The sequence below is a fragment of the Sesamum indicum genome, linkage group LG6 (genome assembly GCF_000512975.1).
Source record: "Sesamum indicum cultivar Zhongzhi No. 13 linkage group LG6, S_indicum_v1.0, whole genome shotgun sequence".
In the NCBI taxonomy this organism is placed as follows: Eukaryota; Viridiplantae; Streptophyta; class Magnoliopsida; order Lamiales; family Pedaliaceae; genus Sesamum; species Sesamum indicum.
Window position 1 is genome coordinate 4100217 of NC_026150.1, and position 71587 is coordinate 4171803.

Here is a 71587-nt window from a genome sequence, read left to right on the forward strand (position 1 = left end):
CAAAATTTGTGTTGCTTGTGTTTGAGTTTCCTTTTTGTTATTGCACAATCCGTCTTGCTATTTTCTAACACAAATAGCTAGTTGTCAGTAAGGTTTTTAAGTGCTTCAACAGATTTACAAGGATAATGCAGCAGAACCGTTGCTCACTCCTGGGTAGATTCCCCCTGTTGTTATTGCCGGAACATTCGCATCCAGTGCTTGGTTCATGTATGATTTTGCATGCCACGCGTAGCTTGTGTCATCGCACACATCAAGATACGCAGTCTGCTCAACAGAAACAATTAAGATCAACTCTCATCTTGATATGAGCCCAGCAATCAACGACAATAAGTCCACAAGATCACATTCATTTCCCGAAACTTAAAAACGCATGCTCATTACCTTTCTCTCACCTGGTTCCGAATTGCAGCTTCAAGCACAGTGCACTTCTCAGCCTGCTGAAACGGCCCGGCAGTATGAATGACAAGATCCACATCTACACATAGCTAAACATAAGAGTACTCACAAGTAGTTGAAACTATCAAAGCATTACTACTCCTGAAATGTCATGCATCTTAGTATTATCGGTCTAATCTAACAAATAAAGGACCAGTACAAATTACTACTTATGTAGATTGAACACAACTTGGAAACAATTACAAGAATCACAAACCCTTCAAAGCTTCTTGCAGTGATTTGCTATCATTGATGTCAACTTCGGAGAACTCTGCGCTGTTGCCTAATTTAGTCACCATTGCAGCGCCTTTATCCCTGTTAATCAAAAGAAACAACCAAGTTTGTAGAAATCAACCATCAAACATATTTCTCTACACTAACATTCTTTTTTAGGTAAATATAATTTTCATTAAATAAATAGTAAAATGGTACAGCACAATAGTGCTCAATGTGTGAAGTCTCCCTCGACACGCCAAGATAAGCCAAAATCTATATAATGCACAACAACTAATGGAGCGAGTTAAAGAAGCACTAAGAATTCTCTACGCTAACTTTTCACTTGAATATCTTAAATTTTGCCAAAAAGAATATTTCAAGACAGACAGATTCCTTAATTGGGTAGCATCAATTGATTTAACCCGATTCACTCTATTCCAAAACAAGAATTTGGACAGTATCAAAGACATAAAATTACCTGTTCCGACCACCCACGGTTATGCGAAGATCGGGGCAGAATTTGGACAGGGCTAGGGCAGTAGAGCCTCCCACTCTTCCGGTGCCCCCTAATATCAGAACTCTAGAATTCCTGACTTTCTCCGGAAGCTCGACTCTCTCAATTTTCCTGCTATTCTTCCTTTCGCCGGTATCAGCCGCGAAGGCCGTGGCAAGATTTCTGCCTATGCCGGCGTTCAGCTGCAAGCAGAATTTCGCCATGTTTCTCTCTACACACACAACACACAGTGGAGACTGCGTGTTTTCCTTTTCCTATGCCTCTGCAGTTATCAGTTTATCGTTAGTGATGATGTGGGCGTCCGTGGAGACGCGCTACGTGGGCAAACCTTAGTGGAGACTCCACCAGCTGCTGGAGGCGGGTCTGGTAATATTTCAGCCCGGTCTTGATTGCTACCCGGATCCGAATAATTAAAATCTTATTTTTCCCCATGCTATTACATCTTTTATTTACATTAAAATTAACTAATTTTTTTTAAAAGTTATACACATGACTACGTGTATTTTTGTAAAAATACAATAAAAATTGCAATAGAAAATCCAATCTATTTTCTTTTTTCGATGTGAATGAAAAATTGATTTTTCACATAATTGTCCAATTATTAGACAATTACAAGAGTGTCTAAGTGATTCTTATGATATTTATATGAACTGATTTTAAATTAATTTCATTCGTTTTCATTATTGATATATACAATTCACCTGTATAAATAAGTAATTATTATAACTTTATATTAATAGAAAATAACTTAAATTAACTTTTTGACATCTATAACCATGTAAATTATCGTATTTTATCTCTCTTTACTCATCTAAATTTTTGGCATAATTTTATTCAAATATCTTTGTTCTAAAGCTAATTATTTCATAATAATTAATTATACAACCGTAGTGCTACCACATATCCTAGTTTTTTCATGAATATAATTATGTCAATAAAAATATTATATAAGTTTGATGCGTTTAAAAAAAGCATTGGTCCAATTAATATGTACTATGCTCAAAGTTTGGATCGAAGTAAATGCTAATTCTGAAGGGGGACCTGCAAAAAAGGCATTAGCACTCCGTAGCCCAAGTTAGTATTGGATTTAAGATGGATAAAGTCAAAAATTAAATAAATGTAATTTGAAATTGAGATATGGTGAATAAAATCGGTAAAAAGTGCAAGAATACATGATAATGTACTTGTAGAGTGCTTAGAGAATTTTTAAACAATATCTAAAAAGTGTTTAGAGAGTGAGAGAGATGATTTAGAGAGTAAGAGATGTGTGAGATACATTAGAGGGTCTCATGAAGGTGTGTGTAAGTGCCCTGAGCATGGAAGAGTAGACCTGTATTTATAGGGAGGTGCCCTCTTCTGATAGGACTGTACATGTTTCCTCTATTTTCAAAAAAATTGGATGAAGGCCGTTTTGATAAGCCATAATTTGATTTTATCTTCTGTTAGAAGTGCTTTTGACTCATATCTTTGAATTTGGGGAGACTCTTCATGAGCAAGGACTCCTAACCATTTGGGAGTCCAAGCTGCCAAGGCGTCCAGGGCTTTAGGTGCACCTTCCTCGTCTGTGAGGAGTCTCAGCCGCCAGGGAGGATCCTCCTAGGGCTGATCTTCAGGGGCACCTTCCTCGTCTGTGAGGAGTCTCAGCCGCCAGGGAGGATCCTCCTAGGGCTGATGTGGTCCAATATGGCTGTTGACGAGATGTCACGTAGGAAAGATGGCTGCCATATGTGTAGGCTTTTTGGGCCGAATATTTGTCGGGCTTTGATCATGGTCCGAGTAGGGGATGCCTTCAGCCTCCTCCCTTTCTCGATCTGTTTTCTGGAGGGCACCCGCCAAGGCTGCCGGCCTATTTACTTTCTAGGGGCACCTACCGAGGCCGCCTATCAAGTGCTTTTGGGCCTCTCATGATTTGGGTTTCTCATGACTTGGGCCCCCTAGGATGTCACGGGCCTCTCATTTCTTTCTTTTTTTTAGGATCGTTGGGGCCTCTTTGGTCAATCTATTTTTATGCACATTAAAATTGTATAATTAAATAAAATAAAAGATTCTTTTAGAGAGAGAGAGAGAAAGAAAAGTGGAAGGTTTGTGTTTCATATTTTGTTTGTTTTGATCTCTCGCATCTCTTATATTAATTTTTTTTTATGTGCATAAAAATATATTGGCCCAAAGAGCCCAAACGATCCAAAAAAAAAAAGATAAGAGACTCGGAACATCGTAGGAGGCCCACATTATGAGGCCGGCCCGTTGAGAAATTACTAGGTTCAACTCAAGAGGGAAGCCCAGTACGCCAAGCTCAGCCCAAGAGGGAAGCCCAGTTCAGCCCAAGCAGCAGGCTTGGTACAAGGCCTATAGGACCTCAAACCCACCTTCCAAGCTGCTTCCCTTTTCCTAGGAATTCTCGTTAAAAGGAGTCCTCCCCCAACTAAAGCCTTGTTGCTCAAGTCAAAGAGGAGATAAGATCGTGCCATATTCCCAAATTTTTGCCTTCTTTTTCAAAAATGCAACTCACAAATAGAGTTCCTACGAAGATGGACTCCTTCTCTATAAATACAGGCAGCATCCCCCCAACAGACATACCTTCAAGAAGCTGAAAATTATCTTGCTATTTCGCTGCAACTCTCAACTTATGCTTTTGCCATATTTTACTCATACAATTGTTATTTTTATTTCAAATTCTCATTTCAGCACCTCTCAACAGAGACGCCTTCTTCAGTCCTCCAACAGGGACACCTTTAGTCTTCCAACAGGGACGCCTTTAGTCCACCAACAGGGACACCTTCAATCCCTCTACGGGGACTCCCTCCAAAATCAGAAAAACCACTCTCTCTTCTTGCTTTAGCATTCGAATTGCACTCGTAGCGCGATTTCTATCACGAAATTGCTTACTCTATCACGATTTCTCATTACATTTTATCTCCTACGATTATTTTCTCCTAAATTCGATACTAACTTCGGCATAAGAGTAAAAGTGTAAATATATTAAATATGTGTGCAATTCATCAATTTATAATATTAATTTATCATTAGATATACAAATATATATATTAGTGTAGGTGAGGCGGTGGGGGTGATGGTCTCCCCGCCCCACTTATCATTAGACTATAATTGCTCTTAAAAAGCTGTGCAGGTAAAATCGTTCGTAATTGGATTAAATGACTAAAATTAAATAATTTTAAAAGTTACCAGATTAAAACTAAAACGGGTAAATTTAAAAGATTAAAATTAATAGCAGTCAATCTTAAAGGGCTAAACAAATAATTTTTTCCTCTTAAAAACAACAAAAGCACAACCAAAAGGTTGAGACAACTCGTTGGCAAGGTCGAGGTTTATGTTTAATTTTGTAATAGTCATTTTTTTTTATCTTATTTGAATATATATGTTGGTTTGAATTATTGATGTATTGAACGGCCTACTTCTCATTTATCCGAACGGCCTACTTCTCATTTCTCTATTATCATACATGGCCTGCGAGTTTCTTATGTTTTTTTCTCCATAGTAAGTGGCTCGTATTTCTCTCTCAGAGTGCGTATTTTCTGTCATAGATTAATACATTTCAACATCTCTAGTCTTTGTGACTGAATTTTGACTTGCGTATCAAAGGATTTCCATTGATAAAAAATAAATTGGCACTTGGTAAAATCGCATCCACTGGATGCGTATGTAGATGTCTACGTATACAGATCTCCAATCTGGCCTATGTATATACTGTGATGTGGAGTTTCTGACAACGACTTCTCCTGATAAATCACAATTATTTCGTTCCACAACACGACTTTACTGGTAAGAAATCTTGGTTGTGGAGGCTCACATAGGACATCAACTCTTGATTATGTATGACTGGTATAGTGATATTAATCACGCTTTTCATTGTCTTAATCCACCCTCATTTTTAAAAATATAAAATTACTATTTAAATTTACAAATATCCAATCCGTGGGGTTCGATTCTTGAATAATTGTAAAAAAGCGACATCAACCTTATCATCGAGACAAAAACGTGGTTGTTGGTGGGGGTACTGCAAATGCATGCTTGCCAAACGGATCCTCTGACCAAACTTTATTAAGGAAGGTGCATGGAATTAGGCCTAAACCTAGAGCGCACTACATGCATGCATGTTCTTTCTCAGACCATTCTTTGACAATTCGTAGAATGCTCTCTTTTGTCTGTCTTTTATTCCCTGTTTGGTCGTTCGCATATCCATCTTTCTCTAATTTAATCTGTTTAGGGTGGACTAATCTTTATACCTTTTAGGATAAATTAGTACGGAATTCTTTGAGATTTATCATAATTATAAATACACTTTTGTTATTTGAAAAATTATAAATACTCATATAAAATTAATGGTTGTCCGACAAATATCCCTCATAACAGCTCATTAAGGTACTTGTTAGACGACTATTAATTCCAGAAGGTATTTGTAATTTTGTTAGCAATATCAACTATATAATTTGCCTACTAATTAAGGTGTAAGATGCAATTTACCTCTATGATATGAAAAAAGAGTAAAAAGACTTCCTGTAAAAAAAACAAAAAACAAAATATCCATTGTATTTTGAAAAATAAAGCAAAAAAGATTTCTATCTAAACGGGATAATTTGCTTTATTTTTTAAAACACATAAAGTGTAATTGTCTATTTTTTATACATAATTTTTTTTGCTCATTTCTTACATCACAATCAGGTAAATTCCATTTAACTCACTAATTAAGGGTATGCATGCAGATTGTCAGCCTCCACGTTAATTTATTGAGCTCGCGAGCAATTACTCAAGCTTTTGAGTACAAAATTCAGACATCAAATGCTTGTTGGCCTACCTACTGTTGGTACAATAAAACTATCAACAACTAAAGAAAGGGTAAATAAAAGCTATTTTTTTAAGGTGTGGTATAATTATAAATATTTTTTTATTATTTAAAAAATTATTAATACTCTCTCAAATGAAAAAAAAAAATATTTTGTATTCCTTAGATGATAATGTAAAACTCACTGCTTTATTTTTATTTTTATTTTTTAAAAAAATAAAATATTTAAAAAATTAGAGATGGGCAAAGTAAATAATCAATTGAAATATTAATTTATGAAATTATTTAATAAAATTATAAGGTACTCTGGGCATGTCATCATAAAAACTGATTAAAAACTTAATGAAATAAATTAAATTCGAGAGGTATTTATAATTATGCCAAATTTTAGAAAAAATAGCTATAATTTATTCAGGTGAAAAGACACCCTAAATTGATTGTACTCATAGTCACACAGACAAAATCTAACACATTTTCATGCATTTATTTCGAAATAATTAATAATGTCCACTCCACCTACCAATTATTAATTAACTGCAATTACCAACTAATTAAACCCCAAATGCACTCTTTATGAGCAACAATCCCTTTTTAGCAGTCACAGTTGGTACACCGAAATGACAAGATATAGGCAGGTTACACTCCGGTCCAAGTCGTAGATGATGTGATTATTCAAGCTGGAGATGGGGTCCATATCAGACGTCCGATCAGGTGGGGTCCATTTTTACTCCTCGAATTGAAAATAGGATGACCTCCAATATAATTGAATTAAGTTTGTAGATGAGACTCTTAACTAAAACCTTCTGATATTTAAGTTAGAGTTCGCTAAGGATAACAAATGTACAGATCATAAAGTTAGATCTCATGTATAGTTAATGCATACATTCTCAACTTTTGTATTTACATAGGGGCAATTATCAGGGATTGTGTAGAGCCATCCACGGTTTCAACTAGGAGCCTTGGGTGGTGGAAGCATCAACGGCTATTATTTCAAATTATCAGGGCTCGATTAAAAATACGTAAATTCTTGTCTTATTTTGTTGTTTCTCAATTTTTGAAGGGTACAACTATCCTTCGTGGAGTTTAAGTTTATTTTAACCTGTGCAATAATATATTTTATGTACTGGATTAAGTTATAAAATATAAATAATTGTCATGCGCTCAATCATCTAACTACCCAACATATTAAACATTATACACTCATAATTATCAGAAATCAAGAATTTCAAGTGGCATCATGTGAACTTCCTATTGGTTGCATTCATGGATCCAGACAATGATCAACAAAATTATATATATATATATATAGAATTTAAAAAGAAAAAAAAAATGAAGGGGGTTCTTGTTAGGTTTGGAATATTCGGATTGCTTATCTGTGTATATGCGCTGGTTCTTGAGTCAAAACCACAGAAAATTTGATGCATAAAACAAAACCTTTTTCTTGTGTGTGTGTGTGTGCGTGTCTGTTTGTGTAATTGTTTGGATTTGAGGTTTGGACCAAAGCAGCACATGCGCTTTTCTTGGTCAAGTCTCGAATTCGATACTTCTTTATTATTTATTAAAATATAAATTAAAATAAATTATATTGACATCCTCTTATGTTAAACTAAAACATATAAGTATTTTTATTTTTTGCAAAATTATGGTTATACCTTTTTGAGAGAAAAAAATGCAAGCAACCTCCTTATGATATTGCAAATGAGCAAATTATTTTCTTATGAAAAAATAAATAACGATTTACCTCCCTATATTTTTTAAAATACAGCAATTTACCTTCCCCTGTACAGGGGGTAAATTGCTATAATTTTTTCATAGGGAGGTTATGTACTCATTTTCAATATTACAGGGGGATAAATTGCTATTCACCCCTTTTTGAGGTTATAGTTGTAATTGTAACTTCGTTAGTTTCCATTAAGTTTCTGTCCAAATTTTATGGTGAACCGGCCAAATATCCTTTTAAATTATAAATTATTATTTTATATACCTTTTTAAAAAATTAAAATATTTTACAGACTAATATGCCTTTATGAAATCATTTACTTTCACGCACTCTCAATTTTTTTTTACATTTTCCATACATTTTTTTCAAAAAAGTAATCAATCAGGGTAAAGTAGTAATTTTCAAATCACCATATAGACGCTGCATAATTATTTTTCATTTTAGAGGAGTATTTATAATTTTTTAAATAATAAAAAAATATTTATAATTATATTAAATCTCTAGTTATATTTACCCTATTCTTGATGATGTCAATTTTTCATTGAAGTAATTACATAAACATGTAAAAGCCAAGTGAGAATATGAATTGCTTAAGGATAATTACACTCCTTTTTTTTAAATTTTAATATAATTACACATAAACTCGTACATTATAAAAAAATATAATATTTAATTATAATTAATTATTATAATTAAAGTTAAATAACAGTAGTAAATAATCATTAATTATGACCATGCAATATTTATTAATCGTAATTTTTTCGAGTGTGGCTAACAAATATTTTTTACCATGGTTGGAAAAATATTTATTAATTAAGTTTCAGAATCTTGATATACAAAAGAAATAGAATAAATATTAATTCTATCCAAAGAATCGAAAACTATTTATTCTTTTTTCTTATAAAAATTCAAAATTAAGAGTTTTGCTAATTAATAAGTAGATAAATAAATAACAGAAATTTGTGCACGTGCTTAAAGCGGAGCGAACGGAATGAAACTCTTTTTTAAAAAAAAAGAAAATACAAAGACAATAATTTACACATACAATACGAAAAATATAATATGTAATCATAATTAATTATTATAATATAAAATTAAATTATTATTATAAGTAATCATTAATTATAATCACGTAACAAAAAAAAAAATATCCTACTTTATTGGTGCACAGAGTTAACGATTTGGTCTTTTTGCAATAAAATATCCACCAATCGCATGGCTCTCCTATTCCCACGGAAAGTGCGGTCGCTGTTCTCACTGTAGACAACCCGGGCCCCTCTTGCTCGTTCAGACTTACATATACCAGGCAAAGATTGCATGAATGCGTCCTCACTTTTCTTGCGTTGGGACTCCAATATGTTATTCTTTTATATTTCTAAAAAATACATATAATTTTATTTATAATTCTATAATTTTAATAAAATTTTATTTTTAAAATAAGTACTTTATTTTTCAAATTATTTTATCGTCTATACTCTCTTATTATTGCAGAGACGACTGTAATATAAAATTCTGTACTGAGTTAAAAAAATAATTTAATTAAAATGTAGAGGTTATATTAATTAAATAATATTTTGGAATAAGTAAATAATTTCCATTTGCATGGGAAATATATTAAAATAATAGTTATTATATTGTTCCAAAAATAATAAATTAAAAAAGAAAAAGGGAAAATTATTAGTAGTGGTGACAGGAAATGTACGATTTTATGCAATTGCTTTTTCGATGCACAGCTGGAATTGGCGGATCACAGCTGGCGCAGTGTACGGGAATGCAGCGGAATATGCAGCTACTCCGTCGCCGTTTTGCCTCTTCTGCATTTCCATTTTCCACCTCTACCATATAAATATATCTGATACTTTAAAATTTACTTACATATAATAAATAGATTTTATGTTGGTTAATTTTATCGAATTTATTGTTATTAATAAAAATGATTAATAAAAAAATTATATTTACCATTAATTGTATTATTATATATTAAATAATTTTTTTATAATTAAATTATCCTTATATATCTTCATGTGTTAATACATGTGGTGTAATTATGCTAGTTTAAAGATTACTTTTAATATTCTCGATGTTTGTTTTCATTTAGCAAGTAGATATTTCCGTTCGTCAAAACTCACTGAAATTACTGCTATTAGCAAAAGATTGAAAAAATATCCATTTGATTGACTTATTGTGCGCCAAATGAGTACTCTTTGATCAAACTAATGATAAAAATATACCACCTCATATGCACTAATATGTAAAGATATATTAAAGGGACTTTGATCAGAAAAATTATTTTTTTGACTTACAATAAATCAATAATAAGTCAATTGGATAATTATGAATTTTCTTTCGATTTTATTGTTGATATCTGCAAATTCAATGAGTTTTATTAATTAGGTGATTTATTTATCAGATAGAAATATTATTATGAGTATAAAAAATATTAGATGTAATTTTTCAAACTATACTAAATCATTCGCAGGTATATTAAATTTTAGAAAAAGGCCATGTAATTTTCTAATATTCATTTTTTCCCTTTATGAAAAAAAAAATTAAAAAGGTGGAATAAATTTGTTCGGGGTCGAGGCTGAAAGCAAAAAGTGTTCACATGATGAATGTCGGTTTTGGCCTTCTCTTTTTCTTTTATGCCTCATGGGTCCCTGTTGAGTTTTTTTCTGTTCTTTGGGGGTAGGGTGTTAAAACGTTCTATTTGATAGATTTTGTGCTTCAAGGAAATGGAAATTTTTGTCAAATTTACAGAAACGTCCCTGGGTTCAAATTTACATTTCATTTTGGGACAGGTGAGTTTTTTTATTTAAATTTTTAACGCTTTGAATTTATTACTTATATATGGAAAGTCATCAAAACATTCGAATATTATGGAGGATTATAAAAAATAGGGATAATTACACTCCTTTTTTATAAAGTTTAGTATAATTACACATAAATCTTTTGTGGTTTTGGAAGTTACATTTAACACTCCTGAAGTTTGCTTCTATCTAATAATAAATCACCTCGTTAGTCAAAATTCACTGAATTTGCTAATATTAACAAAAATTAAAGAATGAAAATTAATATATACCCTCGATATACTTATTACTAACTTATAGCAGGTCAAGCATTTTTTTCGACTAAACTATTCTTATAATGGTGAGATATACCTCCTCACATGCATCAACGCGTGAAGACATATAAGGGCAATTTAGTTATAAAAAAATTTATTTGACCTGCAATAAAAATTAGTAATAAGTTAATCGTGGGTAATATAGATTATTTTTTTAATTTTTTATTAATATAAGTAAATTCGGTGAATTTTTTACTAATAGTGGGATTTATTTATTAGATAAAAGCAAACCTCATAGGTGCTAGATGTAATTTTTCAAACTATTGGGGGTCTATTTATAATTACACCAAACTTTATGAGAGGAGAATGTAATTATCCCTAAAAAATAATACATTAAAAAACATAAAAGATAAAATACGATATTCAATTTATGATTTTATTCAAGTAAAAATAAAACGTTATTTCAATACAATAGATGCAAAATTTTACTAATAAAGATAAATTATAATACTCTTATGAAATTTATCACAATTAGAATTATTCCTGCATTGTTTAAAAAACTACAAATACATTCATAGGATCAACGAATTTATAACAAATACTCCCTATAATGGGCTGGCACAAGGAGTTTTTTTAAACAATTTTTAATTTTTTAAAAATTTAAATTTTAAAATAATAAAAAAAATATTTATTGATTACGATAAATTTCAAGGAGCCTGTTTATAATTTATCTTTATTTTAAATTAAAGGAATAATTACAATCTTTATCTTGAAGTTTGATGTAATTACACGTAAATCTCTGTGATTTGAAAAATTACATCTAATACCTATGAAGTTTGCTCCCGCCTAATAAATAAGTCCCTTCTGTTAGTTAAAATTTACTGAATTTATTGAAATTAACAAAAAAAATAAGAAAATATCAAGCTTTACCCTCGATTGACTTATTGTAGATCATATAATTTTTTTATGACTAAATTACCCTCACACATCTGCATTCACTAATGCATATATATTCATTGTTATAAGGATAGTTTAGTTCGAAAAAAATTATTTGACCTGTAATAAGTCGATATAAGTCAATAATGGGTAAATAGCAATTTTCATTCAATTTTTTTTAATATCAACAAGTTATAGATTTATTTGTTAAAAGAAAATAAATATTAGAAATACTATATATAATTTTTTCAATTATAAAAAATTTATGTATAATTATACAAAAAATTTAAAAAGAAGGGATTGTAATTGTGTCCAAATTAAAAGCATGGTACAGTCTTTCTTTGTCAATTGCTTTCTACGAGACGGGAAAAGGTCAGCATCACCAGTTGAACACTGGTCAACTCACTAAAACTGCAAAATTTCAAACCAGTGGCAAAATCGTCATTTGGCTTTTCCCATATTGCGAAAATTTCTCCAATTCCCAAGTGGTCAAACCAGAGTCCACCTCGCCATGTCGAAAAGGTTAGCAAATCAGGAATTCCCCAATTCTTCAGGGTTATATTCGTCATTTCCTCTCTCCTTATAAGTACCCAACACTTCGCTTTCCGGGGCACTCCCACCATCACCCCCGTCCCTCTCTCTCTCTAAAAACTTTTTTCGAGCAACTCTTCTGCGTTTCTCCACACTCGCAAAAAGCGAGAATTTCGAAAGGGGAAGAATCGAAGGACGGCGCTGCTTGGAAGCTCGGGCGGCCGTTTCGGGTTGCTTTCACTTGGAAACGGGGAATCATAGTTTAGGTGCCTAAACGGGAGTTTGCGGGAAAGTTTGATTTTTGAAACCGCCGCCTTGTTTTGATCACTGGGAGCGAAGGCTTTCTCTTTGGTTTCTGGAGGAGATGGTTGATTGAATTTGGGTTCCGGTTACTCGAAAAGGCAGTAACAGGAAAAAGGTTTGTGAAAGGAAAGGCGTTTGTTTATGGGGAAGGTGGGGGTAGCCTTGGCGGCGGGGTGTGCGGCGGCGGCGTGCGTGGTGGCGGCCGTGATGGTAGGGAGGAGTGTGAGACGGAGGAGAGGCTGGAGGAGGGTGGTGAGGGTGCTTGAGGAGCTGGAGGAGGGATGCGCCACCACTGTGGGGCGGCTGCGCCAGGTTGTTGATGCTATGGCGGTTGAGATGCACGCGGGCCTGGCCTCTGAGGGCGGGTCTAAGCTTAAGATGCTTCTCACCTATGTTCACGACCTTCCTACTGGGTAAAGCTCAGATGCTCAAGTGTTTATTATGTATGTGTGTGTAGCTGTGTATGCGTATGCATCTGCGGCGTATGTCTTAATTGAATTGTGGTTGGTTTTGTACTTGAGTGTGCTGCAGTGGAGTTTAAGTATGCGTTTCTTGGTTGGCATTGAACTTATTTTGGAAATGGTGAATGAAAAATTCAATTTTTAAATATTTCTGTTATATTCAATATTTTCCGTTTCTTCTGATAGTTTAATTTCCGGGCAGACTTAGTTTCAAGCAAATTTCAGGAATGCTAAATGGCTTGTGGCGTTCTTGAATATCTTTTATGTTTTATGCGGACCAACATTTGGAATGTGCTTTCCGTCTGTGTTACTTTTTCTTTTACTTTCATCGGAAGTTCATTATCCGCTGCTTCGGAGGTCTGTTCCTTTTCTTCTCTTGTAGAGTTGCCATTTTAGTTAAATAGTCTATGAGTAGAGAATCATGTGCATACGCTGATCTGTATCATCCCATAGACCGAATAATCCGTGTGACAGGGTTCACTAGGGTTGTATTTTTCTGTTTTAGATTAGTCTATTCCAAAGGCAAATTGATTCTCTGAAAACAAATAATTTCCATTAATGTGCTAGTGCAATCTATCTGTTCGCTTGTTGTTACTTGCCAACAGGGGCGTGTAATATTAATGAGAGTTGAGACACGTTAGTCGACATGTTTTTCCTTTCGATCTTTTGCGTTCCTAATCCTTTCCTACGTGGAGAATAACCATTGAGATTACGGAAAGATTTTTAGTTGGAAACTTCTTTCTTATTGTTTAAGTGAGTTGCTTTATGAATCTCCTATCATACTGAAAGTTTCTGGTTGGAAGATCACATACTTTCTACTTATATTGTAATGTAAAGTCATTAAGCCTTCTTTTATTCTCGAGATGAGGATAATTTAATTGTTCTTGCCTTATCTGTTGCTCTAAATTGTAATAGTTTAGTTTGAGATTCTGATTGGTCATATTGTCATGATTGCTTCAGTTCAGCTTTGATATTGGTAATTCAATGCCAAACATTTGCTTTCATATCTGGGATTCCATTGTACTTGATTTTATGAGCTTTTTATTTCACTGTTGAAAATTCAAACAGCTCCTCTTTTGTAATAGGTGTTATTTGCTGACCAAACTTCTGCTTTTTCCTTCCAGCAATGAAAAAGGGATTTATTACGCCCTAGATCTTGGTGGTACCAATTTCAGGGTTCTGCGGGTTAAGTTGGGAGGCCAAAGGTGCATCATTGAGCATGATGTTGATCTGCAACCTATTCCGCAACATTTGATGACAAGCAGTAGCGTGGTAGCTGAATTTTCATATTGTTGCCTTTTGAGTTCTGGAAATTAATACGTTTTGGGATTTGAAACATCTGATGTTATTCTCTTCAATCCTACTTTCAGGAGCTTTTTGATTTTATAGCGACATCATTAAAGGATTTTGTTGAAAGGGAAGAAAATATTTCTGAACCTTCACAAAGGGAAAGAAGAGAACTTGGCTTCACATTTTCATTTCCAGTGAAACAAACTTCTTCTTCTTCAGGAACTCTGATGAAGTGGACGAAAGGATTCTCTATCGAAGACGCGGTTTGTTGCTTTTTTTTCCCTTTCCTTTGTCCCTCACAAATCATCCGCATTCGTCATTGCAACAATTTGTAGGTTTGGTAAAACTGTTTTCCATTTCGATATCCTAAAGTATGTGTGAAAGAGTTTAGTATATTCTTTGTAATACGTATATCTTTCTTATTTACAATTAAGGAACTTGTCTTAAAGAGTCACAAGTTCCTATTGCGGTTGGTTTTATTGCTGCCCCCCTCAAGTCTAGATTGCTTGTTTTAACTGATGCCTTTTAAGGAGTTGCATGTGACTAAGTATTTAAGGATCATGAAAGATATTTTTGCTTAGATTAAATGATTATCTGATTCACTGATTTATCAGTCCTTGTGGTGGGTGAGATGAGAACTCATGTGTGCAATTTATTGCAGGTTGGTAGAGACGTTTCTCAGTGCCTTCAGGAGGCCTTGTCCCGAAAAGGATTGGATATGCAAGTGACTGTCCTTGTAAGCCCTCTACTTTGTCTGTACCTACGCATACTAATTTTCATGTTGTATTTAAGGAGAAGGCATTGGGAAAAGGCTGTGAAATCCCAATTGCAGCGTGAGTGTTAGTCGAGGGAAAGATAGAGGCTACATGAATTTCTTTTCTGTTGTGGCTTAGCCTGAAGGAGATGCAATGGAACTTGCATATGTGTCAGATTATGTTTGTTGAATTATTCTAAGTATGGATTCAAGATTTTTCTTTTACCATGATTCAACTTGATTTTTTTCCATTTGTCACCAAGTTAATGTTGACCTATCTGTTACTGACGAGGAAGAGCAAGTAATATGCCTGGTAACCATTAGACAACTATTGTTTTTTATGTTTAAGTTGTCAACTTTCTTCATGATTATCTTTCAGCTTCTAGCAATTTAGCATGTTCTTTATTTCATCAAGTTTGTCCACGTTTCTGTTGCCTGACAGAAAGGACAAAGAGTTAGTGTGCTTGAACTTCATGAAGAATAATTTCAGGACATACCATTTGATTTAGGTTGAAAACTTTTTGTCATGATTTTCTTTTCCGAGGGAAATAATTATTTGCTTTCTTTGTGTTTATCTATGATGTCAACTATCTTTAATATGGTGTTGTCTGCTTCATGATCTGAGTTTTATTTCTGGAAGCTGATGAAGGAAATTTTCTTTTGTCAGTTTTTATGTATTTCTCTGGTGTTACTTTATGGAGTGCAGTGCTTATAGTAATATGATCACATGATTCAAAGTTTACTCTTGTTTAAGCAGATTAATGATACTGTGGGAACCTTGGCTCTTGGTCATTATCATGATGAAGATACTGTAGCTGCTGTGATTATTGGAACAGGTACTAATGCCTGTTATTTGGAGCGTGCAGATGCGATCATTAAATGCCAAGGTCTTCTTACAACTTCGGCGGGCATGGTATTTTTTCTAGCGTGTTTGATTGGGCTGTATTTATTTTTGATATTGCAGATTTGCTTAAGTTTTCTTGTTTGTTTTACATTGTTCAATGGTTTTCTTAATTTAAATAGGTAATCAACATGGAATGGGGAAATTTTTGGTCATCTCATTTGCCGAGAACACCATACGATGCAGAATTGGATGCTGATAGTCCTAACCCAAATGATCAGGTGCTGTTACCTAATTCAACAATTTATCATGTAAATTTTGGCTTGATTCTTTATATTGGTGTGCGGCTGATGAGAATCATGCTGCAGGGTTTTGAGAAAATGATATCAGGAATGTATCTAGGAGACATTGTGCGAAGAGTAATTCTTCGGATGTCTCAGGAATCAGATGTTTTTGGACCTGTATCTTCGAAATTACACGAGCCTTTCATCTTGAGGTGATAATTTCATTTGTAGTCTTCATATCTTGTTGTCACCATTATAATGCTGTGTGAAGAAGCACAAGTACAACCACACTAGCTTATCATGCTGATGAATGCTCTTCCACTGGTTAATGTTTGAATGCTCTAAGGAAAACAATCATGAAAAGTTACATGCATCCTCCTTGTGCATGATTTCTAGATGAGTGATATAGGGTGTCTTTTGGCAAATTGAAGAAAGAATACCAACAGACTGGTTGATGAATTGAACTTTAGATATGGGTTTCGGTGTTCTTTTGCCTGGAGTTTGCCTGAAACTCAATTAAATCTGGTCACCGGTAAAGCTTTAAAATCCATGCTAACTTGAGGGGTTTAAGAAAATCTTTGTACATAATAAGAGTTAGAAGTGACAGTTGGAAGCTATACTTAATTTAGGATAGTTATAAGTTTGTGGCTCAGTCAGACTAGTCTTGTGCTATTGGTGCCTGCAAAGATGAAAGATGGATTTGGTAAAGCAAATTGGTGACTCTTCTATCTTTTATTTTCCTATCACTTCTAGTCTCTCAATTATACATGTATTACTGTGCGAATAAGTGACCTCTCTGTCTTTTCTTTTGTCACCACTTTTATTCTATTACATATGTGTCGTGAGAGCTCTAAGATTACAACCAATACCTACTTGACTGCATTCGGTTTATGAGTAAGTATATGCTTAGCGGATAACTGTGGAATCTGAGTGGAGAAGAAAGAGATAAATGGTTAAGTATATTGTTCTTGCAATCTGATTTACATGGATGGCAGTAGGGTAGGTTTCACCGTACTTAGACCCATCCATCCACTAGGGTTCAGATTCTTTCTGCACTTTTTGTTATTGAAGAAAGGAAACTGAGCCAATTTTGCGGAAAATTTTCATAACCTGCAAAACTATAAAGGTAATGCATTCCTCACAGTGTTGCATGCTTCAGTTTTGCATAATTGTTGATGTACCCTCAATATACCTTTTTATTTTACGTTTTTGTTGAAATTATAAGACACTTTAACTTGGTTTTATATTATGCTATGTATGTGAATTTATGGATTGGTAAATGGACAAGCGTTTTGCATATATATGCATATCGAAGGTACACACATTGACCCAGATATATGTCTAGATTATTATATACCTATTACTACATTGGCGGACTGGGCAATCCATGCCTAGACCCAGTCTGTCCAAAATATTTGAACTTGTAAATTTACTAGGCAGCCAATTGTTATCCCTATCTAGACCCATGGGGGCCACTTTATACATTAGACAAGCCCCATGACTTACCTATCTTCATATTTTTGGTCGAGAGATATCTTGACTGTAAGTTATGTTAAGTGTGACCTAACAAGTAACATTATAGTGAAATCTGATGCCGATAAGTTTTATATCGTCCTAAAAATGTATAGCAGCCTGAATGTCTGCTAATAAATCAGTTCCCCCATTGGTCCTTATTGGGCAGGTGTATGTTTCTTTTTGTTGATGTCTTTGACATGTGGAATTATTTTCTCATCAGTTCCAAACTTTTCAGGACACCTATGGTTGCTGCTATGCATGAGGATGATTCCTCCAACTTGAATGAGGTTGCGCAAATATTGAAAGACACTCTGGAGGTGGAACTTTGTTCATTCCAGTTTCTCTCCCATGCACTCAAAATACTCTAAAGATCCATATCCCTGGTTAAGCACTTATTCTTGTTAGATTGATTTCCTTGCCTTTCAGATCCCTGATGTTCCTCTTAATGTTCGGAAGCTTGTCGTGAAGGTATGCGATGTGGTAACCCGCAGAGCAGCCAGATTGGCAGCGGCTGGTATTGTGGGAATATTAAAGAAGATTGGCAGGGATGGGAATAGTGGAATGACAGGTGGTAAAACCAAAGGTGGAAGCCGAATTAAGATGAGAAGAACGGTAGTAGCAGTGGAGGGAGGCTTATACGCAAACTATACAATGTTCAGGGAGTATCTGAATGAAGCGATGAGGCAAATATTAGGCGAGGATGTGGCTCCTTATGTCATACTTAACGTGACAAATGACGGATCAGGTATTGGAGCAGCACTCTTAGCTGCCTCTCATTCAGCATCAACCATTACGGAAAACACAAATTTTATAGTTATATGAATATACATAATACATATAGCCCCTGTAAATTTGTAGAAAATATATCTTACCATAAAGCGGCTTGCCGGAGGGAGGGAGGGTTTGTGCATATATGTCATAGTAGGTTGATATCATAGGTTACAATTTCTCAATGATATTTGGGAATTCATTTAGAATATAAGAAGGCTAAGGAATTGTCAAATCTCATTTTGTGTCTTCCAGTTTGTGTAATAGGTACAGGTTAACTATGGTCTGAAGTATTGAGTTCAATTCCATTTATTCATTTATTTATTTCATTTTGACATTATTGATACATTTGTTTAGCTGTGCTCTTTCATCTTCCACTAATAAGGGTGCCTACTTAGGCTGGCTCATGTACAAGGTAAGTAACGCATGGCTTTAACTATAACTAACCCGGAACTTTTAATTGCTTATCCAGCAAAATCTGTGTCAACTTTGAATGCTGTGATGTGGTCTGCCAACAATGTTTTCAAACAGGGACTGATGATCATATTAACACGATCACCAGTCTCGAATGGATGATTTCTGAGTTGAGATCTAGTTAGTTGAACTGACTGAGATTGATGGAGTCTAAGAGTGTTGTTGCTCGTAGTGAATGGGTGGAGACTTGGGAGGTTATGTATTTATAGGGTGATGCCTGGTGATAGAGATTGGGAGCACAGGGCTGAGGGCTGGCTCACTGCTGTGGCTGTGGCTGTAAAGAGACTGATTTTTTTTTTTTCTTCTCAAGTATGTTTAACAAGTTTCTTAGTTTTTTTTTTTTTTTTTTAATTTGCGGACGAGATTTAAGTATCTGAAAAATCAAAATCAATCAATTTTAATTTTAGATGTGTCCTATCTATATAGCCAATTCAAGTTTAAATATTAAGAAGTCCTTCCGGTCATTAGTGGGTGGATTACATCTATAAAATATATAAAAAAAGAAGAATCAATAAATTAATGGATTACGTATACTAATGATAATTGTTGCTTATATATATTTTATAATACATCGATTCAATTAATAAATTAATACGATTAATCTCAGTAAAAAAATTACATCAATTTAATAAATAATTAAGAACAAATAAAATAAATAATTATATGAAACGGGATAAATACTTTACATATTCAATTGAATTCGAATCTATGAAGTTAGCATTCTAGGTTAAGACATTGTTGGATTGCCGCTCATTTTGGATGCCATAATCCGAGTGATTCATTTTCACTTGAGGAATAATTTGTAATCAACGCTGAAAATTAATGAAGGATTAATATGATTGAGACCAATTTAAAGATTTTGAAAATTGAGTCAATTCTGGACAACACATATATAGGATATAGAGATATATGGTACATCCAAAATTTATCTACCATACTTGAATATGATTGAGAAATTTTCCCAAATATCTATCAATTTCAACTATAAGTGAAATTGTATGCTACAAACATCTTGAGAATATAGCAATACTAGAGTTTGTGAGACAGGACGGATTTAACTCCAAAAGATATTCAAACAATTCAGTCTCTGTACCTTAATTAATTAGCCATATATATTTGAAACATTGCTATTATTAACAAAAATAGAGTTGAATAATTTTTTTGTTATTTCGTTTATGATTCTGCATAAGCTGATTTTAGGTGTAATAAAATAGGAATATTGATGCTGTTAGTAGGCGTTACGTATGCATATATTTGGTTATCCTCTTTTTATTCTATTTCACTGATTTTTTTCTCAGTAAATTATATGTTATTTTTATTTAGATTTTGACAAGTGTATATAAAACTATTTTATCTTAGATAAATTATTCATGACATAACTTATATTTTTTCTATTGTTAATACTGTCGTATTAAATTTTATATTATCTACAATTACTCATTTTCATATAATAATATTTGAATTAGTTATAATATTTATTTGTTATAAAGGATATAAATTTTTGACGAAAATTCTCTCCGTCTCAGAGTTCGAGTTGTAACCCGTCTCTTTTTTTGGTTTAGTAAATTGAGACGAAATATTAAATCCTTAGATAACCTATCTTCAGTTTATGATTTTATTTTAGAAATTCAAACAAATTTTAATCCAATTCTTTTCCTCCCTAACTTGTGAAAATATGGGACAGGTTTGTTTCTGTCTCTACGGGACAGGCACTAAACCTTCAAGTAAATATCTGATCTTCAAAATCTAATACGGACAATAAATTTCATTATGACACTAATAATCAGTTGCAATCTCCAAAATCTAATAGAGTTAACGATTGTTTCTAAATTATACAGCAATTTTAGATTTTCAAGATACATAATAGACAGAAATATAACTTCTTTCAGAAATCAATTACATAAAACCAGAATTTCATTACAGGTTTCCGGCAACCAAACAAGAGGGGAGAGAGAATGTAGTTAATCATCAACATACTTACTTAATTAGAACAGTAATTCTAGTCATAAGGGCTAACAAGAATTGCTCAAAACAACCATCAAAACTCTATAAAAAGGGGTTAATTAGCTCTTGAAACAAAACCAATTCTCCCAAAATAAGTGATTTCTTGATAATTATGGAGCCAAAATCCCTTTACATGCTCTCATGCATTCTCCTCATTTTTCTTCTCAACCCTTTCTCATTGATCACTCGTGCAGATCCACCTCATCATCTCGATGCACAAAAACCGTCAGCTATGGATTTCCTGAAAACCCTAATCGGAGCCCGGAAAGGAACAACATCTAAGGGCATCCCTCAACTCAAAAAATATCTTTCACGCCTTGGATACATGAACGATAACAATCATACAACACCAGCAAATCAGACAAATGATTTCTTTGACGATAAATTAGAGTTGGCTATAAAACGTTACCAGACATTCTTCAAACTCACAGTAAATAGGATTATGGATGACAATACTGTCACACAAATGTCACGCCCCCGATGTGGGGTGCCTGATTTCAACCTCAACACAAGCAACGAGCTCTTCCTCCAAATCCCAACCTCAGCCTCACACTATACTTTCCTTCCTAATAAGCCCACATGGCCTCGCACAAAGAGAAACCTCACCTATTCATTCCCGGTGATTGCACGGCGGGATGTATATCCCGCCATTGAGCATGCAACCGAACTATGGGCCTTTTTTTCGTCCTTTAAATTCTCGTACACACAAAATTATGATCGGGCTGACATTAAGATCAGTTTTCAGTATGGGAATCATGGGGATGGATATCCTTTTGATGGGCGTGGAGGAATTTTGGGGCATGCTCTTCCACCGACTATTGGTATACTTCACTATGATGCAGATGAGAACTGGGTGAATGGTGAAACACCGGGTGCATTTGATTTGCAGACTATAGGGTTGCATGAATTAGGACATATTCTTGGACTTGGGCATACTAATGATGTTAGGGCCATCATGTATCCTAATATGGACCCGGGTGTCAGAAAAGTTTTGGGACAAGATGATATGGACGGAATTAAGGCATTGTATCCAAACTAGCCCTCAAACAAAATTAAGAAAAAGAATAAAATCTTCTTGTTACGACAACATATTGAAAATTAAATAGTTTCATTATTTAATTTGGATAATTGGCAATGTTCTAGTGTTGGTTCCTCATTTAATTTAAATTTTATGACGTTGTAAATAAGGATTAAATGTATTTTTGATTCCGTAATTTAATTTATTTGACGGTTTTTTAACTACAAGAAAATAATTCAATAGCTACGAAAATTTGTAATGCTAAAATTTCAGCCAATCACAATACAAGCCCCAATTTGAAAAGTCGCATGCCTGGTATGTGACTTTTTCCGACGAGTGACTCAACTTTTCGACCAAATTTGTACCAAAATTGAGATTTTTTCAGTTTTATGGGACGAAAATAGAACCCTAGTAACTTAAGAGACTAAAACGAGAATGACCTGAAGTCAGGGGACGGAAATTACCTTTAATCCACTATGTAAAATTTAGCAAATTTAAAATTATATTATCTTATCAAATATTATTTTTTTCATAGATTCCAGAACCCATAACGAAGTTAACGACTTTATAAGAAAGTTGGCTCATGGCCTGTCGACATGTTTATTGCTATAAAGGGTATTTTCTAAATGAATTCAAATTCCATACTTTGGAGTATGGGCATTCTAAAGCAATATCAAACTATGGTGTATGTGTTTTGGGGAGTATCTATAATAAATATGAAGTGGATTATTATGGAATTTTGGAAGAAGTTATAGAATTGGAGTATTACGGTATAAGACGTGGGGTTGTCTTACTTAAGTGTCATTGGTATGATACTTTTCATAAAGGACTTAAATGACACACATCGGGTCTTGTGAAAATTAACCATAAATTGACATGACCTTTTTATATTGGCTTTCCAAGCTCAACAAGTCTATTTCATAAATTCTCCGAGCACCAAAGAGAGGCATTATTGGTGGGAGTGTGCAAAGAAAAGGCTACTGGTAAATCTGACGTTCAGTAAGTTGAAGGACAAGACGAGAATATTGAGCAAAGAGCCGATATTGCTTTTCAAGAGGTGAGGCATCCGATCCACACAGAATTGATTGAGATGAGATCAATATTGTTTTGGATGGTGTGGTAGAAGAAGTAGATGCAAAAGAACTTTAGGGACTTCAACATGGCATAAATTTCAGTGAAGTCACAATAAAGGCTGAAGATCATTGGTAAGGAGAAGAAGAATTCGAACTAGAATATGAACAAAAAAAAATATGATTCAAATGAAATTGATGAGGATATGGACACTAATAACTGAATAACTCTAGTATTGAATATTAGAACTCCATAAGGTGTGTGATTATAGTCAGCCTACAATAATATGTCCTGCCCAAATTAAGAACTTAATTAACCTAAATATGAATTTAATGATAGGAAATTCCTGTATAACCCTTGCTGTTGAAGGACATACGTAATTAATGTGCAAGTCACATGTGATTTTCTGATTAAATTTGATGGGGTTTAATTATTAAAAGACGAAAAAACCCTTCATTAAGGGCAAAAAAGATATTTTGCAAAGATCCGTGCATGAGATCGCAGATCGGGTCGCTGGGACCCACCCCACGGGTTGACCCGGACTCTGGAAGTAGCTACACACCGCATGGTTGGAGTTAGGAACGCCCAGATCAGGACACGTGGATACATCTACAGTGTTCAGTTGGATCCTATAAATACTTCAGATCTGACTCAATTGAGGTAACTGGCATTTATTACCCATTGACTCTTTGACTACAGATCACATATTTCTATCTCGACACCAATAACTAATTTGGGCGTCAGAGGATTTTCGTTGGGAACGAACCTGACTAGTCTAACATACCTGTTTCATTTCTCAGGACCCATCACATATTGAATTAATCAAAATTTTAAAATTATATGACTAAATTACAAAAATTAACTTATGCAGAACTAAAAATACTATCTGTAAAATAACTAAAATTGTATTTTTTTCCCTTAAGGATGGACACGGAAATAATTGCAATTAAGAGATATAAATAAGTTAGTTGATGAACAAGAAACTAGACAAACATATAGATAACTAGCCCATACTTAAATTTTATCCTAGAAAATTTAGCCGATTTAATTAGTAGTAATAATCTATCATGAAGTTAATCAATAAAATAATTTATAAATGATAAAAAGATTCAAAATTAAGAAAATTAATAATCATTTTGTCAACACTAATTGGGTGTTTGGCTAAGCATATTTAAAAAATCGGATAGGCTCAGTCACGTACATTTTATAAGATATTTTTAGAGCTTATAAAAGAAGTTAAAATTTATTTTAAATTAAACATAAATTCGTTAAATGTTTGGAAAATATAAAATCATGGAAGCTATAAGATGTACTTAGTTATGAAAAATATATAATTAATTTGAAGAAAGTTGTTAATATCATAATTAGAAATAAATTGGCAATTCTTCTTCTTTTTTTTTGTTTTTTGGAAATTCTTACGTATAATCTCATAATATTTTAATTTTATAATTTATTGTATCTTTTCTTAAAAAATTTACCAAACACTAAAAAATACGCTCTTGTGCTATTAACACACAATATGATTTATACACATACATATATGTAAAACAAAGACTTAATTATATTTAGACCCTATCTAAAAATACGAAATAATACTTTTCTCCTAAAAAAATTTAAAATTACATTTACATCATCTTTGAAAATTCTCCATTTATACATGACCACATTCTGTTAGGGTTTGGACGTAAAATATTGAGTTAGAAAAAAAAATACGTAGATTTTCAATTTGTCTCTCATTTATTATATTCTCATGTATATTTTTGTACTTATAATAAATGGATAAATAATATATATATATATATATATGAAATGGGGTTAATATCATTATATTTTTATCCTTATAAATACAAAATTATCACATGGGAATATAAATGAGGGCTAAAATTTAAAATATGTAATATTTTTGCAAATCGTCAATATTTTTCATTCAAACCCTAATAAAAAATAATTAAGTATAAACAATGAATTATTTAGAAGGAGTATAAGTGTAGTTTTAAAACTTGTATGTGGCAAAATATAATGTTAGCATGTTTAGACAGGGTCTCACTGTAATATACTCAAACTTTGCTGATTCGTGACCTTATTTAGGAGCTGAATCATGGGAGTCCAATAACTATATAAATTGAGGAGCTACTTTGTAGCAAAATTGGAGTGAATTTCGTATCAATTATTCCTAATTAATTGATCTATTACCATCTCATTTCCTCCTTCCTCTCTCTCTCAAACTCAGCAATTAAACAGAATTAAGCACCCCTGGACAAGTATAAAAGCACATCAATCTTTTCCAAAGACCACAACAAATTCTACAAATTATCAACACTTTGCAATCACTGTCACACAAGGAAAACATCATGGCCCCCAAAGTTTCTTACACTTGTTCATCCATGTTCTTTCTCCTTCTCTCCCTCTCTTCTCTCTACATTTCCCATGCACATTACCCACAAAGTAGTGAAGAAAACAGACCTTCACCCCTCAGTTTCTTGACCAAACTGATCGACACAACCCACAAAGGGCACGAGGCCGACGGCCTAAGTGAGCTGAAGAAGTACCTCGCCAATCTTGGCTACATAGACCACACCAACCCCACAATTCAAACACACTTGAATGATGATGTCTTTGACGATACGTTAGAGACGGCCGTCAGGAAGTATCAAGAATTCTACAACCTTCAAATCACGGGACGTCTCGATAAAGAAACCGTGAAACAATTGCAAGAACCACGTTGCGGGTTACCTGATTTCCACCCCAACGCAAACCTCACGTCGTTTGTCCATAACTGGACCGGCGCTCTCTACACGTATCTTGGGACGACATGGCCGCCTGGCAAACGAAACCTCACGTTTTCATACCCGGAGAGTTTTAGAGACGATGCTAAGCTCCCAATGGCGCTTGCATTCGGCAGATGGATAACTGTTTCGCCATTCAACTTTGAGTATAGGTCTGACTTCGGTTCAGCTGATGTAAAAGTGAGCTTCGAGACAAGGGATCATGGAGACGGGTCCCCTTTCGATGGGCCTAACGGGATTCTGGCTCACGCGTTCTGGCCGACGGACGGGAGGATGCACTTTGATGCGGAGGAGAACTGGACGCCATACGTTGCCAAAGGGTCGTACGATCTGCAGACTGTTGGGTTGCATGAGTTAGGACACATTCTGGGGCTGGGGCATAGCCAGGATCCGAAGGCATCTATGTTTGCTTATTTTCAACCTGGGGAAAGAAGGGATTTGAATGAGGATGATATTCGAGGAATCCAGACTTTGTACCCCAACTAATCTCTTGTTTTTTTATTTCAAAATTTTACTATAGTGGATCGAAAATAATTAAACTTTGTTCTGTTTAGTTTATCTTTCTTTCTTTGGTTGTCTTAAATAATACATGCATTGCAGGATAAAATCGTGTTTTAGTACCATTAAAAAATGTTAGTTTTGTTTTTGGTATCACAAATTTTGCAAGTTTGGGTTTTGGTACATTAAACAAAAAAAATAAGTATTTTTAGTACCAATTTAACGGTAGAGCCCATATGCTGTACACATGGGTCTTAACGGCCGTCAACCCCACAATTTTGGTGGGAAAAGTCACATGAGTTTGAGAAAATGGAGGAAATTTTAGTCTTCCAATATTTTATAGTGTTATGGTACTATTAAATCATTTCACCTTTCAAAAGTCAAACTCAGGATACATTTTCACCGCAAAATGGTTAGAGGGACAAAAAAAGTTTAGGAATACTAAAATTAAGAAATGAATATGAGGGACTAAAATTTAAAGGACACAAATATAATATTTATCCTAAGATTAAATTGTAAAATTTAATTTGAGCAATAAGACTAAAATTGCATCTTATGTTAGAATAGGTCACAATGTCCAAGATGGAAAAGTACTAAAAAGTCGCATGTTGGGAAATGAATAAAACTTAGTTACGGAATTTGCAACGAAAATAATCACTTTTTCAATTCCAAACAGTATTAGCAACGAATTTTTAATGGAAGGAAGACTACCACAAAAAGTGTACTTGGAAAAGAGTTCCGACAACAAAAGTTCCGTTCCAATTTTATCGGATTTCCCCGAAGGGACGACAACAAAAGTTATTGCTTGGAATTTTTGCACTTAGATATGATATTGTTCTTTTGAAATAAAAGCTAAACAAAAAGAATATTGGATTAGTTTGTTTTAAGTCTAATTCTGCTCATGTATAGTCTCGATCCAACAGGTCAACTGCACTGAGAGATAGTAAGAACTAAATTTAATTAATAAGACATTTAAATCAGTCGGAAAATCCAATTAATTGATACAATTCATGAATATTTCAGTCTATCGTCATAAAAATATTAAAATCATTATATATTAAAGTCCAAAAATCATTACAAGAACTAAATAAAGTAGAATGATGATACATATTACATGCAGTCCAAGGACTAGATATTGTAAAGGATATGATTATCAGACATAGAGCTCAGTATTATTGTATAGGGAATGCGCATCATCAAAACTGATCCAAATTTCATGATCAAGAATCACAAACTTTTCTCCACATTTCAACTACAAATCTGAAGTATGCAACTCTCCATGACTTCTTGAAGATCAAAGTCCCACATGACCCCCAGAACCCCACAATGAATCCCAAAGCCACAGACACATAAAACCAGTTGATTTCAGGTCCAGAACCTGATCCATCTTCTTCTTCACTACTCTTCGGACCTGGATTTCCACCATCGGCAGTACAATTCGTTGGGAGTGGAAGGCCGCAGAGCTCGTTTCCGGTAAAACTGGACGAGCTAAAGCTCTGGAGTTGGGTGCTGACAGGTATTCTTCCCGACAAGTTATTGAACGATAAGTTCAAATAATTCAAAAAGTTGAGATGGGTGATGCTGAGTGGAATCTCACCAGAAAGCCGATTTCTTGACAGATCAAGGGATTCCAGAAGTTCCATTTTACCGATACTAGTTGGGATCACTCCAGTTAAATCATTTCCTGACAGGTTTAACGATCTCAATCCAGCAAGGCTAGTTAGTTCCTCAGGAACTTGTCCTGATAATTGATTGTTTGAAAGATCGATGCTGCTGAACAGTGAAAGAATCGTATCGTATTGGAATTCACTTCCTTTCGTTGCCAAAAGAGCACTCTCCATGAACACACCCATAAAATAAGAATAGTAAGTTTCGCCACTGAAATTTGCCAACTTGCTTTCTGAACTCATCGCTGTCAAATTGCCGACACATGTAGGTATACCACCAGAAAAATCATTTTCTGCCAGGTCCAGGATATGAAGAAAGCTGAGGCTGCAAATTTCTTGAGCAATTTTTCCACTTAACATGTTAGACCGCAGAATGAGAATCCTCAAGCTGGACAGGCTTGTCCCTATCCATGCAGGAACATTTCCAACTAACTTATTTCCAGACAGGTCAAGTTTTATCAACCTTGTGCAGTTCTGTAGAGAATAAGGTATCATTCCGGACAGAGCATTGTCGTATAAGTTCAAAGACAGCAGATTTCCCAAGAGTCCCATGGATCCTGGAATGGTTCCAGATAAATTATTGTTTCCAAGATTTATCACTTGTAATGACGGCCAACTTATCCAGCAGTCGGGAATTTCTCCCGATAATTGGTTTCTGCCGAGATGAAGAATAGTCAAAGAATTCGTCTTATTGCTGCATAAAATACGAGAAATGCCTCCTGAAAATGAGTTGTTCGAGAGATCTAGCTCACTGACACTGTATGATACACGGGGTAACGGACCACTGAACATGTTAGAACTCAAGTACACCCAATTTGGACCATTTATGTCAGGAAGTTCGCCAGAAAGTTGGTTGTGGGATAGATTCATAGAACTTATCATAGATAAGTTCCAGAACCATTTAGGAATCTCTCCAGAGATTCCAGTGCAAGATAAGTCGAGCACAGAAACGCTTTTCTGGGTTTGGAGCCACAAGGGAAGCTGAGTGCCCAAATTCCATAAATTCAGAAAGATAGTGGTCAGTTGGAAGGGTGGAGTCCAATCTTCAGACACTTTTAATGTCAAGGGATTTCCAGAGGCTGAGATTATAGTTAGTTTAGTAAGATTGACAAAGTGATTTTCAGTCACAACACCTTCCAGCATGTTGTTTTCCATTACAAGAACTTCCAAGTTGGAAAGCTGTCCAAAACTCAGAGGAAATGTTCCCGTCAATTTGTTGTTATCTAGTCTCAGTATTGTCAAGGATGACAACCTTCCTAAAGTAACAGGAATTGGACCAGTAAATGAGTTGTTACCAAGATCAAGTGTCTGAATATTCTCAAATTCTCCAAGTTGTTCTGTCAGTTGACCAGACAGACGATTCCCTCTAAGGCCTAATGTCTCCAAAGAAGCTAAAAAGCATTCAGACATACTACTTCCAAAAACTTCGGACAACTCTCCTTGCAATTCGTTGAAAGAAAGTTCAAGAATTTGCAAGTTGCAAAGATTTCCAACTTGCCAAGGAATCTTCCCTGAAAGCTGGTTAGAGGAGAGATCAAGGACTCTCAAAGAGCTCAGATTCGCAATTGAATCAGAAATGCTTCCATAGAGGAAATTGATACTCAAAGAGACAGACTCCAGGTTTCGACAATTGAACAGCCAGTAAGGCAAAGTAGAATTGAACCTATTCTGGGAGAGATCAAGAAACCGGAGATTGGTCATGTTTGTTTCAGCACTTGGAATTGGACCCTCAAAGTTGTTTCTTTGCAGTTGAAGAGATACTAAATTGGTAAGAGTAAAAATCCAGTTTGGAACGAGAGATTGGAATTCGTTACTCGACAAATCCAGGACAGCTAGGGACGAAAAATTAGTAATATCAAGAGGAGCAATACCGTCAAGACCACAACTAGACAGATGCAACTCTATTAAGTTAGGCAACTTGTTTACCACCTGCAACCAGTTGGGCACTTTGCTGAGGTTCACATAGTTAAAGTTCAAGAACTCCAAATGAGAAAGGCCCGACAACCATTCAAGGCTGTCAACCTCTAACGATCCACTCAAATCTAAAGTACGTAAATTTGACAGGTTTCCGAGATGATGAGGAATGATCCCTCGGAATCCAGCATACGATAAGTTGACATACTCTAGACTTACCAATGAACCAAAGAAGCCTGGAATCTGTGTCCCTGTGAAATCATTTTGACTTAAGTCGAGGAACCTCAGATGCTTCAGACTGAGCAGAGAAGGGGCTATTTTGCCTCCCAATCCTGAACCAGAATCAGGGCTCTGGAGGTGGAGCTCAGACACATGGCCGGTCAAGTTGTCGCAGAGGACACCGTCCCATTCACAGCAATCAACCGTTGCGTCCCAAGAGGACAGGAGATTGGAGGGATCGTCTAACTCTTGCTTGAAGCTCAAAAGAGCTTGTTTCTCTCTTTCTCCGCACAATGCAGAGTTGATCAAGCTGATGCTTGCTGTAAAAGTGAGTACGAAAAGCAAGACTGCAGTTGTTCTTTTTGAGGCCTTCATGATGTTCAATTACGGCTGATATTTTGGAAGTAGGAACACATATGTATTGTTCCATGTTTCTAAGTTCAACCTTTCTCCTTTGTCTATTCTGGAAAACTCCATTCAGACAACATAGACCAAGAGGTTGATTGCATTGCAAGAATATAAAAAGATCATGTGCATTTTGTCAAGGTATTATTAGTCTTCTGCATCAGATAAAACAGTAGTCTAAGAATTTATTAGTTTCTTTTTCTATGTTACATTCATGTTCTCTTTAAAATATTTGCATTCACTTATCATGATAGAATCATTTACCTACTTCAGGTGGACTTTTAGTGGAACCAAGAATTTGACACACGGTTTCTATTATTGTTTTATCTCCGTCTTATGCTTGATACATGAGAACAAGTTGTCGTCAACACATACTAAGTAGAACTAAATACATTGACAAATAACCTTGTATATTCACAGAAATTTCGTCGAAGCAGACATACAAGATAAGAACCATGAGAAAGAGAAGTGGTTTGCCAGATGGAGGCCGAGAGAGGAATGTCTGCTCAAATTCTTCGATTCAGATTTTCAAATTATAGTTTATGAATATTGATTGACTTAATTTTTTTTTGTTTTTTTAACATGAAATTGTTTTAAATCAATTTCTTCAAATTATTTGTTGAGTGAAAACGAAAAATTGCTAAAGGAAAGAAGTTGGTGTATGTGACAAGGTGTCACTGGCCGCATCTTAGCCAAGAATGTTGCAGTGGCTCAAAGGGAAGTGCGGGCGGCAAGGATCCATGCCAACACGCATGCATGTGCACAAACGGTAAGTGAGCGGAGACTCTTACAAACTAGAGATTGCAATCTTATTTATATGGAAACTTCTTTGAGGTATGAGATGCTATTCGTCAAGTATGAAGTCATTTCTCAAAGGTTTGGTGTAATCCAAGACATTTCGCTGCAATACAAAAGAGTCTGCCCGTGACATAAGGTAAGTGAGTGGGTGGGGTGGGGTGGGGGAAGGAGATATCTAGGGATGGCAATCGGGTCGAGGAAATTCGTAGCCTAGCTCAGTTGGATTGGATTTGGTATAATTTTTGACGTGTTAGGGGTGGGTCCGAGTCCAATGATTTGGAACTTGGTTGGGTTCAAGGAGGGTTTCGGGTTTTATTCCAGGCTCATCCTACACTAGCCCCGTTTTATATCTACTTATGCATATACTAGGTGCTAGGACATAATGGTATTAAATATAAATTTTTAAATAATTTTGCATATATTCAATTTTATATAAAAATATAAAAAACAAATAATTAGTCGAATGTATTTTTTGTATTATTTAATTTAATTATTTAATAACCTACCTCAAATTTATTAATATTATTTTATTATAAGATACAAAATTTATAATAAAAACAAAAATTTTGAAATCAAACCAAATCAAGGACGGTATGGGTTGGCGGGTTTCGGGGCAGGGTTATTCTTATTAGGTGGGTTTCTGATCCAGACAAACCCACTTCAAATCTATCTAGCTACCATCCATAGATATCTCGGATAAAATTCATTTTCATCCTTCTTTTCAATTTAATTTCAAATTGATCCCTATCTTGTTAATTAACTTCAAATAGTCCCTCCAATAATTTTTCAGCATTAATTTTTGGTAAAATTATATAATTTTCCTAAATTGCCCTTCATAAGTTTTACTTTATTAATATAATCGTCCCTCACATTTAATTTATAGTGCATTTTACTCCCTTGTACATAGATTTATATATAAAAAAGCCTAATATTTTTTTTGTCAAAATAGTGTTGCATAAAAGAATTCAATATTTTTCAAGGAAAAAATTATTTTATCAAAAATATTTTTGTCAAAATACTTTTATATATAAGAAATTATATTTGTCAAGATATACTTTTGTACAGAAAAAAAACTGACAGTTTTGTCAAGATATATATTCAGTTTTTATTACATATTTATTTATAGAATAATTTATTCTTGTAACATGTTTATATATTGTTTTTTATAACTTTTGTAACTCAATAAAGAATATTTATTTTTAATCATATTTCAAAAAAAAATATTGTAATCTTTTTTTTCAAAATTAACTCTTGACAACATATGTTAGGTGCACAAATCACACTTTCATAAATGAGAAATCCTGCATTTTGTTATATAAAATAGTTAACTAAAAACTAAATAAATACATAATATAGAATGATATATAGAACTCATAAATAAATTAAATTCAATTTAAAATTAAATAGGCATATAATTCTCACTTGCTAATAACGAATTATCAATATTATATTCATGCATACAATATAGTTTTTTTGAACTTGAGGACTTGTTATAGTAAAATATAAATATGCCTAATAATTTAAATAATTTACTAACTTGAAACTAAAGAAACACTTATATTTACTAATATTTGACAAAAATATTACTTTTTACATGCAAATTGGTGTGTAATGAATTATATTAAAAATGATAATGTGAAGGACCAAATGATTTAAGGTAAAAATTTTAGAAGAATAATTTAGAAAAATTAATATAATTTGGTCATAAATTAATGCCTGAAATCAAAGGAGGGACTAATTTGAAGTTAATTGAAATGATAGGGATGATTTTGAAATTAATTTGAAAAGTCAGGGATGAAAAATGAATTTTAGCCTAAATATCTCTGAGTGATGGGCCGGGTAAGGATCCATGCCCGAACCCGATCTGTAAGAAAAGACCTAAAGAATATTGAAAAACTAGCCGTTAGACCCCGAAAAAAATGCATACTATGCGGCGTGCAAGTAACGGTCGGAAATGATTTTGAAAAGTTGAACAGAGCGCTCCCTTTTATAAGCATCTGCTATTAGCTTCTGTTCCCGTCTACTCTCTTTCTCTCTCTCTAAACTCTCTCTTTCTCTCTCTCTCTCGCATCGCTGGTCGAAGAAGAAGAGACCCCTTTCAGTTGTTACTCTAAACTGTCTCTTCTTCTTCGATTTTGCGCAGATTCTTGAATTCTTAGAGCTGTATTTTTCATTCTCTTGGAATCTGTTATCTGAATTAAACAGAGATCGAAAAGAAGAGGAAAAGATGGCGACAATCAACGATCACCACCAAGACAGCAACCCCAACACTCCCGCCGCCACGGCGCCGGCGGTGCCCACGGCAAAGCAGGCTGTTCCCACTGCCAAAACCGTTGATACTCAGTCTGTGCTGAAAAGGTATAGCTCTATAAATTTCCTTGATCTCTCTTTTCTCTATTAAGATTCTGATGTATTTGCCATAGGAAATTAAGATTCTGTAATTAGTGTTTAAGTGAACAATATGTTCATATATATGGGTCAAATGTGCTAAGCCGATAAACTATAGGATCAAAAGTGGAGCACCCTCTTTCATGTGGGGCCAAAAGTGCAATTTTCTGTGAATCATGTAATGTTTTTGTATGGTATTTACGTCTCCATCTATGGTTATCTGACGGTACTTTGAATGATTTATCCAATTAAACAGGTTGCAGTCTGAGCTAATGGCCTTAATGGTGAGAACTATGGATCCTGACTCCATTCTTTTTAAATCCACGAACCTTGCTTCTGAATAAGCAAGATTGATCCCTTTCAAGAAATCATTAGCTGACTCTTATTTTCTTTGCAATCCGCTTTATGCGTAAAATCCATAGATGGGTGGCGATTCCGGGGTATCAGCCTTCCCTGAGGAGGACAACATATTCTGCTGGAAAGGAACGATCACTGGCAGCAAAGATACCGTCTTTGAGGGAACTGAATACAAGTTATCCCTTTCTTTTCCCTCCGACTATCCTTTCAAGCCCCCTAAGGTTAAATTCGAGACGGCTTGCTTCCATCCCAATGTCGATGTATATGGGAATATATGCTTGGACATATTACAGGTTGCTTATGATGAACTTTGCCTTTGAAACTATCCTAATTTTCTCACATGATGTATCTGACTGTTCTTTTTCTGATCTTTCACAGGATAAGTGGTCATCTGCCTATGATGTTAGGACAATCTTGCTGTCAATCCAGAGTTTACTTGGAGGTAACTTTTATGCCCTTTGTTTCATCCTTACCATTTGATTGTCCTACTTTAGTTGTTTACTGAATTTGTCTATTATGTCTTATGTAGAGCCAAACATCAGTTCACCTCTCAACACTCAGGCAGCATCACTTTGGGGCAACCAAGAAGGTAATAATACTACACTACTTAAAACATGTGTTTCTTGGAAATTGTTTTACCCAAATCAAATTTGGTCGAACCAAACCGATCACAAAGTGCAAGTGTACCATGTAATTGATCATTTTTCTTGAATTATACACCAATCATATTGGAAGTGTATTGTGCTTACCATATAATTGGTTCAAATTTAACTAAATCCGATTTGAGTTGGAATATTCCCTGTTACATGAGGTCGTACCTCTAAGTATAGTTTTTCCTATCAACTGCAGAGTATAGGAAGATGCTGGAGAAATTATACAAGCCAAGTGCATAGAAATTTCTCACAGGAGCTAATTAGACAGATGGAAGCTTGGTTGAGATTGATTCTTTCTGCAGCATGATGTTCACTTCATTCTCTAATGTCAAGAGATTAGTCTTTTGACGTGAAACGAAAATTGTACTTTCGATGATTATAGTAAAGTTTCTCGTGCCAAGAAAATGTGGAACTTTTAGCCTATGTTTGGATTTGTGTTTTGGGCCATTTTTAAGATGGGCCAAAACCAAATCCATGTTTTGTTTAGAATTTTGCACATAATTAGGTCTGAGAGTGTTTTGCTTGGGTTTTTTATGCCCAAGCAAAATACTTTGCAGATTTTTTTTAAAAATATTTTTTTTTTCTTTTTTCTTCTTTTATTTTTTTTCTTCTTTTCTCTTTTTTTAAAAATTATTTGTATTATATGTATTATATATTATTTAATATATAATATATGTCAAATGTAATCAATTAGTACTATTAAAAATTAATTATTAACTTATGAAACCATTAATATTAAAGATATTTACTATCAATGCTACTTAGTTTATATTTAAACTTTTCTACCTAACAAAAATACTGTAGCAGTTGCGTATACTAAGGACAGTATATTAGTACTATATACTTAATTCGTATTTTTATTACTTCAATTATCTATTAAAATTTATCAGTTCGAATATGAAAGTCTAATGAATGTATTTTCAACATGTTAGTATAGTGCATTTAACTCTTAATTATAAATTTTTTCAACTTAAACTATTTAAATCTTTTGTACTCAAAATTTTTCCTATTTCAATGAAATATTTGAGAAATTTGAAAATTGAGGACAATATACCAACTCTTTATTCTAAAATTTTTATTTGAATTTTATATCTTATGTTTTTTCATTCTAAAGATTCTCATTTTGGAGACAATACTACAATGTATTTAATTATGCATTAAATTTGTAATTATAATTTAAAATGTAAAATGAAATTCCTCAACAAAGAAAATTACTTACCATACATGCGTACACATATATTTCACTAACAAACAAAATATATGAATACACATATCCCAATGAAAAGTAATTCATGTCTCCCAAATCCCAATTTCAAACCTACACCCCTTATTTTACTCTATTTTATATATATCAAAGTACAAATCCAAACATACCATCTATCTCAAACACATACTTATTTATCTCTATTTTTTTCTCTCTCTATCTCCAAAAACACTCAAAATACTAATTGAAACATAATGTTAATTTCTATCAAAGAGGTTGATTTCGTCATCAAGAAACAATTTGTGTGTTTACTATAAGATATAAAGTAAATTATAACGAGCTACCATGGGATTAATTATTTAAATATTTTTTAAAAAATTATAAATACATAATTTTTATAATAATATAACAAATTTATAACGAGTTGTGGATCACATCTACGATCTGAACTAAAAAAAGGTTTGAAAAAAAGCACCATATTGTGGATAGCATTCACGACTTGGTATCGTGGTTGAAGTCGTGGATGTCAGCCACGACATCCTCTTTTCATTTTTTTGTTTAGTTTTATTTTTTATAAAATAATTATATTTAATTAATTGTTAACAACTTATTAAAATTTAAAAAATTATAATATTAAAATTGTATTAATTTAAAAAATTGACCAAGTATTTTGCAACTTAGAGTTCGAAGGTCAAGTGGAAAGTGAATATGTAGACAGCGCAACCCATATATTCGCTTAAGCATACATCATTAGTTGATTGATTGATATTTACTTTTTTTAGATATGTTTTGTAAATAGGAGCTGTGAGGGATTTTAAAATAAAAGATTGGACGTTGGATAATAACCAAATATGAAGAGGACCATACATATATTTTGAATTATATGTCCCTTGAACATGATAATCTAGATAGTGATTATATTGCTTTTTTGAATTTACGACAGGTAAAATACAACCTTGCATACGGAATAAAACATGTCATTCAAATTATGAAAAATCATATAGGGTACGACATATACCAAAAGGCATGGTACAGTTTGAAGATGGCACGTGAATTTGTTTACGGCACATGGGAGAGCTCAATTCGAAAGCTACCAAAATACGTGGGAGCTCTCCAAAAATTTAATACAAGAACTATTATTGAATGAGAACACAAAGCCTTCCAACCATCAACTGATGCATATGTGTTAGGATACATCTTCTAGACGTTCAAACCGTATATTGAAGGGTTCCAATACTATCGCAAACTTATCAGTATAGATGAAACTCATTTATACACAAAGTACAAACACAAAATGTTGATTGCTGCTGCCACAAATGGAAATCAACAGTTTGCAATTGTCAATGAAAAATCATATTCATCTTGAAAGTGGTTCTTAGATATTTGAACAGACATATTATACGGGAGCGACGTGGGATGTGCTTAGCCATCACCCCGGTATAATTAAAACAGTAGGTGAAAGTTCGAATTTTGTGCCACCTCACTGCATGCAACAATATTTCAACAATCGTTACAAAAATATCGTGTTGAAAGATCTTTATTGGAGAGCTGACTCTGAATATTAAATCAGAAAATTCAATCGAATTATGCAAGAGATAATGAACCAAAAACTAGGTGCATTTGAATTCTTAGACCAGATTAACATAAAAAATGGACAGTTTCACATGAAGGTGGATGGTAATGTGGTATTTTGACGACCGACATGTCAAACTGCGTCAATGGGTTTTGAAAGGGGCTCGCCGACTACCGCTGACAGCAATAGCTGAGATGACGCTTCAACGTACTGTCCATTATTTTTGTGAGAGGTCTGCGAAGAGTACTGTAATGTTGACCAACAACCAACTGTGGACAGATTTTGCATACAAGATGTTTACACCGTTGGCAACAAACTTGTTACAAAACGTCAGTTTCAAACACCATCAGTTTCAATAGTCCGTCTCGATTGTTACAAAACGTCAGAATGAACATGGATTCAATACACATGTTGTCAAATTTGCGAACCGAATGTTCGTGGGTAAGTGGACTCAATTTGGTATACATGATTAATGTTGGATCAATAGTGAATGATTATTATGATTTAGTGACTTATAGGAATACATATTCTAAATCATTTGAACCTGTGCATTCCGAAAATTATTAGGATGTCTCGGAATTTGAGTTGGTCTGACACTACTATTTGTATCTTTACACGCCCTAGTCGAAACTAAACATCACGTATTCACAACAAGATGGATCGCCCGCAAATGAATGAAAGGCAACAAACCCAACAAAGAGATTATTCTACAAAAATGTGCAGGTGTGGGGTTCTCAATAATAATTGACTTTTTTAATTGTGTTTTTTTAAAATAGTATAAAAAAAATATACTTTATTACATTTGTATAGTTAAAAATAATTATAAAAATTTATAAAAAAATAAATTGTTAAAAATAATTGTCTATTATAATTTTTTAAATTTTAATATATTGTTAAAAATTAATTAAATATAATAAATTTATAAAAAATAAAACTAAACAAAAAATAAAAAACATCCACGACCTCCCTATTTTTATAAAAAAAAATTTAGGTCGAGTCGAGGACGACCTAAATTTGTTATACAATTTATATAAGTTATATTTATATAATTTTTTTAATAATATTAAAATAATTAACCCAGCTACCATGAGGGTTTGCAAATACTTCTCTCTTATAATTTGAAAAATTATCAATACTTTTCTAATTTTAACAGCCGTCGTCTATCAACTAGATCGATCTATTAGTCTCCATTAATTTTTTGTCCATTTTTTATGGTGAACTAACCAAATGTTCTTGTGAACTATGCATTATAATATATTTATTTTTTTAAAAGAAAATACTTTTTTATGGACTAAGTGTATAATTTAGTTACAATTTTTCATTCACCTTATTCGTTTTTTTTAATAAAAAAATACAATAAAAATAAAATTGACAATTTCAAACATCTATATAAAAATTACATAATTTCACAAACATTAAAAAATATTAACAATTTTTTTAAATAATACAAAAAATATTTATAATTATACTGAACATCATTGTAGTTCATAGTAATTTATTGTAATATGCATAAAGTTAAAATAAATAAAAGGAATAGGGGTTGGGACCATCTCCGAACTCAAAACCCAGCAAATTAAATCTAAATTCACCCTCAAGTGACGAGCAACATCATACTCTATTAAAGTTGAGTGGATGCAGGCAGGTGTGATCAGGTGCTGATCCCCAGAATCTCTACTTTTATGACTAACCAACTACATCCTCTAAAAGCTTCATGGACTCCAATATTTGGATCCTTGAACTTGCCCATATTAGTCACCACCCAATCTGTCCCATCTCCACCTCACCATACATATATATTTATATATGCATATATGCAACCCTCAGTCCCATGCTATATCCTATTTGTAACTATGGGAGGGTCCCTTTCCTCCTCCTTGTGCATGCATATGCTTTATGCCAAAACATTTTGAGTGAAAAAAGGAATACATTAAAAGCTTCCTACATATCACATGTAAATTACCATACATTAAATTTTTCATAATTTGAAAAATAACAAATATTTTTATAAAATTAACAGTCGTATAATAAGTACTCTGTTAAAAATGTATTTGTAGTTTTTAAAATAATAAAAAAATAACGAATTTAAAAGAGTCCATTGTAATTTACCAGTAAATTATTATAATTGAGAGTATTTGAAAGAGAACAGACACTGTTGAATCCCTCTTTAAGACAACCCCGTCACTATGGCCCATCTGAGGCTGTCCCCTCATGGATGCATTGAATCTAGCTACTTGGTTTTATTTCTTGGAGAGGAAAATACAATTATATATAAGATGAAGTATCTTTTTTGCAATCATTCATGTAATGAATTGGCAACGTCCATGAGATTTGGTGTGTGCATTATTTGTAGGGTTTGTTTCACTACTTGCTCATGTCGTCGACACGGATTTGTAATGATTTATTAAGTTGGAAAGATATTGTTTTTTGCTCTTTAATTCATGTACAAGATAAATTTAACTTGTGGAGTGTATATTATTTTTTTATTTATCTAATATTATTTATTGACGCTGAGAAATATTTGTGCTGTTGTTTTTCACGTTAATAGTGAAACTTATATTTTATTTTTCTTGTGTCGACTAAATGATAGGTTTGACGAGTTAGATTTGTATTTTATAAATTTGAAAGTATCATTATAATCTTTTAAATTAATTTGGAGGCATAATAATATAATTTGCATCTTCGACTGAGAAATATAATAATTTGAAACGTAGGAATTTAATTAAGATGATTTTTAAATCTTTCTTTCAAATAGAAGATTATTATTGGGGAAATATTATGGGGTCCACTAAGTTTTAATTTGTAAAATTAATTAAAATAGTTCGTCCATCTGAAAAAATTATATCTAATATTTCTAACAGTATTACCAAAACTCAACTGTTGTTTTATGGATTGAATTTGTTGATGTTCATATAATAATAGAATTAAAGTCTAATTAATCACTACAAAAAATACAATATTTAAAACAAAATAGTCATAGCAAATAGTCATTGACCATGGTCATGCAACAGTTGTTGGCCGTGGTATCTGCGAGAGTGGCTAAAATATTTGCCATGGCTTGGTGGAAAATCTACGTTTTGTATCGGTTTTATTTAACTGTGGTCAATAAAATTTATTTATTATAGTTTTAGTTCATAACTATTAAAATTATAGGCAATAGTCATTTTTTTTCTAGTGAATCTTAACCTTTGAGGTGAATAATCAAGGATTATTACATAAAATTCCACTTAAGTATAGATCTTCTAACATTTTTAAAACGAAAAAAAAAATATACAATTTTGTTCCATTAATTATGGGATGGTGGCACTTTTAGTCGTGCCCGATTTGAAAATGTAATTGAGGATCGTAATAAAAAAAATAAAAAATACATTTAATCCAAATTTCATCGAAAGAAGTTAAATTGATTGAAAATTATCACATGTTGTACCTTGCACTCGACCTAGTTAATTTGAGGTTTGAAAAAATTATATTTTTGGTCCCGCACGATAGGGTGTGTTTCATTTTGAGTCCCACAATTTATGTGCTAAGCACATTTAGTCCCATGGAATAAATATTGTAGCATGTTTTTGTCCCATAAACTAAAATTGTAGCACATTTGGTCCAATAGTATATAAAATTGTGGTTCATTTAGTCTGATAGAATATAAATTTATTTATATCTTAAGGGATCAAATGTGTCATAATTTTTATCTTATGGGACCAACTATGCCAAACTTTTATCCTGTGGGACCAAAAATAGTATAATATTTATCATATGAGATTAAATGTGCTAAGCTTGTAAGCTATGAGACCAAAACTACTATACACTTATCGTGTGTGATTAAAAGTGCAATTCCCCGTTAAGATTTGTTAAGTTTTTCAGCCACCTTTGTTGACGTGGCATAAGGAACGTAAGGAAAAACGCAATCGTGGTTCTATAACTATAAAGAACGATATATTTAGTCCAAATGCCACCAGGGTAAATATCCCACATTAGCAAAATTGGTTGGAAAATTAAAAATCACAAATTATATAGGTCACGTGCCAACAATGTGCTAGCTTCCAAGGATTAAGCATTTTTCAGTAATATCTGGATAAATGTGCGAATTTTTTTTATTTTTTATTTTTTTAAAAAATTGAGGAGCAAAATACTATTTTTTTTGCAAAAAGACGAGTTTGCTTTTAAAAATATCACGTGCAGATCATATGACATATTTCCAGTATATTTTTTACAAAAATTAGCCGACGGGGTAATTAACGTGCAATAATTATTAATAGATTTTGGGGAGTAATGTACTACTTTATCATTTTTACGGGGTTATTATGGAAATATAAATTATTGGGGGTTGATGTGCTGAATATTTTTAAAAATAAGTACAGTATTATAAAACTTGAATCTTGGATTTATACTTGTTAACTTAGTTTGTAGTTAAAAAATACCTTTAAATGTTTAAGATATATTTTTTATTTTATTAGAACAAACATTAGATCATTTTGAGGTCTAACAGTGAATTTTAGAAAAACTCAAGGAGCACAATTGTAATTAATTCACAAAGCATTACCACTATTTAACATTAACACATAACCAAAAATAGTGTCAAACTAATTCAACCACCATTGCGTGTTATCATAAAGGGAAAAATGCAATTTTAGGCCGATAATTTATAGCTGTGTTATTTTACGTCCTGTATGAATTTATTTTGTAACTTTATATTTTAGAATTTTCATCCTTTTTTGGTCAATTTAGTCGTATTTGACTCAATCAAATTGCAATTTTAGTAGTACAACTTAAGAGGCGTTAGTATTTCTTGTTTTGCATGAATTGATTTAACCAAAATTACAATTTAATTGAAACTTTTTCGGGCCAACTAAAATTGACAAAATTATAAAGTAATAGAACTAATTTCGAAAACCAATTTGTATGCAACCCAAAATACCACTTTTTAAGTTACAGTACTAAAATTGTAATTTCTACCGTCACAAAAAAGCATGTGAAGACGAAGACGAAGACGAATTTTGTCTATATATAGATTGAATTGTCTTTCAATAATTGACTGCTGTTCATGAACAGATAATTTGTGAGGGGGTGAGGACAAACAAGTGAACACAACCACTTGGGAGAAACAAAAAGACAAGTTCCTCAAATAACAACAACAAAGAAAGGATTAGAATTGATAAAACATGCTGTAAGATCACAAGACATGAGTCTATTCATATCCTTGGGACTAAACCAACCTGTTGACATCATTAAGATGTCTGGAAGTGAAGTACATAGTTAGCTAGCTGCTGTCTCATACTATCAACAGGTGTATGAACCACATCGACTCATGCCTAAAAATCCAATCCAATAACGCGTTGAGCCGTACGTCTGATGGTACTCAAACTCAAACTGACGTTGATAACTATCGACATTTATGGAATCTTGAAAATCGTTTCTTGGACGTCACGCGGAACTGAAATAGATTATACACTTCACTATTATTGGTATTTGGTCAATTGAATTCCAACATATGATAGAGTTGATACAAGTTGAGTATAATCTTTTAACTTCTGCCTTTTTGCCCAATATGGGACCTTTCTTTTTTCTTGTATACAAATTTAACTGAGAAAAAACACTGAAAATTTGTGAAGTTTTCATTTGCTGTGTGGGAGTTGAGGAAAATAGCCAAAATTCAGGCCTAATGCGGCAGATTGAGCAGAAGGGATGCCCTGGCTAGCTGCATTTTGAACCTCCAAGGCTTCGGACGCCTTTGCTCTCTGCAAAGGCAAAAACTTTCTCGTTAGTTAACCATCATGTACAACGCTCGTGCATTTGTAACGTGGAATATATATGACGCAAAACACTAATATTTGTTCGATTGATGTGATCATTTGAGGTTGTAGGAGCACACCTGCAGTGTGTCGATGCCATCTGCATCGGTGTTGAAGTCGTAAAACGTGCTTGCTGCCGTAAGCTTCATAGAGAGAAACTGAATTTGCGGAAGAGAGAAGAAATTATATCAGGTTTTGATCTGAATCATTGTATTTTTATTTTCTGTTGTGGTAAGTGTTGATCACTGACCTCTACTTGATTCTGCAAGGACTGGACATAATTGATGATCTGATCCAACATTACTGCCATTCCCATGGACTGTTCGTTTTCGGTAGGAATGTTAGAATGATTACATCAAGAATCAGAACAATACTTTGGAAAGAACTATATAGTTGGAGTAGAATATTAATTAATCACCTTGTAGCATCCTGGAACGATGTCTTGCAAACATCGTAATCGCTCGTTGATTTTTCCTCTTCTGACCTGATTCAGGTAAGAAAGCAGATCATTGTAATTTTCTGTTTTAGGAGAGTAGCCTCAGCTGAAAACAGTAGTAAATTTGAACTTACTCTCTCTGCTAAACTATGACTATCAGTGGCCTGGCCTCTTTTGGCCCTGACATGAATCACTTCTCTTGGCATATCATCTTTCTCTTCATTGGATTTCACTTTCTTTCCTCTTCCTGCAGCCTACGAGCAGAAGAATTGTCTGAAAAATCCGAGGTAAAGAATCCACCTAAAAAGAACTCAAGAATCGAAAGCTTACATTAGTCTTTCTAATCCCTTTATCAGAGGAGAAACTGTTTGCAGAACTGCTTTCAGGCGTGCTGATATCCGTTGATTTCCTTTTCCTGTCTTGATGATTGTTGTCATTGGAGATGGTGGGCACAGGGACAGGAGGAATTACAGTGTTGTCATCAAGGAAGAATAATCCATGGAAATTTTCCAGGTTTCCAGGAAATTCTGGCAACTGATGGAAATTAATGCTGTCATGGGGAAATCCCATTAAGCTGTGGAAGTTCAGGTCTGAGGTGTCTTGATGACCTGGATTTAGACCTGGAAAATGGTTCATGAATTCAATGTTTGGATCAATGTCTGCTAAAGAGAAAGACTGTTTGATGTTTTGCAAGAAATACTGATCAGCCATAGCGACAAAAACACTTGCTTTTAAGGTTCTATATCGGCTTCTTGGTTTTGAAGCAAACTGCTGTTTTTTTTATTACACTATAATAATAAGTTGTGAGTTGTGATTGTATGTATGTATATATATGTTCATATAAGCAAGATCATTTTTTTTTTTTTTACTTTTATTCAATAATGAAAAAGTGTGCATTTAGAGGGTGCCACGTGGCAATCTGGGCTTCTATGGTTGCGTTTGTTTGGTGGACCCTTGTTCAGGAGATATATCCAAAACATGGGGTCCATCAATATGCAATCTCAAGTGGAGAGTTATGGGGAAAAGATCAAAGCGTAGCTGGAAACTATTTGACCCTCTATTTTAATTGCAAAAGAAGTTAGGAGTTGACAAGACACTTCTTCTATACAATGCATCTTCCTCTCATTCCCCAAACCCCCTTCCCCCCCACCCCACCACCTCACCTCACCTCACCCCACCCCAACCCAACTACTTTCAGACTGTTTTGCAATCTTGACAATCATTTTCATCAGTGTATCCGTCTCTTGAAATATAGCATTCTGCTGTTGTCTGAATTCAGCAAAGTGGCAGTTCTGTCAGAGTAGGGCAGTTTATGGAATTTCAGAGTTATGCTACAGCTTACATAAGACAAATGAATTTCTTGTATCATAGACCAGTCACGTGATAAGGTTTACGGGTTACATGGCTGCTTATTCTATGTAAAAAAAGAGAGGTTACAAACCCTTCAAGTATCTTGTCAAAATTAAGGGATAATTAAGTCTACACCCCATAATTTACAATTTATTTATATAAATGATCTTTATTTTTTAAAGAATTACACATACACTCACTACAAACATCAATATTATTTACACAAATCGTTCATAAGTTTTAAAAAACTACACACCAAAACATCGACAACGTCATACAAACTACCCCTACTTTTTAGTTGTCGGGAGTGACTTTTGTAATTACGCAAAGACTGAGTAATTTATATAAATAAATCATAAATTAAGAAGTGTATATGTAATTATCTCTAAAATTAATGATGTAACAGAAGACATAGGTTGAAATGCCAATATCCGAGGCTTATGTTGAAGGAAGAGAAGAGGAGATTGAGTTTGGAATCAATACTTAGGCTAATCTTGTAACTAGTTATTCAGTTGATTTGCAAGATCAAGATTATATGTCCAGTCTGATCTTCTTGTTTGAGAGGTTGATGATGCTACACAATGCATGTTCCCATCCCATATTGACGGCAACAAAGGGTTTGCATGACAGAGAAGCGTCGAGCCCCTCAGTTGATAAAGCAGACAATTCCGCACAACGGCGTGCAGTTATGATAGAACAGTGAAGTGGCACATCAGTACACAAACTTATTGCAACTTCTTAATTACTTAAGAAAAATGAAGTCCAAAGTCTTAGGATATTAATAATATGCTCTTACAAGGGACTGCAATTATTTAATAATTTACACAAACATACACTTTTTGTTTGAATCGCATATCATGAAATATACTACAAAAGTTTCAGTTTGGATGTGAAACTCGCCAGAACATGCTTGTATGCAGTATGCACAGTTCAAATAAAAGTTAAGAAACAACAAGCCAAGATAAGATGGTATGAAGCCAATGAAGCAGAAAGCGAAATATTTGATGAATTTGACTGCTTCACTTTCAAGAAACTGAAAAAACTTCTAGGTTCTTGCACTATTTATTTCACTAATACAAAGTAACTAGCGACGTATAGCGTCAAATAAAAGCAAAAAGAGCTATTTCTATTTATGCGACATCACCGGCTTGCTCATCAGTTCATAACAACCACATGTATTGAATGGCTTTGAACACATGCTTAATTGCATGAGGAAAACAAAATATATATAATATCTCAACTGGAGACAATATCAATATAGGCAAAAATTTTCAAACTACCCACCATGTTTAATTTACATCTTCTGCATTAGCAAAACTAAGATGGTTATGAGTTCTTCAAAGCTGACAATGCATCCTTCGTTGTTGCTGAGATAACAGCATCTGAGGCATTTGGCAGGTAGTAGTATTTTCCTGGAAATAGAATCACAAATGTGTCATTGAAAGCTTCGTTTCCAAAAGTTTGAATGTGAAATAGGTTACCTTGAGCAACACGGGCAATCTCTTTGGCGAAACCAGTTGAAACAAACTTATTCTCCGTATCAATAACAAGAACCGACATCCCTGCTTTGTATATTTTTCCAGCAACTTCAAGAATCTCATCCTGAAAGAAAAATTAAGTCATCAGTTCTTCATATTGATAGTTTTAATTTCTGGGGTTAATTAAAGGACCTGTGCAACTGAATCGCTTTCGTCCAGTTTTGATAAACTTCTATTTCACTTCATAATATATGCTCCATATTTAAAGAGCGTTCTTTTAGGATATAGGTCAAACAAACTTTATAAACTTGGCACAATATGTGAAGTGGGGCATAAAATGGAACAATTTTGAAATATAGGATCTTGACTGATGGTTTCACCATCAAGGCCACAACCATTTACGGAAGCCCAATACTTCACTTTTGGGAATATTTTCGGGTACTTATGGAGAGAAAGAAGCCTCCATGGATGTTAATTCTAGGATACTCGGAAAATGTCTTAGCTGTTTTACCTTCAACTCTTGAGCAGAGGGTCGAGGCATATCAGCAGTAGCTTCAAGATCAGTAGATCTTTTAAGTGATATGTTTGCTCTGCCATCAGTTAAGACGACAATCATTATGCGCCCAACGTCACCACTCTTCTCTGCGTTCATTCCAACTCTAACAGCCTGTAGAAAAGGTTTAAACAGGGAGTGAAAAGGCAATAGATATGCAGAAGAGAGATCATTTAGCAATTGGTCATGAATAGGGATGCCAATGCTAGCAGTTCTTTTTTACATGATAAATCAGTAGTACAAGAAGAGTGATGTCTTCTAGAAGAAACACAGATCTTTATTTTGAAGTAGAGAAAAAATAGAAGCTCAGTCACATGCAGATGAAAGAAACATTTGTTCATGTGGTCCTGGATTGATTAAAAGTTGCACTGCAGTCCATTATAGTGGCAGCACTTAAGAGCATAACATTGCAGTAGAATGTCAGTAAATCAAATTCATCAGACTTTTACCGTGGTAAGACCGTGAGCAAGAGGAGAACCCCCACCACAAGGAAGTCTCTCTAGACGTTTCCTTGCCATGGAAATTGATCTGGAAGGAGGAAGCAGAACTTCTGCAGCGTCTCCACGGAACGGAATGATACAAACCTATTCAGACCTCAAATCAGAATGGAAGTAGTTATTTCATGTTGTCCCCAATATAACTTGAACAACTCTAGTGAACAATGAAACGGAAGAATTCAGAATTTATCTTTCCAATACTGGTAAACAGCAGAAACCCTATCTTAAGGAAGTGAAACAAACAGTAAGCAAATAAATCAGTGCCATCCTCCTACTAAATTGGATCATGCATGCAACATAAAGAAACTGTTTTCTCATCTATGCAACTAGTAATGGACTCAGATCTCTTATCAAGCCCCATGAAGTTCTAGATCCAGTCATCGGCCACATAGTAATAGATGGGAATCATAATGGCTTGAACCGGTTGGTAGTATCCTATTCCACCAGATGACGGGACATGTTCACTTAAACCCCTTAATACGTAATGACAAAAGAAATTCAAAAAATAAATCATAACTGCTATCGCATCGGGGAATTAAGTCATTATGACCACCATGACAATCAATATGGATGCCCCTAATTGCTAAAATAAACAAAGTACAAGGCCATAGCTCCTTGCATCAAGTTCTACTTCAGAACATAAACATGACGTTTAGCATAGTCCTTAAAGAGTTGATCAACATAGGATCCCTGTTATTTTATCCTTAATCAATTTTCGCATCCTGGTCAATATCGTTTAAGGAATTGGAGAGACAACTGAGTGGACAGGATCTAGTGTCAACAAATCTGGAATGAACATCATTTAAATGCACCTGATCTCTGCTCGTATAACTCTCTGCAAGCAGCTTAAGTGCTGCGCCCTTGGCATTTTGCATTCTGTTTAGTGCCATGCTTCCACTTGCATCAACAACAAATATAACCTGTCATATTAACATATCGTTAACTGATAAATTTCATATAATCCTCCATCCATAACAATGCGATCAGCCCTTTGTAAGTAACAAAGTAAAAGCTTATAAGATTACCATTCATGTATATGTACAACACTTCACCATTCAAAATATTTAAATTAAAATAAAAAGTGCATCACCCTCTAAAAAAGTAAGCGGTAGTCAACAATACATGTATCAGCATTTATGATATCATGTTATACTTCATATGGGTTAATCTCAACAATATAATTCAGTTTTCCTTTTTTTCTTGTGGGTTCCAGAAGCTATAAGAAAGTCTTTCACGTCAAACTTTAAAGGGATGAATATCTTGTTTATAAAATTGGGTGGCCATTTGGGTTAGAACCCATGGGTCCAACCAACCCAAGTGGTTTTGTGTTGGTTGGGTTTAAAATGGTTTATAATGGGTTTAAGTGGGTCGAACTTAATTAAATTTTATTAAATCATGGGCCTTACATGGATTTGTGATGAGTTTTATGTGGATTAATGATAGGCCTAAAATGGGTCCAACAATAGTTTAATTGTTTTGAACTCATTGTCAAACTAATATCTCAAACTATTTTCATATTTTCTAACTTTTGTTCACATTTTTTATAAGAAACATATTTAGTATGATCTAGTTGAACTTAATTCAATTTTATTGCACCATGGGCCTTATTGGGTTGGTCGGTGATGGGTCTTAAATAGGTCCAACCCATGGTTTAATTGTTTAAATTCATTGTTGATTAGTTGTATTATAATTCACTAATTACTTTTATATTTCTAACTTTTCACATTTTTTATGAGAAACAAATTTTCCAAAACAAATTAACATTTTTCAAATTAACGAAGAACAAAAGGAGAGCTAAGATTTTATAACATAGCCAAAACTTGCAACTTCTATGTGATCATGTAGAATTCCTTCTTTTTTTTAATTTAATAAATCGACAATGTACCACTATAGTATGAATTCCAAACAACATATCAAATACCAACAATAAATATATCAAATATCAAGCTAATAATAATTCATAATGAACTAATATTTCCAATTAATATAGACAAATAGCTATTATTATTATGATTGAAAATCTAAAATTCAATTCTACAAGCAGATTTGGAGAAACTGATTACACATCTATTGATTCCATGATCTGTTTTGAAAAATGTGGTATTTTGTATATGTTACGAGTTTTCAATTTTATTATTTAACAAATGAATCTTTAACGCACACGTTACTTTCAAAAAACAATGAATAACACAAGTTTAGTCGTATTATATTACAAATAATAGTAAAGATATTGCCATCTTTTTATTATGTGAAATTTTGAATGTTTTAGAGATTAAATATAAGAAAACAGTTACCACCGACCTAACCCGACCAGTTTGCAACCCAGCTCATTTTGAACCCATTAATTTAGACCCATTTTGAACCCAACTCATGTGGCCCACCCCAACCCAACCCAACCAACCCGCCCATTTACCACCCCTAGTTACTATAAAGACATTAAGCACAGAAAAATGGTGTAAATTTAACTAGAACTCTACCAGGGCTCCTGCTTTCCGAGCCATTCTTTTAGCCCGCATGTCTGTTTTTTCTACAAAAACTTTTCGGCTCTTCTGGATATCCTTCTCTCTCCGCAACTTCTGATAAGGTGCAGCTGCTCTAAGAGTTGCATCCACAGCCAACCTCTTTACAGGACCCTGCTTTGATCGAGAACTTTGTAAGAGAAGTTGCTACATTAAAAGAATAAAAAATAAAATCAAATAGAACTTATCTTAATATAGGAAACTGACTCGTTTAAGAAACTTAAGAAGATGCTTCTAAACAGGCAACTAATAATTATAGTATCTCCACCATTTGAGGGTCCCAAAACAACAAACACCTTTAAAGAGAAACGGAAAGAAAAAGGATCTGACCTTAGGAAGCATTGGCTTAATATATCGGCCTCTGTCCTCAGAAAAGATAACATTCTTTGCTCTCCCAGCTTTCCCTCGTTTTCTCTGTGCCTGCTGCGCAAAGAAGAGAAGTTTTTCGTCCACTAAACCTCCTTCAGCATCAAAGATGAACTCTTCAGGAATTTGGTCTTGTTGCTGTTCATTCTCTTCATCATTCTCATCCTGTCATGAAAATGAACATTTTGGCTAATAAGAAAGCAAACAATCTTTTGTATCTTTCTTAATAAGGTGTCATTTCTTCCTTCAATAAGTCTCAAATTCTGCATTGGAGAAGGCAAGTGGCAGATTAAAATTAGTGAGTTGTAAGCAAACCTCTTGATCTTCCTCCTCATTCTGCTCCTCTCCAGAATCCTGGTTCTGTGGAGGAGGAGGTGGAGGAGGTTGCTGGTTTTGCTGTTCTGGTGGGCTCTCAACAATGATGGAACGTGGAAGGATCACTAATTCTACCTGCATTAATAGTGAACTGTCACAATCCTCTCCAAGAATATTTGATAAGGGAGCAGTTAACAGGTTGACTGATGTTATTTTCCTCAGTCAGTTGCTTGATATGGGTGTAAAACCACATCCAGAAAATAAAGGTATCCAGTTTATTATATCTTTTGTGTACGTAGTATGTGTTCTTTCCTACTCATTGAAGGTTTAAACTCACTAAGCAACCAAAACCTTCATGCAATCAGTTGAATAAACTCAAATATCTGTTTAAGAAGAAACATCAGTTGTAACATTTAACAATCTCTTAAATGATTCTTGCATCACCTTTAAGGCTCTTCAGATGAATGAAGAATCCATAGGCCATAATGTCTGATAATAGCTAGATCTTTTTCCAAAGCCACATGCAGTAGAATGTTTAACTTAGTTGCCTTAAGGCTGGATTTTGTCTCCTGTAATGTAGCTTTGAGCCAATAGGCCCACTATCTTACCACCCAAGCATATCTAATCTTTTCTAGAACCATCGCTAATATAAAGTTCTTTCATATTTTTCTCAAACAAAACTAATACCACCTTGGTAAACTATGGCAAAGTGTCATAAAGTAGTTATGCTACAGTAATGGGTATCTTCAAATCATCAAACGTCTTATTCTGCCTCTTAGACGTTAGTATTGCTACTAAAATGTAAAGCAACGATTAGTAAGGCAAGAATATTGGACTAACTGCTTTCTTCAGGTCATCCACATTGACTTTTTCACGTCCCTCTAGAGCAGCTAAACATCTTGCGACTCGTGCCGCATATAGCTCAGCCCTGTGCCCCTGCAATTTCAGTGTGGACAATCAAAAAATGCCAGAATGAGCTCATTGACACATAGCTTAGGTATTATATATTCATTAGGAAACCCACAATGGTTCTTCATATTCTCCACTGTATTTATCTCCCCTCCCAACCAACACGCATCAAGGTGTTTCGATTTGTTGCTCAGCATGGCTGGCTAAGCAACATGCACGGGACTTAAAAGTCATCATGCCAATATTTTCACATGAAAAAATTACAACTGAGACAGTGGTCAATGAATTTTCACATTCATTTAAGGGTAAATTACATTCACACCCCCCGAGGTTTGTTATATTTATAATTCCCTGTTATTAGAATGACAATTCCAACTACCCCACCTAAGGTCTAAAAACCTTACGCTACTTGTTGCAAAAGTGCAAAAGCACAATAATACACTCGTGTGTTTCTGGCAAAAAAGAAAGAGAAAAGTATAATTAACAAAAACAAAAAATGCAAGGGCATATGTACACAAATTATCAAGGGTAAGTTACATTCTCACACCCCTACTAGATTAAAAATTACTATTAGCATAACTGAGATATACCCTGTCTCACATAGGGTTCTCATGAATTTACCATTCCCTACTAGATTAAAAATTACTATTAGCGCCGTAACTGAAATATACCCTGTCTCACATAGGGTTCTCATGAATTTTACATATGATATTTCAATATTACCTCTCATAAAAATTTAACTATTTTTTCTGACCAAAATGCCCTTCGGACCAGATTGCAGTGTTTGGATTTTTTATTTTTTCATTTTTTTGGTTGGGAGGTTTCGAAGGTCATGATTTAAATGTGGTTAAATTTTATATTTTAATTTTTTTTATAAACTAGATCATTATGACCATTTATAGTCAAAGGAATGCCCCTATGCATACATATTTGGCTAAATTACACTTTGCACCCTTGAAATATTTTAAATATGCACTTTTCACTCCAAGAAAATATTGCAAATTGCACTCTACAAATTAATTTATGTTGGCATATTGAATTGTTGGCACTTTTCAGCAAAACCAACTACCGGAAGGAGGGCAAAACCATCAACAAAATGAAGTTCCCACCAATTTTCACCTGACCATTTTATTTTGGTTGCACAAAACAAAACATAGCAAACGCAAATTAGAAACTTCTACAACATAAAAAATGGAAGCTTCTTGTTCAAATGGTGGAAATAGTTATTGGCACTTTGGAGATAGGATTGACAAGTCATAAGTTATGATTGTGGTGATAAAATGCCATTGATCACTAATTGAAATAAAAAAAATCTTGGATAAGATTTCACAAATGTCCAAATGCATTAAAATATTTTTATTTATTATTTTCTCTAAATGTCCTACCTCTCATACATCAAAAAGGTAAAAAAAATTCCGTGTGAAAGATCAAGAAAAAATTATATTGGATTGCTACGAAAAGTAGATGTTGTGAAGAATAATACAAAAAACATTTCAAAAAATATTGATGAAAAAGAAACAATAAAGATAAATGCTATAAATTGTAGATTGGAATGAGAGACTTTAAAATAGAAATTGACAAAATCACGTTCAAGGGAGGATATCCTTTTCATTTTAGCAATGACGGCATGGTTGATAATAGCATTAAAAGTGCTTTGGGATATCTAAAGTAGTGCAATTTTTGGGAATGTATTGCAACTTATGTGAAGTTAAATTAAGCTGCTTGATGGTACGTTTATTACATAAGATTTTGTTGGCAATCTAATGCTTATTTGTTCCCATGTTTATTATGTTGCATGTCACATATCAATACCAAATAGCAATGAACAAAAAAACAAACAACCATAACTTGCCAATTTTCACACCATTTTGAAGTTTTAGCTCTTGTCCTCTGACAACTTTCAAAAGAAAAATTTTGGGAAGAGCAGATTTTAGTGATGAAAGGGATAGAAGGTAAATTCTTTGAAGGCTGAAATTTTTACCATGTGAACTAGATATTTTCTTTTGAACTATGCATCCAGCATTTACCATTACTTGCGGGTGCAATATACAATCCTGTTCCTTAAAATCATGTGCAAGCCACATGTGCAAATAGTGCAAGTGTAAATTAGTGGAAATTTCATTATAATTTTCTTTTTTTTTTTTGACAATTTTGCTCTCCCTCCTGCCACCGGTTTTGGCTAAAAAGTGTCAAGAATTTAATGTGCCAACATAAATAGATTTTCAGAGTGGAATCTGCAATTTTTTTTCTTTTTATGGTGTAAAATGCATATTTGAATTTTTCAAGGGTGCAAAGTGTAATTTATCCTACATATTTTGGTCTAAATTCTTTGTTTATAATTTTTACATGGCTTCTCAATGTACTTCATATTCTAGTGAAAACAGGTTAGGATATCAAAAAAAGAGATAAGCATCATACATATTTAAAGAAAACCGTTTCTGATATACTGCATAAACATCCAATATCTACGATACTTGATTACTGCATTCCACCGCCATTATACATATTGAATGTTTATGTAATCGTATACTGACAACGATTTCGATCATTCAAGTGCTTAATATCTCTTTTTATATTTCAATCTATTTTCACTAGAATATGAAGTGATCCATCAAGAGGCCATAAAAAAATTGCAAAAAATTGGCTTACATTGCATATGTATATATGGATGCATTCTCAAACACCCATGTTTCTTACATCTTTTTGATATCTCAATCTTTTTTCAGTAGAACATGAGGGCTCAACTGAGAAACCATATAAAAATTGCATGAGAACGCCTTTAGGCCAAAATATGCATATATATATATAGATGCATTTTCAAAGGTAAAAAAATGGCTATTTAGCAAAAAAAAAAATTTGAAATATAACCTTTAAACATTATGTATAATAAATTATAAAGTATAACTCCCTCAGTTTTGTAAAACATTAGAATTTAGTCCAAAGGGTATTTTGGTCCAAGAAATTGGTCAAATTATAGTCAAAATCTTACAAAGGGTATTTTGGAATATCACATGTTAAAATCGCTGGAACCTGATCAGTGATTGGTGGGCTCATATGTAAGAAAAAACAAACCTCATGAGGGTAATAGTAATTTTTAATCTGAAAGGATATATTTATAGTTATGTCAACCCCAAAGAGTGTGGATATAAATAAATTATCATGGATTCTAAATCAAGAAGATGAATGCATCTTATTCGATATTTTCTAATATGAGGGCGGAAATACTATGTCCTATCAGCGACTATGACAAGCATATGACCCTTAATCATGGTAAGAGAAAGCAGCTTAGAACATCAAGAAGTTTTTTAAACCACGAACCTGACAACCGCCCCTGAGGGCTTCCATGACAAGGTACTTTAGCTGCTCTCTGCTGATGCTCACGTCCTTCAAGTACTCCCTCGCCAAAATTATCTGCATAGATAAACCACAAGATCATTACAATCTTCGAGTCATAACTATACATAAACCTATGTGCATATTTTAGTATCAATGTTATAACTATAGTATTCACTGAAATCAAGTACAATTGAAAAAAAAAAAATTGCCACAAGGATGTTAAGGTTGTAAATTCTTTTATTAATTTCTAGCAAAGATATGATCAGTAGAAACATGCAAATCTAAGAACATGTCATGAAACCAGCAGAAGTACTTTTTTCGGTGGGAGAAAGCTAGGGGTTTAACAGAGGCGGAGAGAGAGAAAGAGATGCGCGGGGGCCTTGATGAGTGAAGTTCCCAATTCCATTGCATCCACAAGACCTTACAAGAGATATACTGTTCTATGGCACACACTTTCAAGAAAAAAATTCCAAACAGCAGGGAAAGTAACACCTTTTGGAAAGGTGTGTTAAACTACAAAGAGTCATGTGGCAACATGATGGATAATCCTAATAATATATGAATAACCTCCACAACCTGCATGATTGTGCAACGCTATAGCACTTGTTCATCTATGATCTTCGAGATTCACCAAAATTATTTATTCTTAGGTAGTCTTATAACAAATGTGAAACACAGCATAACAAGCACACAGTGGATGTCTGGGTGTATCAAGGTAGTTCAAATCCACCAATATCAAGATTCATATGACAGGATAGCATGTGCTTTTACAATGAAATCTTTGTCTCATAACATATTCATCTTGGAATCTAAAAGTTCCAATTCATTACAAGTGATATCCTCCACGATAATTGGCATTCATCATATCTATAAAACCAGCATTACCTGTGTCTTTGCATAGTCCATTTCTTCCTCAACCATTTTGAGAACTTCATTACTTCGTTCTTGAAACTGTGTCGCTATTTCAACAGCTGCAACACGATCTTCAAAACTCATTGGAAGATCTGCACTGCAGAAGGATGGTGTCATTTACAGTAATACAATATTTAAACGCAGAAACAATAAATGATAACATTAGCGGATGAGAAACTTCAAATGTTAAGTATTCAAAAGCAAGGAAACAAACAGCTAACCAACAAGAATGTCCCAGAGGCATCACATCATAGTTCTACAAGTACAAATTGAGAGACTGGTTACTTCTCTTAAATTTGAGGGCTTAATGCAATTTAACACTTGCAAAAGTCTACATATTCAAAAAAAAAAATGTAAAAGAAATTACCAAACAAACCAATTTGTGAAAAGAAAAAACAAATGAGAAAAAGACCCCCAATGTTGGCAGTGTATAACATGCATTTCTTATGCGAATTTCTTTTTGCCCCCCTTTAAAAAATGACATATGTACCCTTATTCTTAAACTGTTGGATATTATTTGATATATATCAACATGTCTATATCTTAAGTGATATAAATCAACAAACAAAATTTAAATTAAATCAACAATCCAGATTTAAGTATGTAATTGTTATACATTAATAAATCTATATAATAGAAAATTATATTACTAATTACATATGATGTATATATTATTTTATATTCTATATCTATATAAGTATAGATATGTATATATACACAATGTGGAAGGGGATGAGAGGATGGCGGCGTGAAGGGCGGGACTGCAGCACCATTTATCGGCAAAGAGGGGCAAGGTTTAGGGCCAATGCTGGTGTGGGCAGAAGCGGGGGTGAGGACCGTGGAGGTGAGAGGGGCCAGTGGAAGATGATAGAGGCAGGGATACAGGAAAGAGGGGGGTATGGTGTGGGGAGGGGAAACATAGGTTTGTCGCCGGCAGAGATGGGGAAGAAGATCAAGTAAAAAAGTATATATGTTTTATTAAAGTTATCTATAAGTAGATATATATTTTAATTTATACAAATTTGATTTTTTTTGCTTATATTGCTGTTACATATTTATTTCTGTTCTATTTTTTTCTGATATATATACACAGTATAGGTAAGATGATAGGGGATACAGGAAAGAGGGGGGTATGGTGTGGGGAGGGGAAACATAGGTTTGTCGCCGGCAGAGATGGGGAAGAAGATCAAGTAAAAAAGTATATATGTTTTATTAAAGTTATCTATAAGTAGATATATATTTTAATTTATACAAATTTGATTTTTTTTGCTTATATTGCTGTTACATATTTATTTCTGTTCTATTTTTTTCTGATATATATACACAGTATAGGTTATTCATTTATATAAAAATATTTTTTGTTCTTTGTTTTTACTTTTTAGTTATTTTCCTGAAGTATTTATTATATACATATTGGATTCAGACCGTTACTTTAAATTAAATAGAGTATAGACCACGAGACCTAAAATACTTATTAATTTGTTGAATTTTTTAATGAAAGCAAAGATAATTAAGGTAAAAAAAAAAAGGCACTTGCAATATGGGCAATGCACATAGATTTTAGTAGTTTAAATAAACATAAATAGATTTTTTAAAAAGGAAAAATAAGTATGTAAATACATCAATAAAATGTACTTAGAAAGCTAATTATAGGAATTTAGAAAGTTAGAAATGAATCTAATCCATTCAATGAAATCTTATCAGAAGACTATCAACATTCAATTCAATTAAGATATTTTTATTAATTTAAGATCTAACCAAATTAAGCTTTAAATAATCACAATATTCATAAACATAAATACCACTAAAAAAACTACTAATTATTTAGGACATTATAGTCCAATCAAAAAAAGAAAGAAACCTTTTAATGCTATCCATACTTTTAAGACACTGTACATAGAAAACGACCATCAGTCTTACCTCAAATTTATGGCTATGCGGTCCAGTAGATGTTCCCGGACAGCACCCTCTTCAGGATTATAAGTAGCAATCAAAAGTGGTTTGCATGGATGACGAAAGCTGATCCCTTCCCTCTCTACAATATTGACTCCCTCCGTCAAAACATTAAGCAGCAAATTACTGATACCTTCATCCAACAGATTTATCTCGTCTACGTATAAAACTCCTCTATGAGCCTCTGCAAGTAACCCTGGCTGGAAAACTGTTGTTCCAGATTTTACAGACTCCTCAACATCAACAGACCCCACTAGTCTATCCTCCGTAACACCAAGAGGAATCTGCAGAACAAATATAATTAAGAGAATACCAAATAGATCTTTTTATTTACAAATACTCTCTTATTCATAAACTACCTGAACAAAAGGTGACCTGACTATTTGGGTCTTTATATTACCAGCAGAGTCATACTCTACCTTGTTGGAAAGCCCATCTTCCCACCTTCAAAAATTATAAGAATTTACTAATTTAAAGGTAATGAAGAACAATATAACTCAAAGCATGACAGTGACCGTTGAAAAGGTTGAAACCTAAAGTGCATAATTTCTTCACATACAACTATAAAACAATATAGTGGAACAACAGAGGTAAGGTTAGCCGCTGAACTAGAAAAGGTCTGAGTCAAAATCATTTGGTTCTAGATCCAATATCAAAGTATTGTTAGCCGAGCAATCATCTTTATGCAAATGTCCCACTGATATAGTGATGTAGTCCCTGAACCTAATGTTCCACAATCTCATCTAACTGCAACAAATAAGAAATTATTCTCAAAATTATTACTCATTTTTCAACAAATCAATCCTCGAGAGTTTAATATGCAAGATAACAATTCAGCAATATTCATGAGCCAAGTGAACCACAAGAACTTCCCAGGTCGCATAGCATGCATAAATAAGGAAAGAGGAAACAACTATATCCTTTGCATTACAATTTATCATGCCAAGTTATGTTGAAACTTGAAATCCGTAGCATCTAATTGAGCTGCCAGATCTAGTGAACCTTACTCTTCAGGGCATGCTGGATCAGCATTTGCAACTGATCCGTCAACTACTTCAATAGGTGGAAGAATTGCATGCAAACCACGGGCCATTACTGTTTTGGCTGTTCCTCGCTTTCCGGAGATTGCTATTCCTCCAATCTCACGGTCTACAGCCCCAAGTAAAAGAGCGGTCTTGATAGCATCCTGTATAAGAAGTCAATATACACACTTCATAAAGAACTTCTGATATTACATACTAATTATATAAATGACTAGTAGTGTGAATAGAAACATGTCTCTACCCAAGTACGACTATGAAATCCAGCACACCGCAATATTTATGCGTTTTCACATAAATGTCCTTTTTCAGAAAAATTGAACTTTTACAGCACAACATGGCACAGAAAAATGCTTTCCCACTGATTTTACTACACTAGACAGTAATACCATAATATACATTAAATATTATCTCAACCAAATAAGCCACCTATCTTCTATAATGGATTAAGTTATACGTGGATATTACCTCAAGAAAGGAAGATTACTCTGCCTCCTTTCATTTAAACCAACAAGAGAAGGGAAGATATTCAACGAGCCAGAGTCATCTTTAAAGACACACTATAAGTTCCCCATAGGAACAGCATAAAAAAACCAAATCAAAGTAACAATAAATAAACACAGAGTACGGAGAAAAGGAAAAAGACAGAAAGGTTGAAGCGATCTTAAGCAGACTAAGGACCATAGAGGAGGATACATGCAGTTCGATGCGAACGGGATACAATTACTCTCACTCATCACATTATGCAGCATATGCAAATCATTAAAGCACAGAGTTACATCTTAGTCTATTACAAAGATTTTTTAACCTGGGAATCAAATACTGAGAAGAATTGCAAGTCATTTACAAATATCTCAGGTTTCATCTGACCTTTAGCATCATAATTACAAAGTTATCCCCAAATCACAAGTATTATAAACAAACCCATCAAGAGGAATCAGTTCAATAACCAATTAATCAAGATCACATTTAACTATGCAAACACACACGCACACACAGAGAGAGGGGGTGGAACCTGGCCGACAACAGCTGCCAAAGGAAAAAACTGCCTGCCATATGGACTAGCAGGAGCACTTTCATCCTCCTTCTCTGGTGCCACGCCAACAGACCCATTGCGGGAATCAAGAATGGCAGTAGCTTCAACTCTCAGCCTCCTACTTTTTGTGTGTGAAAAATGTGTTCTTGGCCTCGAAGAATGGGAATAAACAAGAAGCGGATTCAATGGCTTCAAAGATTTCAAACTCAGGAGGGATTTTGAAGGCGAACATAAAGGAGGAATTGGAGTAGACAGCGCCATTGCGCAGTAATCATCAAAACAGTGAGAAAGCACTGCACCTCCTTCATGCTTTCTGTTATCCCATCTTATCTTTCTGGTTTAGAACGGACGTCGTGTTTCCAAACAGCGGTATATGCTGAAGACTCGCTTTTGAGGTAACTCTCCTACGCGATTTTAGCTCCAAGCTGATACGGGGTATGGAGATCTCATCATGCAATTTAGACCGCGCATGTGCCCACGTCACCTCCTATCTATTCGCGCTTCTCTTCTCCTCTCTCTTAATTCAATTATAAATTATTTGAAATTTTAACTCTTTTAAATAATTACATCAAAATTATTGGAAATAACACTTTGTTCTTAATTAATATTTTCTAGTACAATCTAATGCTTCATTCGAATGGATAAGTTTAGATTTACATGAGGAATTTGAAGAAAAAATTTCAAATGCGTTCATACTAAAAGAGTTCAAAATACGATGCACAATGTTTGCTACAAATATCTCAAAATAAGTATCCAAGGATTTCAAATTATTTGGAACACAAATTTATCCAAACAAATGTAGTACAATTTTTTTAGTATATTTTGATTTTCAACAAATACATATGTATAACTAAGATTAATAATAAATTGCATCAATTCAATCAATACATCAATATTACTAAAAACAATAATAAATTAAAATAACTCAAGCGCTCAATTTTATCAATACATAAATATGACCAAAAACAATAACAAATTAAAATAACTCAAACACTCATGTAAAGTAAGATATGATCGATGAAACTCGAAGCCATGAAAAAGAACTTGTTCACAAGACCTCCACATTAGTTTTAGCCACTAGACTAAGACATCATTGGTAGGTGTAGTGAATTTAATAACTCCAAATACTGAAATTTGGGGACAAAATCTGAAGAATTTTCGGACAAAATGCGTTTTGAGTTTTGGCTACGAATCCTGTCGCTAATTTCAATACGCTATACAGAGCCTTCAAAGAGTAAACTCCCCCAATGAATGCAAATTTTATCCTTCACCAGTTTTTGCCATCACCGGAGCTCTCAGGCCCGCAACAGAATCTGCATCTCATTTTCAATTTTTAGATGAGACTAAGCATCGCTGCATCCAAATGCAAATTAAAATACATAGTATTCACGACCATGGATCAAAAACAGCTTCAAAATAGAAGGATGCTTGGGGATTCTGATGCGGCTTTCCAGTAGAGCAGTCCACATGGGACTCGCATCAGTTCATGCCTCTATGCTGCACTGAATTTCACCATATCTGTGTCGTTCTTACTGGCATTCTGTTGCAAATAATTGCCATAGAATCACATGCAGAAGATATCCTGTAGTACAGTCAATTTAGTGGAGGAAAGTCGATTGTTGCTCCAGTGAATTGACTTGAATACCAATATTCAAGCAAGCATGCGAATCTCAAAAAACAATTTAGTGTGGGAAAGGTCACTTATATTATAATGTATAACGGGGAGGATGTGGTTCCAAAAGAACATGGAATGAGCATAGAACTGCAAATCAACCTAATTCATATGCATAATTTATAGCTCAAGAGAGCTTTTTAATCTCAAAAGTCACTAATTCTTTCTTTCATGTCTACTGATCGACCACACTTTCGCTGATAGAAGCTATAAACCAAAATGAAAGGTTCATAGCATACCTGCCAGAACTTCTTGGACGCATTTGTGAATGAGCAGGTCCAGCACTCAAAAGATACGACCAACACTAGCCAAACCCATTGAACAGATAGCACCAATATCACCTTCCGTAGTACAATGAGTTGATCATGCAAATCCCATAATAGAACTGCAGGAAAACATTGAACATGGATCTTTGTAAAAGCACACTCATTAATGCTACACAAGACTACAATAAGGTGCTAGACCAAGACGACCTTCTACATGATTAATCTATAAACCTAATGAATAAAGATTGAAAATAAAGATATGCCAACCTTGAGCAAATCTAGTTCATGCAAACCCATCAACATTGTCTAGTATTTCATCGGAGTAGCTTGACTTGCTTATATACATGCAATCAATTTTGGAGACTACAGAAGATAGAAAAATCTGGAAATTCTATGAGAACACCTGATGATGAAAAACTTGATCACACATGCTTCTGCTTGTTCCCAACACCACAAGAAAAAACCCCTCTCCAAAAACAAAATAAATAAATAAAAATCCACCATAGAAAGATGCATCAGTAAAATCTAAGTTGTCATGATAGCTTTGTAGTATAAGATTGGAAAACATTAAACCCAATGTAAGAATAAACTTACTGCTATTAACCATGATGTTAGTTGGATGCCCTTGTACACGTAACAATCTGCCTGATAAACAGCACAAGGACATCGATGAAGAAAAGAACTGCGTACAAACAATTTTTTCAGTTATAGACAGTACCAGGCGTAAATTATGCACAAGGACACGCAATTATATTCCAGCCACATGTGATCTTTGTAATACTTTTATAATTTAATCTTTTCTACATCTGGTTTGCAGTAAGTACATCATTTACATGGATGCATACACACACAGACACTATTCAAATGTGTCTTAGTGTTTGCATAACTAATTTTACCAAAAGAGTATGCTTCAAATTTACAAGTCAAAAGAAATTTGCCCATCCCTCACTTCACTGCAACTAATCATCCTCCAAATGGAGAAAAAGTAGTGAAAGAGTTCTGATGTTCTAGATGTATCAAACATCAACTAAAACTTCCCACTTCCAAATTTACATTGTAATTACCAAGAATAGCCAAACCCACTGTCAAATAAAACTGTTACACGCTAGAGGCAAAACATTGTTCCTACAATCACTTGCTCAAACTCCTTGAATAGTTATATAATCAGCTGGGAAGATGGTCAACCAATTACCAACTCATACCAAAGCTGCAATATTGCCAGACGGAATAGTTGAATATGACTAATATACATTTTTATGCAGAATCTCAGACATATATTATAAAATGGATAAAACTGGATAGAATCATAGTGCTCCTTATGATTTATGTCATCTTCAAAAGTTACCTTGTTGGTTGTTTTATGGGGACAAAGCAACAGCAGTGCAATCCTGTGGTTACACTTCAAGATAAGCTCCAAGAATATTTTACTTATAGTTTGAATGTTACCTCAATTTTCAATTTCATTTTGTAAAGATTCTATTAACCAAACATAAATGTTAAACAAGATATAATTTCTTCTAATATTTTCTTTAACATAATATTTCTAGGAACAAGGAAAAGCCTACTGAGGGCATGGAATATCTTTAAGTTTGTTCGAATATCATCACTCCAAACAGGTATTCCAATCATATGAAGTGCTCGTGCAATTCAGCTTCAGCTATTATCCTTCTTTTCCTTTATGCATTTCCACCATACATTTTCATAATCTTATATCCCAAAAAGCACAATGTACATTAAACTTACTTCCCTTGTATGAATCCTATTCGAAAAGCCAAATCCATGATCATTGACAAAATGTCGAGTTCATTCTAACAAACAAGTATCAGAAATTCAGGTTAACAAGAGCACATTAATAACTAAAAAAACTCTTTGTGACCACCCTTTTAACACTGAGCTTACTAGTTATCTTTAGAACCACATTTTTTCCTCACCTTTGAGACATGCTCAGAATCTGTATTTATTTTAAGGATAATTACATTTACAACCCTTGACCTATGGTCTATTTACACAAGCCACCCATGTCTTTTGCATAATTACAAAAACTACCCCTGACAATCAAAGAATAGGGGTAGTTTATGTAATGATACTAACATTTTTAGGGTGTGTGTGTAATATTTCAAAAAGTAAGGGGTGGTTTATGTAAATGATAATGATATTTTGGTGGGTGTATGTGTAATTATCTAAAAGATAGGGGTGATTTGCGTAAACAGACCATAGATCAAGGGGTGTAAATGTAATTATCCTATTTTTTTATTTTGTCCAAAAAACTGAAAACTTTTACTAAATTTGGTAAGGGTTCTCCAAAAGCTCCTTTGACAATCTTATGGAGTCAAATTCAGCTATGAACATTATCGTCTATATTAGAATATGCAAGCAATCAACTTAAATAGGGAAGAAAACAAACCTCTATACAACAAAAGCTGGGACCAGATAATGGTTTAGCATTAACCAAATTGCTGATGTCACTGGCCTTGTGTCTTCAAATTTCCTGCAACATCTTGAATCTTGACCAATTACATGCCAGGTGTGTGTTGTAATGTGCTTGCTCGAGATATCATCAGAACAAACACCAGTTAACAAGAAAACATGATTCAAGGTCAAATTCGAAGCTGACATAGTCAAATAGCAATTTGACTATTTTCCTAGCTAGCTCCATGAGTTCTTACATCTCCAATGTCCGCGGTCAAGCCATTGATTTGCATTCAAGGCCTGATAAATTGATATATCCTTTTTACAACTTATTGAGTTGAGCAACACCAAATTAGATTCAGATATATGCAGAAAGAATTAGTAGGACGACTAGTTATGCGAATGTGATGCCATCCAGGTGAAATATCTCACCAACTCTCAGATTATATTGGCAATGACAAAGGAAAGGAAAGGGTTCATGTAAAGCAGAACCAACCACATACTAGTTAGTTAATTAGCAGAACATAATAGCATTTCCATGTTAAGCTGAAGACTTCTGGTAAACATGTTGTAATATAAAAACCTCCATTTTCTGATCCGCAATTAAAAGTTAGCAAATAGCCTTGCAAATTATTTTCATTCCACATGAAACTTTCAAGATTTAAGAGGAAAACAAATCTTAAGAGAAACTATCAATGCCATACGATAATAATGAAACGACTGCGCATACAAATTTTAAAACTCTCTTTCATGATATCAAAAAGAAACGAGTGTGATGCCACTTTATGAAAACGACCAAGATAAGTACCATAGCTGCAAGATAAGTACCATAGCTGCAAGACTGACAAAAGAAACAAAGACGATTTTTTCTGGCAAATAGTAGCAGTGACTGAAAATGGAGCCCCTGAACTTCAGGCTTCAATTAAAATCAATTTAAGGAATCAGATGTAAAGAAGATGTATATATATACAGAGAGAGAGAGAGAGCTACTTTGCACATTAAAAATAAATTCAGATGCAGCAGAAAAAAAAACGATTAAAATAAATAGAGGATATATCATACTGAAGAAAAAAAAGAAGCAGCTAGTTATTTCCTATCCGCAATTTCATGGAAATTCCATGAAAATCATCTCAATGAAATTTTGCTTTTCAGCTAATATATCAAGTTTCATAAAAAGGTTTTAACATCTGTAGTATTAGCACAATGCCCTGTAAAGGGAAAAGTATAAACATAAATCTAATCTACGTTTTCCTCTCCCACCATGCAGCAAATCACCTGACATTGGAAACGGTTTGTGGAGACAACTCAGATGCGTCAGAAAGAGCTCTATCCTTTCCAAATTCCTGAACTTCTTTATTGTTTGTCAAACCATTCTTCACAAGGTTATGCGTTAAGGGTAAATATTCAGCTTCCTTGACCATGTCAGAATCATGAGTAGTAGATTCAGTTTCAACAGCATTCAACACCCCTTCTTTTTTGTCACCAAGTTCAACAGAATCATTTCCCAGTAGAATCTTCTCAGACAATGTGAAATCATTATCTTTCTGATCTGAATCAAGCATGGATCCTGATGACTGCTTTTCCCTATCAACAGTTAATAACATATCCTTGGATTCGTCAGTTGAATGAGACTTCTGATCTGCTGATCTGTCATCCGGGTGGGTACAATTAGAATCTTCTCCAGTGCAATCAGTCTTGGTGTTATTTTCTGAAACAAGTTCAGCCTTGCTGCTTCCAGTTTGACAGTGATGAGGGCAGACAGGAGGCCTCTTATTAAGACACTTGTGGCACTTAAAGCCGATAAGATTTTCAATTTTATCAGCTGTAAGACCCAAAGCATCTCCATGCAGCCAAGCTGCAAAAGATTGCACACGGAAAAACAATCAGCTAGGAAGAATTTCCAGATTTCAGTCAAAAGAAAATCACACTCCATCAGTTGAACCATTTTCCCTTCCACCACTTCACCAAATTCAAGTGCGTGTACAAAACTTATTTCCGTTGAGATATTATATGTCTGGACTTTTTGCAGGGCTATCATGTTTAAGCAAGCGTCTAATGAATTCAGAGTCATAAGTCAGGCACTTATCTTTCCTAAAAAAAGAGCTTTGACAAGCCAAAAGTAAATTCAAGGACGACATACCATCTTCTACAGCATTACAGCATGAGTTTGGGTGTTATCAAGGAGACACAAACTGAATGTAAAGATTTTACCTCCACAAATTTGGCAAGCCACATAATTCAGCTCAGAATTATAATCCACTTCGCTGCAAAGGCTGCATTTTGGTTTATCACAGCCGGAAGGCACCTCTCCTGAACGTACGAGAAGCATTCTACTCCTGAAATATAGCAACCTTTCATCATTTGGCCTTCTGCATAATTGTACACCATTCAACCAGTAACTGCTATTAACAGGCGTTCGCTTCTTCCTCGAGAAAACACTTTTGAGCTTCCTAGATTTGCCCTTTCCTGATTTACCTTGTTTTCCCTTCTTGCGTCTTTTCACCTTAGTTTTCTGTAAAGAAAGCTTTGCAATGCGTTCAGCATTCCTAGCAGAACGTCGCAAAGGAACAACCAAAGTAACTTTTTTTGTGTTTTTAGAATTCACTGGTCGCTTTGGTTTCCCCCTCTTTTTCCCTTTCCCTGAGCCTAATGGCTTCACTACTTTTGATGCATGCTTATATTTTGGAGACTCAGATTTGCCCTCCCTAGCATCAGTTTTCATAAACTTTCCATCCTGGCATTTATGGCAAGTATATATACACTCAGTAGAGATGGATCCAGCAGATTTCCGAGCATGTCTTTTATGGAAAGAGCCTGAAAAAGAAATGCCATTAATAAGTCATTTAAGCAGAAAAAATGACGGAAGTTCAAACATGCAACATTATCAAGTAGCTGAATCAGAATTAGTTCAATGAAAAAGATACAGAAATCACATAATAACTGTTCTTGCCCCCACCCCCTGGTTGTGTCTATGCCATTGCCACCTCCAACAAACCATTAGCAGTACTCTCTCTGCTACACACGTCAACTATTACCATTCCAGGACCGCAATAATAAAAACCACCAAGACTTCAGGGCACAATCAAGTAGCCTTTAGTCCCCTGCAGTAACAAACCCTAAACACCCATTTCACCACAAGCAGTGCAACCTCCATCACTATTCCAACTATTGGAAAATAAATAATCAGGAAGGAAATTAGAGCTAAATCTTCGGACAGTACATCCACTTTGAATTTAACAACCAATGCATTATTGGAGGACTATTAATCCTGCAATTTTTAAATCTTTCATTACTGGGCTCTTCTGACCAGACTTCATTCCATGTCAACAATATGGACCATTAGTACCCATTATAATGATTGGTGGATCAGATCTCTATTTCACTTCAATAGGCACCAAAGTTTTAACCTTATATCCATATTCATTAACATCAGTACTCTGGTTTCACTAAGACAGTTTCATAAGGTGTATTAGTTATTGTGTTAACTATTTGGACTGCCTGGCTTAGAGGCAAATGGATGGGGCTTAAAGTGTGGATGTGTTGCCATTAATGCGAGGGGGATAGAGGAGAGCTGGTGATGCTGGTCAGTCAGGGGAGGTAGCGGTAGTGGTGATTCTTTGGTTTTGACCCCTGCAGTGAGAAGAGAGGTTGGCAATAGGGAGATGAAGATTCAGATGTTACCATTTTCCAATCTATGACACTATTGACCAAGTCAAAGAGAAGGGGGTGTCTTAAAAAAGAGGACACTATAACTGCATAGCACATAATACAACGAACATCAGTCACCAACATCTACATCTGAATAAGACACTTGGCAGCCACCACAGGGCTGGTAGCATAAATGCCAATGAATTACTATATTTCATGATTCTTTGACAACAAAATCGGTAATGAACATCAGATGCGTTAAAATTTTATCAGGAAAATAAAGGTTAAGTCCATCTATGGTGAACTCAAGCAATGTGGACTAAAACACTGTTCCTTTTCCACAACAGTCATGGAATTATTTGGCCTGTGAACTGTCACCACTAGTCATATCTTTAACATCTCAAATGCATTGCAAGCAGTAACCTTACTTTCAAAAGCACAAATAAAATCCCTCCATTTTGTGCCAAGCATGAATCACAAAACTAAGAGAATGGCAAGTAAAAAATTGAGAGCAAAGAGAAAATTCCTGTTTTTGTATGAAAAAGAAGCTTAAATCTAAGAATGTTGACTCAGACTGAGGAAGAGGGGCAGCGCAACATGACATTGAGGTCTTATAGATTTTAATTAACTTGATTTCTGAATCAAGCCAATTTTAAAAAAAATGGTTCATTTTCTGACGCACTTAGATATATTAAGTGTAAGTAAGACGCCATTAACTTTCTTTGAGGATACCCAAAAACCATTTATAGCTTGTTGGCATGGATAACTTTGACATTTCCCTAATGCGGGCATTGAGCTTTATGAGCAGCATTTGAGAATGATTAATAGGAGATTCTTGGACTGTGTTAAACCACCAAAATCAGGTCAATATCAGTTTCTTGACCTTCAACAATCAAAAATGCACAAACAGATTACATCAAAATGCAACAATCATGACCAGTGCCAAAAGGAAGTATAAACCAGCAACAAGAAACCTGTACAAGCTCAGGTAGTTTACCTTTGCAATGCTGGCAGCTCACTGCTTCCCTGCAAATCAACAGAAGTATTTGATCACTGGCATTGCAAATTCAGAAGCAGAGTAAATTTTAATAAACAGATCATATTAGTCGAGTATACTTTCCAAAAGCATTTAAATAAAATGAAAATGCCAGCTCATATTCTAGCCTCCAGCCAAAATGATAATCTTTTGCCAACAAGCGAAGCTTGACTGTTTTTCATCTCAAGCAAAGACGAGATCTTTTACTTTAAAATAAAACACATGCATTAAATGCTTTAGTGATAAAATTACAGAGAAGAGTTTGTTATTTGACACTCTAGGATATCATTCTTTGGCAATAAGATCCTTTTCAGGAAGAACATAACTACACTAACAATTAAAGCTATGCAATACCTGATTAGAACATCTTTATTGCAATGCCCACACTGATTCTTCTCCAACCTTTCCGCTCTTGCAAAAAGATATTCAAATCCTTTTTTCTTGGAAGGCATCCCAGCTACTCCACTGCTGTCATGACCTTTTCCAGGCTCCATCTTATTGGATTTACGAGCAATTCTTTTCTCTTCAAAAGATTTCAAGAGATGTAATGGAACATGAGACTCTTCCAGCCAATATTTCTTCCTCTCGCTTGAGGAATCGTCGAGCATGGATCCATGTCTCACAACAACATCAGGGATAAACCTTCTTTTGCCAAAATCCAGAAGATACCTCACCACTGCTCCCTCAGAGCACTTCCTACGGATAATAACCTTTTTAAATGAGCGGATTGATTTTTTTGGGTCCTTATCCATCTTTGAAAGAAGATTGGTATTCCCAATATCAACCCATCTAATATTGGCGTCAAGCTCCCTAACCTGCAAACATGGAAAGTAGACAGGAGCATTTCCTTTCATTAGGTATCAGTAAATATTGCAATAATATCTCTATCCCTTTTCCCTTCCTCACTGAGTTGACACAGTTTCTATACGCAGACTATATCCAAAAATTATAGTTATCACCGAGGGTAATACTGTACACAACTAGGCCAAACCCCAGAAGCAACTCAGAAGGACAAAACATAAGCTCAAGGAAATCCAGTTTCCTTGGAGAGCCTTGTTCAGGCAGTCAAAATCAATTTGTCCGTACGCCAGGTAAAGCCAGAAAACATGGAAAATGCAAATAGAATAAACATGCCTGGAGAGCTAGCTGCTCGACGCTTCTCGATGTCTCAACCGCAGCTCTCCAAGAAGCATACTTAGTTCGCTTGGCATATTCTCCACTGTCAGGGTAAAGTATGCCTGGTATCTTCTTACGTCCACCTACAACAGTTCATTGTGAAACATGTTCAGACAAATGTTCAACCGACGAAGATCACAAGTTGTAAAAAGTGGAATAACAGAAACTTTGAACCTTGTCGGGCAGCTTTAGAAGCCAAAGAGCGAGGCAGAACCTTCCAATTGAAGAGCATACGCGAACCCCTTCCACCCCTCCACCAGAATAAACTCAGCCCAGTAGCAGCATTTGAAGATGGGGTAGTCACCACCTCGGAAGATTTGGTTCTTTTCTTGGCAATTCCATGTCTTGAAGACGCTCGTGCAGAACTGCTGACAATATGAGAAGCAGACCCCATTGTAGCAACAGAATCCACATGCTTTCGCCAGTCAGCAGACAGGGCTAGATGATGCAAATTTGACTCTAGCTGGAGTAAAAAGTCACAGATCATCAGATGACTGCATACAAATATGAAATAGGAAACACAAAGAAAAATGTGCCAAAAAAGCAACAACGGAAGGGGAGACCTCCCCGAGCTGGATAAAGTAAAACTCGAATCAGATACAAGTATTATTTCCTTTTGATACTTTTGCCATCTCTTAAACACAGCATACTCAAGGACAAGAACCAAAGATGTTAATATTCCACATTTGAAGTCAATGAACAATGTCCCAAGAGAAGCAAGAAGTATGAAGGTATAACATGCATCCGGAACTTTGAAGTATATGAGCGTCATGGATATTGCTCGAAAAAGAACTAAGACTAGCATCAGAATGCCAAAGAGATTCTATTTTATATGACATCAACATTTGAAGGCATTACTAAATTTATTAAGTTGTTTTAGTCTTTCAAACTAGTCTTAGCAGCAACTGCATAAAAGATGGAAATAGAGTGAAACACTGAAGGATAAGGGACGTAAAATAATGCATCTTGCTATTCAATGGATGATACCAGATATCAATTTAGACATTTTGCTGATACCACCTTTAAGACGAAAAGTTCATCTAAATGTTTCTGGCAGTCAATAAAACCACTGCCACTTAGTGAATCTTCAGGTCCTATCTCTCTCACTACCATCAATCAATTATCACGACCATGAAAGACAGGGAAAGCAATCACGTTGAGTTTTTGCCTCTCAAACATTGATGATTAAAGTTATTATGATTTATTTATTTCAGTAGTTTCCATAGAAACAATTACAAATTTCACATTAACATAAAGAAATATTCAATTTGCACAAGAACCAAGAACAAGCAACATTTACCCACCAAGTGGATCCTAATTCTGGTTCAAGATCCTGTAAACCTAGAATTTATCAATTGATCATCAGAATTTACGAGGAATCATTTTTGAATGCCATCTCTTTACATCAAATGATGAATCCAACAGAAAACAGAAG

The 71587-nt window shown here is 34.3% G+C and overlaps 9 protein-coding genes and 1 long non-coding RNA gene across 15 annotated transcripts in view; 5 read left to right on the forward strand and 5 right to left on the reverse strand.

Moving 5' to 3' along the window:
* Positions 1-1479, reverse strand: part of LOC105163644 — a 4544-nt gene extending 3065 nt beyond the window's left edge. For 3 of the 4 annotated variants that reach the window (XR_847942.2, XR_002287203.1, XM_011082072.2), the window contains exons 1-4: positions 1130-1479; positions 653-750; positions 393-475; positions 138-264 (exon numbers count right to left, since the gene is read on the reverse strand). Coding sequence is in view for 1 of the 4 variants with exons in the window: in XM_011082072.2 (XP_011080374.1) it covers positions 138-264; positions 393-475; positions 653-750; positions 1130-1368 (547 nt within the window). In the remaining 3 variants the exon portion in view is untranslated. The remainder of the gene's footprint in view (positions 1-137; positions 265-392; positions 476-652; positions 751-1129) is intronic. The other variant, XR_847941.2, reaches the window with a different exon arrangement.
* LOC105163645 (hexokinase-3) lies at positions 12303-18759 on the forward strand. 2 transcript variants are annotated; one of them, XM_011082073.2, is made up of 9 exons: positions 12303-12930; positions 14103-14250; positions 14349-14531; positions 14930-15004; positions 15780-15935; positions 16046-16144; positions 16232-16359; positions 17898-17979; positions 18089-18759. In XM_011082073.2, exons 1-9 carry the CDS (start codon positions 12659-12661, stop codon positions 18482-18484), a joined length of 1539 nt encoding a protein of 512 aa, XP_011080375.1. In that variant the 5' UTR covers positions 12303-12658; the 3' UTR covers positions 18485-18759. The 2 variants fall into 2 exon arrangements, with proteins under 2 accessions (XP_011080375.1, XP_011080376.1); XM_011082074.2 differs by having other exon boundaries at positions 14103-14247.
* Positions 21021-21947, forward strand: LOC105163694 (metalloendoproteinase 1-like). Its single transcript, XM_011082135.1, has one exon. The coding sequence runs from the start codon at positions 21021-21023 to the stop codon at positions 21945-21947; it is 927 nt and encodes a 308-aa protein (XP_011080437.1).
* Positions 25349-26269, forward strand: LOC105163695 (metalloendoproteinase 1-like). Its single transcript, XM_011082136.1, has one exon. It carries the CDS (start codon positions 25349-25351, stop codon positions 26267-26269), a length of 921 nt encoding a protein of 306 aa, XP_011080438.1.
* Positions 27337-30611, reverse strand: LOC105163696 (probable LRR receptor-like serine/threonine-protein kinase At4g36180). Its single transcript, XM_011082138.2, has one exon. The coding sequence runs from the start codon at positions 30454-30456 to the stop codon at positions 27502-27504; it is 2955 nt and encodes a 984-aa protein (XP_011080440.1). The 5' UTR covers positions 30457-30611; the 3' UTR covers positions 27337-27501.
* On the forward strand, positions 33289-35127 carry LOC105163647 (ubiquitin-conjugating enzyme E2 19). Its single transcript, XM_011082075.2, has 6 exons — positions 33289-33642; positions 33929-33956; positions 34095-34322; positions 34408-34471; positions 34559-34618; positions 34879-35127. The coding sequence occupies exons 1-6, from the start codon at positions 33512-33514 to the stop codon at positions 34920-34922; spliced, it is 555 nt and encodes a 184-aa protein (XP_011080377.1). The 5' UTR covers positions 33289-33511; the 3' UTR covers positions 34923-35127.
* On the reverse strand, positions 42913-44780 carry LOC105163697 (transcription factor BEE 1-like). The gene is made up of 6 exons (XM_011082139.2): positions 44012-44780; positions 43816-43935; positions 43664-43729; positions 43496-43564; positions 43326-43403; positions 42913-43191 (listed from the first exon to the last, which is right to left on the reverse strand). The coding sequence occupies exons 1-6, from the start codon at positions 44390-44392 to the stop codon at positions 43069-43071; spliced, it is 837 nt and encodes a 278-aa protein (XP_011080441.1). The 5' UTR covers positions 44393-44780; the 3' UTR covers positions 42913-43068.
* Positions 43073-44193, forward strand: LOC110012125. Of its 2 annotated transcripts, none has more exons than XR_002287259.1 (3): positions 43073-43213; positions 43318-43968; positions 44056-44193. It is a non-coding gene; the product is annotated as an uncharacterized LOC110012125 (long non-coding RNA). The 2 variants fall into 2 exon arrangements; XR_002287258.1 differs by lacking the exon at positions 44056-44193 and having other exon boundaries at positions 43318-43738; positions 43935-44055.
* LOC105163649 (magnesium-chelatase subunit ChlD, chloroplastic) lies at positions 46102-60306 on the reverse strand. Its single transcript, XM_011082077.2, has 15 exons — positions 59925-60306; positions 58877-59055; positions 58229-58313; positions 57837-58153; positions 55890-56013; positions 54987-55079; positions 51600-51695; positions 50760-50894; positions 50409-50609; positions 50037-50192; positions 48372-48479; positions 47512-47646; positions 47021-47176; positions 46513-46633; positions 46102-46443 (listed from the first exon to the last, which is right to left on the reverse strand). Exons 1-15 carry the CDS (start codon positions 60204-60206, stop codon positions 46358-46360), a joined length of 2274 nt encoding a protein of 757 aa, XP_011080379.1. The 5' UTR covers positions 60207-60306; the 3' UTR covers positions 46102-46357.
* Positions 65423-71587, reverse strand: part of LOC105163648 (DDT domain-containing protein PTM) — a 14531-nt gene continuing 8366 nt past the window's right edge. Inside the window, exons 4-9 of the mRNA XM_011082076.2 lie at positions 70327-70615; positions 70111-70235; positions 69331-69791; positions 68938-68966; positions 66504-67106; positions 65423-66147 (exon numbers count right to left, since the gene is read on the reverse strand). Coding sequence (XP_011080378.1) covers positions 65564-66147; positions 66504-67106; positions 68938-68966; positions 69331-69791; positions 70111-70235; positions 70327-70615 — 2091 coding nt within the window. The 3' untranslated portion in view covers positions 65423-65563. The remainder of the gene's footprint in view (positions 66148-66503; positions 67107-68937; positions 68967-69330; positions 69792-70110; positions 70236-70326; positions 70616-71587) is intronic.

Excerpts from the sequence above, each read along its gene's own strand:
- LOC105163645 (XM_011082073.2), top strand. The coding sequence starts at position 12,659 with ATGGGGAAGGTGGGGGTAGCCTTGGCGGCGGGGTGTGCGGCGGCGGCG. Across the intron at positions 12,931-14,102 it reads GTTCACGACCTTCCTACTGG|CAATGAAAAAGGGATTTATT; the intron begins GTAAAGCTCAGA and ends TTTTCCTTCCAG. Across the intron at positions 15,936-16,045 it reads TTACAACTTCGGCGGGCATG|GTAATCAACATGGAATGGGG; the intron begins GTATTTTTTCTA and ends TAATTTAAATAG.
- LOC105163694 (XM_011082135.1), top strand. The coding sequence starts at position 21,021 with ATGGAGCCAAAATCCCTTTACATGCTCTCATGCATTCTCCTCATTTTT.
- LOC105163695 (XM_011082136.1), top strand. The coding sequence starts at position 25,349 with ATGGCCCCCAAAGTTTCTTACACTTGTTCATCCATGTTCTTTCTCCTT.
- LOC105163696 (XM_011082138.2), bottom strand. The coding sequence starts at position 30,456 with ATGAAGGCCTCAAAAAGAACAACTGCAGTCTTGCTTTTCGTACTCACT.
- LOC105163647 (XM_011082075.2), top strand. The coding sequence starts at position 33,512 with ATGGCGACAATCAACGATCACCACCAAGACAGCAACCCCAACACTCCC. Across the intron at positions 33,643-33,928 it reads ACTCAGTCTGTGCTGAAAAG|GTTGCAGTCTGAGCTAATGG; the intron begins GTATAGCTCTAT and ends CCAATTAAACAG. Across the intron at positions 34,619-34,878 it reads ACTTTGGGGCAACCAAGAAG|AGTATAGGAAGATGCTGGAG; the intron begins GTAATAATACTA and ends TATCAACTGCAG.
- LOC105163697 (XM_011082139.2), bottom strand. The coding sequence starts at position 44,392 with ATGGCTGATCAGTATTTCTTGCAAAACATCAAACAGTCTTTCTCTTTA. Across the intron at positions 43,730-43,815 it reads GTCATAGTTTAGCAGAGAGA|GTCAGAAGAGGAAAAATCAA; the intron begins GTAAGTTCAAAT and ends TACCTGAATCAG. Across the intron at positions 43,404-43,495 it reads CCTTGCAGAATCAAGTAGAG|TTTCTCTCTATGAAGCTTAC; the intron begins GTCAGTGATCAA and ends CCGCAAATTCAG.
- LOC105163649 (XM_011082077.2), bottom strand. The coding sequence starts at position 60,206 with ATGGCGCTGTCTACTCCAATTCCTCCTTTATGTTCGCCTTCAAAATCC. Across the intron at positions 51,696-54,986 it reads CCCTCAGGGGCGGTTGTCAG|GGGCACAGGGCTGAGCTATA; the intron begins GTTCGTGGTTTA and ends CTGAAATTGCAG. Across the intron at positions 47,647-48,371 it reads GTTATACGAGCAGAGATCAG|GTTTGTATCATTCCGTTCCG; the intron begins GTGCATTTAAAT and ends AGGTCTGAATAG.